This window comes from Enoplosus armatus, chromosome 4 (genome assembly GCF_043641665.1).
Source record: "Enoplosus armatus isolate fEnoArm2 chromosome 4, fEnoArm2.hap1, whole genome shotgun sequence".
Lineage (NCBI taxonomy): Eukaryota > Metazoa > Chordata > Actinopteri > Centrarchiformes > Enoplosidae > Enoplosus > Enoplosus armatus.
This window is the reverse complement of record NC_092183.1, coordinates 967863-1039442: the sequence shown is the minus strand read 5'-3', so window position 1 is coordinate 1039442 and position 71580 is coordinate 967863. Positions and strand designations below refer to the sequence as shown.

The following is a 71580-nucleotide window of genomic DNA, read 5'->3' as shown; positions in this document are numbered from 1 at the left end:
AGAGAGACAGAGACAACAGAGAGACCACAGAGAGACAGAGACACAGAGACAGGCAGCACTGCTGGGTCCCCCTCTGAAACCCTCCTGATGTTTTACAGATGACGTCTTTATTCTGATAAAATAACCGATAAACGTTGAAGAGCTGCAAGCTGCAACACAAACCACAGACCTGCTGCCGCCGAGCACATCACACACATGCAGCGCTGCAGTAACACTATACGGCAGCAGCACAGACTCAGACCAGGATCAGACCAGGCCGAGGCCATACAGAGAGAAAGATTAAAGGCAGAAGCCACAGCAGGAGGTAAAGATGTGATGTGAGGGATTAAAGCTCCAGACTGAGGCCCGAAAACTGATTGTTGAAGGACCAGACGTTTATAGATGGACTACGATGCTCTTAGCATCGTCACCATTAAAAGCACAACAACACTGGGTCCGTTCCAGCCAGCTGGGCTTCTTTTGGTCTGTCAAACATCCGAAAACAGTGGAAACTGTCTCAGCACCAACAAGCTCAAGCTGATGTCTTCAAATGTGTCCAAAACAAAGATACTCAGTTTATAATCATATAAGAAAAGCAGCTAATTCTTCACTAATCGTTGCATCTAATAATCAACTAACTGTTTCAGCTCTGATGATGATTTCATTGGTTGATCAATTGACAAATAAATCTGCACAAACTGTGTTCATTGATTGGTTGAAGTGTTCCTGTGGAGATGAAGGACACTGAGTGTTTACATGTGCACCTGCAGGAGGGGGTTACCCGGTTGTTGGAGCGACCTGGTTTGTGTTGCACATGTAAACACCACATCCTGGTTTGTGAATGAACTGAGTGAAGTTGTGTTGATATGCTAGCTGCTAGCTGGAGAAACCAGGAAACTGTGGCATGTAAACACCTGGGGGCCGTAGTCACCAAACATCTGGGGCTAGAAGCAGCTGCTGACTGGTCGAGTCAGAGGAGACAAGTCCTGTTGTCAAATGTCAAAGTTGTAAATAGAGGTTTGACATGAGACCCCCCCCCCCCCCCCCCCGCCCCAATGGGGAACATAACGGGGGTCAGGCTGCTGAGACTCCCCAAGAGAAAACACATCATGTCACCAACATCCAGGTGTGACACAGACATACCTGAGGTCACCTGACAGGGCACACACACACACACACACACTAACCTGTCAGCTGTCTGTGTCCTCCTGCATCTCGTCCTCACCTCTACATGGTTTCTGTGTCCCCCACCTCACACACACACACACACACACACACACACACTCTGACTGCATGTGTGTCAGTGAGTGTGTGTGTGTGTGTGTGTGTGTGTGTGTGTGTGTGTGTGTGTGTGCATTGACAGATTAAAGTAGGCAGGTCACATTAAAGTAAGAGCAGGCTGTCATTAACGTCCTCTCTGTGTATAATAAATCTGTCTGTATGAATGAGTTGCTGGTTGTTTGGGCTGATGATGATGATGAAGATGTCCAGCCAGAGGTCACAGTTGACTCTCCTGATTAACTGACCAGCACCCAGCCTGTCCTGCTGGTTACACTGGAATATTTCAATACGTGCAGAGATAATTGGTCAAACCCCCAGACGGCAGCCATATTGCGCCAGTATTTACAAAACCCGCATCGGTGCAAAAAAAGGCGCAAGCGAACAAAGGGAGAGGGGAGGTCTGAGAGGAAAAACACACAGGCGCTATGCTAGCTGGTTTGCGGTAAAACGTCAAAGCGGACAAGCAGCCCGTTAAACGGCTCGCTCGGCGGGGCCGGAGGCCGCAGTTTCTTACCGATGCAGCAATCAGTGTCGCCGCATAATCCCGATCAACCGCCGTGGCTCCAAATTGATCCGCTCTGTCTCCGTTTGGATCTCCGCTGCGTCAAGCTAGCTGCGCTAAGATGGAGGGAAGGCGGAAGTGAGGCGGCTCGGCCTTCAAAATAAAAGCGCGGATTTTGATGCAATGTGATTTTTTTTTTTGTTAGTTGTTCGCGAAACAAAGGAATAACAAGCATGTGTTGATTTTTTTATCACAGAATTTGGCCTCACTCCGTGAATTCAAATCATTGCTGTGTAATTTCTCCCTGGGGATCAATAAAGTGTATCTGATTCTGAAATTGTGTCATTGTTTTAGATAGTATTCATTTCAATGGTTTAAAAAAAACTCTTAGGTTGTTTTAGTGTGTTATTCAGGTTGTGTCTTTTATTTGATTGTATTAGAATTATCATTTATGATTTTATGATCGCATTTCTGTATAATTCTGATTTGTGGCATGTATTATCTGTCTTCTGTGGTTTTCCTATAACTCATTGTTATTGCTGCCTACTGTGACCAGGACATTCTTGATTTTCATATCTTAACGAGTCTTTCCTCATTAAAGATTAAAACACAATGAAGGCTGTTGCTGGTGTCCAATTAAGAGTTAATTTCCATTTGGTTTTTGTTGTTGTTGGTTGAGTTTCATTTACTTCACTGTGTCTGTGTTTAGACTCAGACTTAGACTTTATTAATCCCACAGCGGGGAAATTTACAAGTCACAACAGCAAAGACAGAAAGGTGCAGAAACACAGAACAAGCACTGTGTCAATAAGAATTTTTTTTTTTTTTTTTTTTTTTAAAAAGAAAAACAATATACAAATAATAAAGACAGATATAAAAAAATATGGGGGACAAATTAATGTGGAACAAAAATGATTAGTCAATTATCACTTAGTTGATTTACAGAGAATATCTGCAACTATTTTGCTTACTACTACCATTTTGTTATTAGTCAATCGTTTCAGCGCTAGTAAGTAGGCTTTTATTTTTTTAAATGCTAACCGGAAAAGTAATTTATTATGCTGGTTGTCTTGACACTGGTTGTTGTTCGGATTTGCGTTGAAGCCAAAAATTCTTCCACCGCCGAGTCCCGCCTTTCTCCCTCTTGCTAAATAGTGATCCATGAGAAAGTCGGCAGCGCGGTTAGTCGTAGGAACTTCCTGCGAAATACTGAGATTCTCTGTTGACCTGTTTTTCTCACAGACGGAGCCGCAACACCAGAAGCATTTAAACGCGGGCAGTATTTAGTCTCTGTTGTGCGCTGAGAGTTTAAATGTAACGACACTGAACGTTTCATACGTTCAGAAGTTAATAAAACGTCCTCTGCATTGTAGTGTGACGGCGGCGCAGCAGGCGGCGCGCTCTTCATACAGAGACGGAGTAACTGTACATGTATGAGCTGACCCAGAGCCAGATCTGTTAGCTATCAACTGTGTGATAGAGAAGCTAACCTGAATAAGAGCGGATCTGGGAGCAGCTAACATTTTACTGCTACATACGTTGGGGGAGACACAGCCGCCGTTCGTTTTTACGCAACAGACGGCCCCGTAAGGCGGTGTTTATCCCCTGTTAAATGGTAACTGGCCGAAATGAGGAGACAGTGCCGCCCGCTCGGACAACTCTGATGATAAAAACACAGCGACAAACGGGTGACTCGCAATCAGAGCAGAGGAATTTTAGTGAAAAACGAAAGCCAACCCCCCCCCCCCACACACACACACACAGTTTGCCGCCCCGTTAACGCGTCGACTTTTAGCTGAAGTCCATGATAGCGCAGAAACGTAGTTATAATCCACACAGCGGGACACCCTGGAAGAGACGGAGAAACCTCAGGAGGATGCCGAGCAACATCAACTCGATGTGAAAATCGTTACGGCAAGATGTGAGATGAACCTGGAGAAAACAGCGACCGAGGCCAACGACATCATGTTGGTCCGCAGCTCGGTAAGAAGTGCGCTAGCTTGCTTGGCTAGCCCTGTCGGCTAATGTTGCTCTTTAAACGGAGCAGAGCTGCTGACAGCTGCTGGAATGTGACGGACAGGCGACTGCAAAATAATCGAGAGGTCATGGTCGTGTGTTTGGTGGTGCTAGCCAGAGATTAACGTGCATGCTAGTAGCTAGATCAGCGGCGGTAGCTAGCTAGGATGTGAGGTAACGCCAACCGGTAACGCTACCGTTTCGGTCCGTTAAGTGAAGCTAGCTAACTGGTTCCTTGGTCAGCTAGTTAGCCGACGTTTACTTCAGGTAAACATTACTAACTAACAGCGCGCTGCTCTGTTTGGAGGATGGAAGCTGAGTGTTCAGATGTTACCTGAGGACAGTTTGTTCAGACTGCACACCTGGACACGTGTGGAAATTAAACGCTGCTGTGTTTGTCGACGAAGGTAAATCATTTCAATTCAATAATAATAATAATCACGAAACAACAAGACTAAATAGCGATAGACGTGTTCGTGGTAGTTTCCTTCTGATAAATTCGCATGTAATCGATTCCTCCGTGGGTCGTTACATTTATTTAGCATTAGCAGCAGCTTCATTCTGATTTGACAGATTTCTGAACTGTTGAGTTGAGTTTGTGCTGCAGCTCTTGACAGAAGGAAGGTAAGCACTTCTTCATACTGCTGACTGACTGTACTGCAGCCTGTCCTCAGTAGACACCTGTGAAGCCACACAGCTCCATGGTGAATCGTTTGGGAAAGGGAGAGATAAGGGTTTATTCTGTAGTCCAGATGTGCCAGCAGTGTCTTAACACAACAACATGTAGGAATAAATTCACCAACACTGAACTGAACCTGAACCTGCTCAGATCTTTTTGAATCGGCTCCTTCAGACAGTTCAGGTTGTTAAAGCTGCTCTGGTTTAACAAAGACTGCCTCCAGAACAGAAACTCAGTTTACTCTATGAGCAGGAAGCGGACATCATCATCATCACTGACAATCAGTTATCTTTCTGTTTAGGAGTATTAAAAAAACTTGACATAATGAGTGAAGTCACTGGCAAAACGTCTGACGTCCTCTCTACTAAACCACATCTACTCTATGAAGCTAATGAATTGAACTTCTTGCTGATCAAAACCTGTCATCTTTATCAATATTTCACTTTAAATGTAAAACGGTCGGCCGGCCGATGACTTTTAACAGTGATTTGAGCTTTTTTGTAACTTCAGATGTTGCTGTCTGTACCTGCTTATGTATTTGAAGATGTGGTCTCCTGTAGCTTTAAAGTGCTTTTCCAAACCTTTTATCATATGTTTCTTAAAATGAGAACAGCAATAAAAAAACACTAATTTCTGCATCACCACAATGAGAGGAAACGGTGGAGAGGTCAAGGGTCTGATCCATTGTGTCCTCATGTAGAAGATGTTGGAGGAGAACGGTAGAAGACCTGAGCTTTGATCAGATTGAACAGGAAGTGAGGTTCATTTCCACAGATGAATAGTTAATGTTTGTGCCTCTCGTCCCGCCGCAGCACGGCCGAGGCCGAGCCAGAGTGACTCATGCGGTGGTGGTGATCTTCCTGGAGTTCTTCGCCTGGGGACTGCTGACCACACCCATGCTGACCGTGAGTGAACACATGACGAACATCGACATCAACACACACACCGCTTCATAAAGTAAAAGTTCACCAGCCAGTTTCACTGTGAACCGATGTTCACCATCAGCTGGGTGTTTGTAGGTGGATCACCTGGTTTACACTATAATAACATGTAATATGAACATTGAAAGGGTTACTGGCTGCTGTCGTTGTTCCTGCTGCTCAATGCAAGTAAGCCACAGTCCTCGTTCTGTGTACCTTCTGAGGTTAATAGGAGGCTTCAGCAGCGGGTGTCAAAAGTCCCTCTTTGTGATGCCACGGTGTTTCCTTGCCGAGCCGGCAGACGGACAGTAACTTTGGATGAAACCCATTGATTTGTCTCAACCAGACTGAGGAAGCCTCAAGTCATTTTCAAACAGAACGAAGAAGGAAGGAGCACAATGTCACACAGTTACACTCAGTAACACTAACACAGCAGTCGTTCTTCATTAACTGCTGCCATTTTGAACACAGTAATCCAGTAGAGACTGAATTGATTGATATTTCAATATGTGACTCATGCCACGTTATAACGTTCCAACTACGTTCAACACGCTCATTAAGTTATTCTTAGTGTGACTGTTTTGGCCACAGATAACAGCGCTGAAATGAAAGTGCTGTAACTGAACAGCGTGGAGTCTCATTCAGGGACAACAGACTGTCCACAGAGGCGCTGTGTGTGTTTATAAGTGTGTATGAAAACATTTCCATGGTACATGTTCTTGATCAGTCGCACAACTGACTCGTCATGACATCCTTTAACATGGTTCACAGTTATTTGTGCTTGAAAATGAAAGCGGATGCAGACTGACAGCGAGTTAAATACGTCAAAGTGCAGTGAAATCTTAAAGCAGAATGTTTTCAGGAGACATGACCTGTTGTTATTGTTTCAGGTCCTCCATGAGACGTTTCCTCAGCACACCTTCCTGATGAACGGCCTGGTCCAGGGGGTGAAGGTAAGACCTCTTTCACAGCACCAACACGAACACATATTATATAAGGCTTTGTCCTGTAAATGCAGCCGATAACAGGTGAGCAGGTACTAACAGGAGATGGCAGATAATACAACTAGAATAACAAACCAGAATGAATATTTTATAGGTAATAAAAGACGAGCCTCATGCCACTGACGGTTAGAATCTGATTTCACTAACGGGAGAATATCTTGAGTAGAGAGACAGAGCTGCTCTCACAGATGTTGACATGGATGCACTGACCCAACCTCCTCTCTCCTGACTCTGATCCCAGAGCTGTGCATCTGGAAAGCTCTCTGTGTGGAACTCATTGGCATCATTGTTAAGTAAGGGATGTTAATGGCAAAGAAACTGTATATAATGTGGTTTGGTCCCGTCGTGGCCGATACCTGATCCTCTGAGTGAGTCAGTATCAGAGCAGTTTGTCTAATAAAAGCAGGACATGTTCTAGAGCCACAACTAAAGACTTTCTTCATCATCGATAAATCTGCAGAATATTTTCTTATGATTACTACATGTTCACTATGTTGACTTAAACGGTTAATTGATCATCAAAATGGTCTGCAGTTACTTTTTATTCGATCGGCGTGTGAAAACGAATCATACGTGTCCACTTTAACTATGACTGAGACTTTTGTGGTGTCTGTCTTCCTGTTCAGGGCTTCCTGTCGTTTCTGTCGGCTCCTCTGATTGGTGCGCTGTCAGACATCTGGGGCAGGAAGTCCTTCCTCCTCATGACGGTCTTCTTCACCTGCGCCCCCATCCCCTTCATGAGGATCAGCCCATGGTGAGTCAAACTGTGTGTATGTGTGTGATAATGAAAGATGTATTATTTCCTTTGCAGTTTGAGCATCTTGTATTAAACGCACTATAAAAATCTTTTTTCACGCCAGCATTAACGGATTTCTTTGTTGTTCCCTCGGAGAAGCCCGAGCCAATGGAAGTGAGGTTTTCTGAAGCTGCTGTTCATGTAGCAGACAGCAGGCTTGTGTTGTTGTTGGTGAAGTCACTTTGTTCCTGGAAATCATTTCAACCGATCCACTGACATCAGATCAGGTTACAATGCTAATATCACAGTCGTGACTGGAGGGTGTTTGTCGTTTAGAGTCCCAGCTGACGTCTTCATTTGTCTCGTTTTGGACCATTGATATATTCACTTTATGTATATAAAACTGAGAAAAGCAGAAAGTCCTCCTGCAACCAGAGGATGGTTGATGTTTGTGCTCAATAAATGACTTAAATGATTAATTGACTATCAAAAAACTGTTGATGAATTTTCTATTTAATCATAAATTGTTTCAGCGCTACTTGTGACCGAGCAGGGTTTCAGTTTAACGATGAAACGAAGGTAAAGTTCTGCTGTTGGATCAGAATAATTATATGATTTAATGTCAGACTAGAAGTTGGACTGTTCAGGTTCCTCTCAGAGGGACGATGTGGCTCTGAAATCAGAGAAGTTCATGTTGTGAGTTTTGTTCCTGAATATTAATTGCACTGTGGACTTCAGAAATCACCGTGAGTCTGATCTAGAGTCATTTTTTCCGACAAAATGCTGAAGCTCTCTGGTTGCTGCTTTCAGTAAACTGAATATCTTGAACTTTAGGTTTTGGACTGTTGGTCAAGACGAGACATTTGAAGACGTGTCCTGGGACATTTTTCACTGTTTTCTGATGTTTCATCGACTAGACAAGTAATTGATTAATGAAGAAGGTAATCAACAGATTGATAATGAAAAGAATGGTTAGTCGCAGCCCTGGCCTGATCTGGAGTCAGAGGAGGGTACCCGGCAGCCTTCTGGTTGTTCAGGCTCCAGACGGTCACATGTTGTTCATGTGAGCGGCTGAGGATCAGACCTGCTGGTCTCTCACAGCTCAGCTTCAGTGTTCATGTGTTGCTCACGGAGAGAGGACGGTGCGTTCGCTCAGTGTGTTTCAGGGAAACATGAGCACTGTTGAATATCCTTTTGTTTCCCTCTGCAGGCTCTGGATTACATAGAAACACAATCAGCTGCCTTATTGAAGAAATATTTATTTATCAGACAGGAAACATGTACTTCAGTGAAGTCGCTCTAAAGTCTCTGACATGTTATTGAGTTTTAAAATGGTGTTCGCTCTCACACTGTAGACCGAACTACAGCCGCACAAGATCAGCTGACCGACTCTCCGGCCTCAGACCAGTTTGTGCTTCACGTTCCACAAGTAAAAGAAACAGTTTGCCACGATGGCACCAGTTACAAGTACATTTTGTTCTGAACCACTCGCATAACATCAGCGTGAATCACTCATTTCATTTTGACATCTTCCTTAATGCAGCTTTAAAGTGACAGTTGGGCTGAAACGAATCATTATTGTCATCATCAGTCTGCTCAATGAAACAGCCGTGAAAATGTCCATCACAGTATCTTAGAGCACAAGGTGGCGTCTCCTCCTGAGCAGAATCTGACTGTGCTGACTGTAAATGAACCTGTTGTGATGTGTGTCTGAACTGTTTCCTGTCTGCAGGTGGTATTTTGCTCTGATCTCCGTCTCGGGGATTTTCGCTGTGACCTTCTCGGTGATCTTCGCCTACGTGGCCGACATCACGGAGGAGCATGAGCGGAGCACGGCCTACGGACTGGTAACTACAGCTACATAGTCGTTACTACAGGAAGTGTGTCTCCGAACGCTTTGACAGAGCCACATGATTCAGAGAAGCTGGTGTTGATGTAGCTCACAGCTGTGATACCTGACTGGTTGTTAGAGAACTACGTCCACACAGCGGAGCAGCCCTGCAGGCCGCGTGCTCACTGTAATAACACACTGTGTTTGTGATGGAGGTTCTGTACTCGCAGAGCCTGTTTCATGTGTTTCCTGCCATTATGAGGCTCTGCAGTGAGCCAGGGTCACAGGCAGGACAGGAAGTTCAAGTAAAGATGGAGTCTGAGTGGTTTATGCGGAGGTGTGGAGACCGATAGCAGGTTTCTGTCTGCTCGGTGGTTCTCTCCTCTGATTTGTCTCTGATTGTTAAATACTGGTCTAAGATTGTGGCTCTAGTCTTTGAGTTTTTGTCTCTGACTGACACCAAAGCCTGCTAAAGTCTGCTTTAGTAGCAGGTAGATTAGTTCCACTGATGTACCATAATGCAGTATTATTTTCCTCACTGGTTATTGGCTTGTTAAAAATGTATATTTTAAGATGACCACAGAGCCCGCCCCCTCAGTCTTCAGTGTTGACATGCTGTTCGTTACACAAACGGCCGACAGAAGAAGAATTATATTTCCACTCTGATTTAGAAAAGGTTGTTAAGATGTTACTGTGCGTTCATATGAGCTGCTGTCTGTCACTTGTTATTGTAAGATATTTACAAAGACCTGGTCCAGGGTCAGCAGATGGATGAACCGAACCGCCGGGCGTGAAAGAGGCCTCATTAAGGTTCTGAGTTGGTTCTGGTTCCTCCCTTCACTCCGTGTGTTTCTGTGTCTCATCAGGTCTCGGCGACCTTCGCGGCCAGTCTGGTGACGAGCCCGGCCATCGGGGCCTACCTGTCCGCACAGTACGGGGACAGCCTGGTGGTCCTGATCGCCACGGTGATCGCCGTGGCCGACATCGCCTTCGTGTTCTTCGTCGTCCCGGAGTCGCTGCCCGACAAGATGCGGCTGACGTCCTGGGGCTTCCCCATCTCCTGGGAGCAGGCCGACCCCTTCGCCGTGAGTTCGCTGAGACTAAACCACCACAGTGTGAGGTCACGGGGTCAGAGGTCACGTACAGTTTGTTTTAACCAGCCGACCTCCTCACACTGACGACCCCATTATGATCCTGTTCATGTCCACCATGAAACATTACACTAATACTGCATATTATTATTATTATTAACATATAATAATGTGTCTGCCAGATGTCAGCTGATTCGTTCATTGATCGATTGATTGGCAGCTGTATTGATGACTCGTTTTGTGTGTTCAGTCTCTGCGTCGGGTCGGGAAAGACACCACAGTGCTGCTGATCTGTGTCACAGTGTTCCTGTCCTACCTGCCTGAGGCCGGACAGTACTCCAGCTTCTTCCTCTACCTGAGACAGGTAACACACACACACACACACACACACACACACACACACAGTCAGACAGGTGTGACAGCGCTTTCTTCTTCTCCTGAGTTCGTTCAGTAGCCAGCGTTTGTTGCATTAACTGAGCTGCTAAAGATCTGAGTCCCTAAACTTCATGGAAAACTTCTTCAAGGTAAAAGTACACAGAACACCGTGAGACTGCCGACACCTCCTACACAGATCCAGTTGACAGTCATCCAGATGGGTGCAGCAGCTGCATCTGATGGAATCTGTTGTTTCAGGAGTGAAATCAGAAGTCATGACGTCTGACTGAAGGTCTGAGTGGATGTTAAAGTTGCTCCTCAGTGTTTCACCTCATCGCTGCCAGTGAAAGATGAAGTAGACCATTAGTGCACTATGTTTAACACTTTATACTGTAAATGTTTCCCATGTGGGGAGTTTAACCAGCGTTTGTTTATTCTTAAACATGTTGGTGTCCTGGTGAACTGTGTCACTGTAAGATCTTTGGTTCTGTTTCAGGTGATCGAGTTTTCTCCTGCAGCCATCGCAGCCTTCATCGCCATGGTGGGAATCCTCTCTATAGTCGCTCAGGTACACAAACAACCAGCCGACGCCATCTTGGAGGGTTTGTCGGGGAAGTGGTCCTCACTGCCGGCCGCCTGGTTTCTGTGAAACCATCTGAGTGTTTGTGGCTTTGAGAAAATAAAAGAGACATGATGAATGAACGGCCTAGAACATACTTGACTCCCACGAGCCACCAAATATATACTCATTTCTCCGTTTTAATGGATGTGGAGAAGATTTTAGACTCCTCGTGAGCAGAAAGAGGATAGACAGTTTAAGTACTCAGGTGTGTTCTCTGAGGTCATTCAGCCAAACTTTGTTTATTCCTCAGTTGGTTGAATCACAGCAGACTCCAGTAAAAACCTGCTTCGGTCACTTCAGTCATCCTGTACCATAATCGGTCCCTCTGCTCTCTCTTCAGACTCTCTTCCTCAGTGTTTTGATGAGGACCATTGGAAACAAGAACACGGTTCTTCTGGGTCTGGGCTTTCAGCTCTTCCAGCTGGCCTGGTACGGCTTCGGCTCCGAACCGTGGTGAGTACGCTGCGTTGTGTCCTGTCTGCCTGTCAGCTGTCGTTCATTCACACTCGCTCCATATTTCTGCTTGTTACTCTGCTGATGATCTCAGGTCAGTTTGTTTTTTCTGTTTCAGGATGATGTGGGCAGCAGGAACAGTAGCAGCCATGTCCTCCATCACCTTCCCAGCAGTCTCTGCTCTGGTGTCACACAGTGCATCACCTGACCAGCAAGGTCAGAGCGTCTGTCTGTCTGTCTGTCTAACTGTCTGTCTGTCTGTCTCTCTGTCTGAAGACAGAGATGAAGATGCTGGCCTCCTCTGTCTTTGCGTGTGTTTTTTTTTTTTTGTGTGTGTGTGTGTTTCTTTTTTGATGCATGTTTGAAGGTGTATTAACTCTGTGTGTGTGTGTGTGTGTGTGTGTGTGTGTTTGTGTGTTCAGGTGTGGCCCAGGGGATGATCACAGGTATCAGAGGTCTGTGTAACGGTTTGGGTCCGGCTCTCTACGGTTTCATCTTCTTCCTCTTCAACGTGGAGCTGAACGACATGGAGCCGGTGGCAGGAAGACCGGCACCAAGCACAGAGGTACACACACACACACACACACACACACACACACACACACACACACACATACGCTATGTGTTGCATTAACCTGGCGGTCAGTGATGGATAAAATATAGTCTTGGTTCAAGTTCAAGTCTCAAATTTGGCAGCAGCAGTTGGGTCTGGTCTTAAAGGTTCCAGGTTCAGTCCTCAGTTTCAGGCCCCAGCAGACGTCTTAACTCGCACTGTAAGGTGGTCTGGGATGTTTCAGATGGACCAGTGGCCACATGGATCAGGTTTTATTCTAATTTTCATAATAAATGTGTAATAATTTTCACATGATGTCTAATTTCTCTGTCTCTGTAGAAGGCGATCATCCCCGGCCCCCCCTTCCTGTTCGGGGCGTGTGCCGTCTTATTCGCTCTCCTCGTCGCCCTCTTCATCCCCGAGCACCACCGATTGGCCGACATCAAGACCTGCTCCGCCCGCAAGTCCAGCAGCACCTCCACTGCACACGCTCAGAGCGCCAGCCCTCTGGCCACGCCCACCAGCGACGCGGAGGACATCGAGCCCCTCCTACAGGACAGCAGCATGTGACTGACGGACGGCCCGGCCAATCACAGCGCTGAGGCTTGAGCCCTGTCTGCTAGTCCCGCCCCCTTCAGAATAAACCGTTTTCAGCTTTTATTTTTTTATTTCTTCAGATCCAGACTGTTCAGATAAAAGTCAGGTAACGTTAGACGGCAACCACACTGACGAGCTTCATTTCTTTGGTATTTATTCCCTTTAATCAATTTACATTTAGCTGCCGTATGTCCGTCGCACTAATTAATTTCACTTTGCGTCTGACAAGATTTAGATTCAGACTGGTCTAACATGTAGACTTAGTTTTAAAATGTAGTTTAGGATATTAAAGGGCCAGTTATGTTCCTCACTTTTAATCTGGTCCTTCCTGTTCTGGTTTCCTTTTGGTTTGAAATTCTTTTTCAGATGCAGAAAGTGAAACTGCTTCTTCATGGTCATCTTTTTCTATCAGTTATCTAAATCTGAGTCATCGCTTTCCTCCGTCATTGTTTGTCTGTTCATGTTCATGCGACCTCTGCAGGCGTGAATCAACAGGTTTTGTACAGCCACATACAACATTTATATCATGAATATAACAGAACCTTTATTCCAGTTTTGATCAAACTGCATCATTGTTTATACGCCTAAAGCCAGGGGTGCTCGGGCAGGTATGACCAAAGGGCTTTGAACCCTCAGTGGGACCAGTACCTGTCAGGACGCCAAAACAAACAGAACCGTGTGGTCAGAGTTAAGAGCTGCTGCTGTTAAACGTTAAGTCCTTTAAGAGCTGCTGATCACTGAATCAACAACAATTCAAGCGATTTACTACAACTGGTGGCTTGAAGTTTCCCACCATAATGTCATTTTTACATCAGTGAAACCCCTCGAGGAGGTTGTAAGTTCCAGCTGTCATGTTGTTGTTTCAGTCAAACTTCTGCTCCCAGTGTGACCTCCATCAGGTGTAGACACCTTGACGGGCCGTACGCACGTGGAAACATCATTTACTTTGGAGTGAAGTGTGACGCCCCCTGCAGCCGTCTTTGATGTTTCTGAAATCAAGCCGTCAGTCTGGTTGCTGCCTAAACACGCTGGAGTCGGTCTGCCTTCCCTCTGTGTGTCTGCTGCACCTAACTCCACCCGTCAGGTCCGCAGAGGTCAGGAGATCAAACGCTCCTCACTGCACAGAACCAGTGGTGGGGAGGTGCGTTGAATCCACTGCACAGCTGACACCAACTGTCCCAAAACTACAGACTGTTGTTTTAACGGAAAGTTCTCATCAGGACGGAGAGGACGGTGAGGTCAGAGCTACTATGACAACAGCCAACATGGCAGTCAGACTGTCAGTCACACTGAGCATGTGCAAGCTCTGATGGGCTGTGACATCATCCTCCTCTCCTGCGGTGTGTTTTCATACTGAGGGTATATTTAGGAAATGAATTTAAACAGTTGGAAGCTTTTAGCTGCGGAGCCTGGAAGAAAATCATTAGTCTGCACGACTTACTGACTCCCGCTCTGGATTTAACATCGTTGTATATGTTTGTCTCCTCCCCTCTTTATGAACTGGATGACACCCACAGGATCATCAAAGGTTTCACAGCAGAACATCAGTTTTCCTGCAAAGTAAGGGAGCTCAAACACAACGTTGTGTTTAACAGCCAAAACCTGAAGTAGCTTAAGATCCGCATCAAACCGCATTAAGAGATCCACACTGACGACATGAAGCTGATCAGATCGAAATCCAGAGCTGAAATGAAATCGTGCACACTACTTCGTTTTTTCCTCCGTGAGACCCTCGGGCTACGGACGCTTGATGGATCTCATCAGATGGTTTTCGGATCTGTCGGCGTCTCCTCATCTGTTCTTCTTGAGTTTAAATACTTGAAGTGTGTTGAGCCTGTCAGTTATTTTCAGGCTGTTTATCTGAAAGTGCTCCTCCCACCCGCCTGCCTGCCACTCCAGGTAGACAAATGAAGCGCTCGTAGTTACTGATGTAGGTTGAACATGTATCTCCAGTGAAAGCTCTCGTCCTCGTTGTCTTCGCTTTGATTTTAAACCACAGAAACGTTTGAGCTTTCAGAGTCGGCAGGTTGTTAAGAACCAAATCGTGCCATGTTTTTACTTTTTCTGTTGCCTTCTGTTACCGGATGTTTTTTAAGAAATCAAACCAACCCAAAAAAGAATCCACAGCACTGCTGATGTGACACGACAGCGACTAATACAGAAACACACCTGTTGCCATGGCTACAGCCAGGAGATGCTGTATCCATAGCAACAGCTTAGTAACTGCACAGAGTTCAGTTTGTCTCTGTATTGACTCTAAACTGTAACCAACACTCTGCAGTCTCCATGTTGGATGATGTCACGTCATAATTTTGACATTCTGGCTTTTTTTTTTTTCTCCAACGTGACCTGAATGCAGCATCAGTGTCGTCACAGCTACAGAAACACCTGAGTGTCCCGATGATGATGTAGATGATGGTGTGTAGCTTCATGAAGCACAATCACATGACAACCAGAGAGGATTTGTCTTTAGTCGTCTTCTTCTTTAAATTGTTCCTTATTCTTTTTTATTTAACCTCGAGCTCTGTCGGCTCGTCATACGTGTTTTGGAACCAAACCTTTCGGACTCGACTGAGACTTCGTCTCCTGTTTGATTTTCTCTCCGTCGCTGGTCGCTCTTTCTCAAAGATGATGTCAAGAACGGAAAGCTGGACCTACAGTATATTTTTCTACAGTCACTCTGAAGCCCTGCAGAGTTGTAACTCAATGTCCCAGAATCCACCACAGTGTTCTGAATCACTTCCTGTATGTTCTGATACTGTCTTCATGTTGCTGCTGTGTTCACGTCTCATGGGAAAGTTTCTCTCAAGCGTCATCACTTCGATTCCTTCCTACAGTGAAAATGAATCAATAGCAGTATTCTGCTCAGTAATTAATACTTACGCGATTAATCGATTAGTTGATCAACAGAAAATGAGTCTGCAACTATTTCGATATTCAATTAATCGTTTTAGTCATTTTTCAAAGATTAGCCGGATCCAGCGTGTTTTTCTTTGTCCTACGTGATGATGAACAGAATCTCTTCGCTTGGTCAAAATGAAACAAGCTTTTAAAATCGGTCTCCTGTTGTAACACTGGAAGCCGACCTTTGATCGTTTCTTCAGCTGCAGCCCATTTACTCAAAGTTCTCGAACAGCTGCTTGTGTTTAGACAACGAAATTCAATATTTTATTTATTCTAAAGTGTTAAAAACGAATGTTTCGTCTCGTATGGGCTCTATTGTAGAATCATTTTAAATGACGCTCAGAGTTCAGCTTTCCGATGGGACGTGAGGCGACAACATGGCCGCCAGAGAAACGGCTGAGCTGATGAAGACTGGTGGAGAACAGACGACTGAAACTCCTCTGAAAGGTTTTTGTATGTCGGCACTTCTTGTTGAATATGAATCTATAAGTTTACTGAGAAGACTTTTATTTTAGCAGATGATGATAATTATTAGAACCGATACAGTAACTTCTGCAGTCAAACATTTCCAGATATTACCCCCCCCCCCCATGTGTACATGATGCAGAACACTTGCTGATTGCTGCACTTTAATTTCTCTGAACGTGTGCCTCTAATCATTCTTCATGTTCATATCTGTTTTTATATATAAACAAAGACGCTGAATGACGTCTATGTGTTGTGCATTTGCAGTTGCTTTCTTTTATCTTATGAAGAACATAATTTTGAATAATATCTATGATAATAGTAATAATGATGATAATAAAGAGAAATGTATGGAATTTGAAACGTGGACTTGTTTGTTTTATTTGAAGTAAAATTAATTGATAGAGGTACAAAATCATTTGTCAGTCATTTAATGCTCAGACAGCATTTCAAGAAATAGTTTGATGTTTTGGGAAATATGTGTATTTGAAATAATTGTCAGCAGATTTTTAAAACTTTCTAAGTCTTTGCATGAAGGGAAGATGGTTGAAGACAATCTGAACACAAACAACATTTATTAAAATTAAAAAATAAGTCAAAAACACAACCACACTTCTTAGTCAAAGCGTCACACCGAAACCTGCTTCAATAAAAATATAAAAGTAAACACATCATCGTCTTCATTTTGAAGAAACCGTTGGGCCGAATCAGGACATGAAATCACTGAATGTGTTTGTAACTAATAATTTGTACTTTCACATTTTATTGCAGAAATGAACCACAATCCATCATTTGCTGTATATTGACATTTGTTAGTAAGCTTGTTGTTGCAGCTCAGCTTTAACACAGAAAATGATCAATTTCACAACGCTTGTCTAATAAATAATAAATATACTGCAGAATGTTAATGAAACGTGTTAACACGTCGTTTAAACCTGAAATCTTTCATCTGTCTGCGTTCAGCCTCGTCTCGGTTTGGTCACAACATTCACACCTTCAACCATGAAATCCAGTTTATCCCAAAAACTTTGTGTTCATGTGAAGAAAATTAAACATTAAAATCATCACAGTCACTGCGCTGACCAAAAATACATCAGAATCATTCTCATATTCCTGATATTCAAATATCAACATTTAATTGTAAAATCTGTAATATGGGACTGTGTGTGAAAACAGGGCTCATAATGAAGATTTGATGTCATAATTATATATAATGATATGATCGGAATAAATGTTTAAATGTTGGAAATCTGATTTTGGAATGAAAAGTTATTTTTGAAAAGCAAAAATTCATTTGAAAAGATTCAAACATGAATTAAAAAAAGAAATTCAGTAACTTCGTCAGCAGGAAGCCATGAAACAAATCAACTGTTCTGTTTCAAAAACAATAACTGCAGTAATTCAGACAATAGCTTAAAAATATGGAAGTTCATTCCTGCCAAGGAAAAAAAAAATACATGAAATGCTAAAATTCTAAACTTTTTATCTCTAAAGTATGATAATGTTCTTTTAGTAAGTCATTTTTAAAATATATTTTTCACTTAATTTATAATAATAATATATAATAACATAATATATTCAAATTTAGTACTTAAAATGTCATTGTTTTGACCAAGTGAGTCAAGATTTTGACTTGTCACAAATTTGTGATTTATGATTTAAAATCTTATAATTTTATGTCAAAGTCAACTTGTTAAGTCAAACTTAAAATTAGTAATTTTATTTTTTATTATTAACTTTTCATCTGTTTGTTCTTATTGTGAAAGAAATTGACTTCCTTAAAACCTAATCGAGCAACATTTGTCTTAAAAGTCAACTGACTCAAACTTGAAACCTTCTGGACGACATTTCAACAAAATGAACACCTGATTCTTTATCCTCAGGGAGTCAACGCTACGAACAAGCTAGCATTAGCATGTTAGCTTAATAACACCATGGCTGTGTCACTCCCTATTTACTATATAGTGTTGTGTAGAAAAACTTGTAACTAAACTAAAAAATGTATGTTTTGGTGCCAAAACTTTGGTCTCATATCGGTTCTATTATAGAATAATTTTGACTTTGGATTTTTATTTGTATCATAACTTATTTTTATCTTTCCTTTCTTGGCAGGAATAAACTTCTATAGTAATGTCCATAGCATACACTATTTACAATCCCACAATGCAATGCGCTGCATTTTATAAATGTGAAAATTACAGTTGTGCGATTCTGCACAAAACGATGATGATAATGAAGAAGTATCCATAATCTCAGTTTATTGCTCACTGCTTACAGCCTGTTTGATATAGAGTGCTGCAGGAATGAGTCCTAAACTCCTGTGGTGAACACAAGCTGAAGAGATTTCAACGTTTTGTTCGACGACATAAAATACGTCAGTAGATACTCCACTCGTGAACTCTGAAGCTTTTACGTGTCTTAAAAAAGGCGGCTGCTAACAAGCAGCTAAATGAGACTACAGAGGTTTATTAACGTCTTCATGCCGAACACGGAAAGTCATCCACTCACTAGTCCACCTTTACAGCCTCGTCTATATATCTATATCTATCTGTCTATATATCTGTATCTGTCTGTCTATATATCTATATCTATCTGTCTATATATCTATATCTATCTGTCTGTCTATATATCTATATCTGTCTGTCTATATATCTATATCTATCTGTCTATATATCTGTATCTGTCTGTCTGTCTATATATCTATATCTGTCTGTCTATATATCTATATCTGTCTGTCTATATATCTATATCTATCTGTCTATATATCTGTATCTGTCTGTCTATATATCTGTATCTGTCTGTCTATATATCTATATTTATCTATCTGTCTATATATCTATATCTATCTATACCCTCCTCAGGTGAAGCTCAGTGGTGACGGTGAAGTCATGTGACCGTGCTGTAGCTCCTTTACAGACTAACGTTAGCTTTGTACTTCTGCTGATTCCATTTACGCTTCAAAAATCATAAAAGTTCATCAGTGAAGATTATCTTGCTGAACAAAACGTGTCAATATCATAAACTTTTGTTTGCCACAGACTTTATTTTCTGCATTAATCCAAAATCCCACTGGCTTTTAGTCGAGGGAACCAGGACTTTAATGGAACTGTGTTTTAATGTGGTTTTGTTTTTATCTTTTCTAGTGCTGCTTTGAAAAGTGCTGTATCAACTTTCAGTCACTCACATGGTGACACAGACCGTCAGCTCAACCTTCATCTTTTTCATCCTCCTCTTCCTCACAGCAGGCAGGAGATGGAGACCTTGGTGGTGGAGTAGGGGACGGTGTCTGGTGAGGGACAAACAACATGTCAACTGATTTGTCTGATGGTCACTCTGTCGGCAGTTCACATTAGCGTTAAATGTTGTATCAAAATTCAAATATTGTACAGAAGTTATGAATAATATGAATACACTTGATTATTTCAAAAGAGTCGCAACAGCAACAAATTATTACACAAAAAAATTGTATTACAAGGTCAAAATATAATAGTATTTTACACATATGGATATAATAATATATAAACACATACATTCATTCATAAAGTAATGTGTAATATAGCAGACAATATTTTTCCAAAATGCAGCACCATTTACGAAGTATCTCCACTTTTAATATATTTAAGAATTATTTTTCTTATTTAGCATCATATTTTGTAATATGTTATCCTGGAAAATAGAATAAAATAGAAAATGATAAAAAATAACTGTATTTGTCTATTGTAAAATGTAAGTTGTCTATTTATATATTCAAAGAATATTTGAATATGTTTTATTTTTCAATATGTGTCAATATACAGTTTGTTGTCCCCAGAAAAAATAATATCAAGCCTCAAGATTAACATAATAAACAGTGCTGCAGTTCACCTGCTTGATATAATTACTAATAAAGCTTTTTGTCCCTCCGACCCTCCATAGCTCCTGCAGCCTCACCTCTGTCCTTCAGCGTGCTGATGTACGCCTCGATGAACTCTTTCTCTCTGCTGTCCTTCTTCACCTCCTCCTCTCTCGGCTCTCTCCACCTCTTCTTCTTCTCTTTCTTCTTCTCCTCTTCTTTCTTCTTCTTCCCTTCACCAGCTGGGTTGTCATACAGTCGAATAAACCTGCCGGGGAACAGAAGAGACAATTAAACCTGAGAACAGTCTGATAACAGGAGCAACAAGTGCTGCAATGTGTTTTCATCATCATGGCAGAGATTGTGTCTGTTGTCGCCACCTACAGGCAAAGATTGTAGCAGCTGCTGCAGTTTGAACACTGCCCCCACCTGCAGGCAGCGAGTGGTACAGCTGTAGTTTTTTTATTTGTCGCAGCTGCTGTTTGTTTGTGTTTTTGGTGTTTTACATTTTAAAGCTGTAAACCTGAAGCAGAATAACAAAATAAAATTGAGCATCTCCACTTCCACTATAAGATCCTCTTCTGAAGTTCATGAAAGTCAAGACAGTCTTTTGTTTTTAAGCTGTTAAAATGCTGTTTGTCCCTGACTCAGACTGTTAAGGGTTCGCGTACTTGATGTCGGGGTTGCTGCACAGTTTGGTCGGGATGCAGTTGAGCTTGTCGCCGCTGACGACGATCATCTTGAGTGTGGAGATGTTGGTGAGACAGTGAGGGAGGTAAGACAGGTTGTTCTTGTGGACGAGCAAGGTGACCAGCTGCTCCAACCTGCAGACACACAGGAGTTTATATATATTTATACAAATATTTATACAAGTTTGAGGTAATATGCACAACTAAAGCACAATGTAATCTGAGTAGTTCAACATTTATTCTCTAATACGCTGATTCTTTCTGATGTCTGTGTGTTAGATAGAGTCAAGGCATTGACTAGCTTAGCCTAGCTTAGCATAAAGAGCTAGCTAGGGGGAAACAGCTAGCCTGCTAGCAGCTCTGTTTTTACACTCCAGGTCTGTTTATGCCGAGCAGCTCGAATCTCAGTTTAACATTTAACTATTCAGGAAATAACAAAAAATTAAGTGTGTCAGTGTGTCATTAAGATGAATAAGTGTGTGTCACCACATCTGGATGATTTCAGTTAAACATCACAAACAGCTCTGAAGTGTGTTGAGTTCAGCTGGAGGTCACTTCTGGAAGACTAGTGGAGACATATCCAGTGGACATCAGAGTAATCAGGTTACAGGTAGTGATGATGTCACCAGTTACCTGTCCATGTCCTGCGGCAGGTCGGACAGACTGTTGTTACTCAGGTCCAACATCTGCAGGCCGCTCATCCTCAGAGCGCAGATGGGGATCGACACGAACCTGTTGTCCGCGATGTCCAGGTGAACCAGCTGCTTCAGGCTGCTCAGCTGACAGACATCATCAACACCGTGACATCATCAACACAGTGACGTCATCAACACAGTGACATCATCAACACCGTGACGTCATCAACACAGTGACGTCATCAACACCGTGACATCATCAACACCGTGACGTCATCAACACAGTGACGTCATCAACACCGTGACATCATCAACACCGTGACGTCATCAACACAGTGGCGCCATCAACACAGTGACGTCATCAACACCGTGACATCATCAACACCGTGACGTCATCAACACAGTGACGTCATCAACACAGTGACAGTGAATAATCATGTATGGACAAAATGAAGCACATGATGGATCGCTGTTAAAATCAGTCGATGTGTTAAAGGTTTTTTAACAATCGCTGTCTTTTTGTCTAAACAGCATATTGAAATATTGATGGTTAACATTATAAAGCATTTTATATTTAAAGGGATAGTTTGACATTTTGCTGCTCTTTCTCTCAGAGTCAGATGTTCAGATTGATTCCACTCTCATGTCTGTAAGCTGAGTATGAAGCTACAGCCAGCAGCTGGTTAGCTTAGCTTAGCATACATACTGGAAACATGGGGCAACAGCTAGCCTGGCTCTGTCCACAGGTAACAAAAGTCCACCTACCAGCAGCTCTAAAGCTCACTGATTAACATGTTATATCCTGTTTGTTTCATCTGGACACAAACCGCAGTGTTTTCTCTGAGTATTTCTTGTTCTGAGCAGGAAGTCTCCAGGAAGTTCTTGTCCCAGGCAGTAACGTCCTTCAACCTGAACATCTAACTCTCAGCAAAAAGAGAATAAACATATTTCCCATAATGTCAAACTTTAACTCCTTTAACTCTCGTCTGTTAACCGGCCAGTGTCCAGTCTCTGTGTGACCAGACCAGAATCTGTCTGTTGATTTGTGTTATTGAATTAACAAAGTACTGAAACTACCACAGGGTGCTTCATCCCGTCCTCTCGGCCTCACCTCAAACGGCAGCTCGGATAGGTTGTGGTTCCCTGCGAGTTCGAGTCTCTTCAGGTTCTCACAGTTTCCGAGCTCTGGAGGGACTCTGGACAGACGGTTGTAGCTGGCGTTTAATTCCCTTAAACCCGTCAGTTTACCTGAGGACAGAGGAGGCTGAGACGTTTGTTCCTCTGCAACATTTGTGATGTTTGACACACTAAATGTAGGTATGCAGGGGATACAGTGACTTTATGAAACTCAAAGGGATGTAAGAAACCGGAGCTCATCCTGAACCCATCGGGTTGGATCTGTATTTTTCACCCGACAGCTCTCCTCTGAAACTGTATCATGTTGGAAAACTTGTGTTTCATCCTCACCGATCTCAGGTGGCAGCTCGGCGATGGTGTTTTTGGGGATCTCGAGCACGGTGAGCTGGGTGAACAGAGCCAGGTAGTCAGGCAGCTGACGGATCTTCGTCCCTCTGACGTGCCACTCTTTCAGGTAGGTCATCCACTGCAGCTCTTTGGGGAAGTCCTGCAAAAACATTCACTTATACCGGTTAGTTTCCCCCACATGAACATTGTAGTAACTCTCTCCTGAACCTGTTGGCTCACCGTCCAATGATCTCCATCCAGCTGGAAGATCAGCTTGCTCTGCTCCAGATCCTTCTGATCATGCTGGTCTTTCTGATTCTGCTGCTCTGCTGCTGACAGATAAACAACAACAACATATATAAATGAATAAATGCACAACAACATGTTCAGCAAATACAGATACACAGCAACACGTTATTAACAAGTATAGTAACAAAGGAAGGAAATTAAGACTATTACAGCAGTATTTACCTGTGTACACCTGTATATCAGTCATGTTTACCTGTGTACACCTGTATATCAGTCATGTTTACCTGTTTACACCTGTATATCAGTCATGTTTACCTGTGTACGGCTGTATATCAGTCATGTTTACCTGTGTACACCTGTATATCAGTCATGTTTACCTGTGTACTGCTGTATATCGGTCATGTTTACCTGTGTACACCTGTATATCAGTCATGTTTACCTGTGTACACCTGTATATCGGTCATGTTTACCTGTGTACGGCTGTATATCAGTCATGTTTACCTGTGTACGGCTGTATATCAGTCATGTCTACCTGTGTACACCTGTATATCAGTCATGTTTACCTGTGTACACCTGTATATCGGTCATGTTTACCTGTGTACTGCTGTATATCAGTCATGTTTACCTGTGTACGGCTGTATATCGGTCATGTTTACCTGTGTACGGCTGTATATCAGTCATGTCTACCTGTGTACACCTGTATATCAGTCATGTTTACCTGTGTACGGCTGTATATCGGTCATGTTTACCTGTGTACGGCTGTATATCAGTCATGTCTACCTGTGTACACCTGTATATCGGTCATGTTTACCTGTGTACTGCTGTATATCAGTCATGTTTACCTGTGTACGGCTGTATATCGGTCATGTTTACCTGTGTACGGCTGTATATCAGTCATGTCTACCTGTGTACACCTGTATATCAGTCATGTTTACCTGTGTACGGCTGTATATCAGGCATGTTTACCTGTGTACACCTGTATATCGGTCATGTTTACCTGTGTACGGCTGTATATCAGTCATGTTTACCTGTGTACGGCTGTATATCAGTCATGTCTACCTGTGTACACCTGTATATCAGTCATGTTTACCTGTGTACACCTGTATATCAGTCATGTTTACCTGTGTACGGCTGTATATCAGTCATGTTTACCTGTGTACGGCTGTATATCAGTCATGTTTACCTGTGTACGGCTGTATATCAGTCAGGGTAGCTCTCTCCAGGTAGTGGTGCAGCAGGTTCAGTTCTTTGGTCTTCAGTGTCTTACAGTAGATACGATACTGCCACTGCTGGTCAATCCTACAGACACAGACAGACGTGTTAATGAAGCATCTGCAGCTTCATCTTAATGTCATATTAGGTTTCAGACAGACTGCATGTTCCCGTTCATTCTCCAAACTCGTGACCTTTCTGCTCTCTGGAGTCCAGACGCTGACCTGCCGTCACTGTTGTACCACAGCGCTGATGTTGGGATATAAATAGCAGTCTGTGTGTTCATATGACTAAAATCAGCCGTGACTCTCATAGTTCATGACTACCAGCAGTCAGCTGTGTACGAGTCTGTCTCTGACTGACAGGTTGAATAGTTTGACTTTTACTCCACTGAAGAAGTTCTCAGCTGAGTGAAGATCTGAAAACTATCAAACTGATATGAGAGGGTACATAATGTACACAGACTATGTGCTACAGACAGCTGTCAAACAGCAGGTCAGTGGTTAACGTCTCCTGTCCAGAGGTGGAAGAAGTACTCAGATCCTTTATACAAGTAAAAGTAGAAATACCGTGGTCTATAAATACTCTATTACAAGTAAAAGTCCTGAATTCAAAATGTTACTCAAGTAAAAAGAAGTACTCGTTATACAGAATAGCTCCTTTCACAGTGTCATTATTACAGAATATATTCTGTTTTTATCACTAATGAATACATGTAAGAGCAGTTTAGTGTTGTAGTTCGTCAATGTGGAGCCAGATGTACATACTTTGTATACTACTGGGTACTACTACATCATATCATATATGTGTTTTTTATGTAAAAAGTAGCTGGCAGCTATAAGTGTCTGACAAATGTAGTGCAGTGAAAAGTACAATATTTCTCTCTGAGATGTGCTGGAGTAGAAATAGAAAGTAGCATAAAATGCTACTTGTATCTCAAATGTGTACTTAAGTGCAGTACTTGAGTTAGTGTACTTGGTTCCATGTTGTAACCGTTCAGCTGTGATCGTCTTACTTGGGGAGGGCGCTCTTCTCGACCCTCTCCTGCTCTTTCTTCTCTTTCTGTCGGTGTTTCTTCACTCGGACCTCCCAGATCCCTCTGATCAGAGACAGATCACAGACCGGGACGTCCACCTTCCTCCCCAAACCCATCTCTGCTCCTGGGGGGGGGGGGGGGGGGGGGGGAGAAGAAGAAGAAGAAGAAGAAGAAGAAAAGGAGACCTCAAGACTTTATTCCTCAAGATTAAAATCCCATTTTATTATCTAGTAACTTCTAAAACCAGATTTCAGAATGTAAATGAGGTACTTTTACTCAAGTATTATACTTAAGTACAATTTTGAGTATTTCCATTTTGTGCAACTTGATACTTCTACTATAATTCAGAGTGAAATATTTCTACTTCTTTCTACTCCACAACATTTATTTGACAGCTTTCAAAACGATTTACTTTAAATAAAAAAGGTCTGATCAGTTTCTGATCTCAAGATTACTCTTTTAATATCTCGGTCTGATGGTTGTACAGAAGAACTTCTCCTGGTTCATTCACACAATTCATTTTATGTTTATGTGTGTTGGAAAAGTTTCATTTGTTTTAATTTGCTGAACATGTAAGAAGTCCTGAGAAGAAACCATCTGGTTCTGCTGAGTCGTCCAGAGTTGAGCCGGCTGACTCTGGAAACTTTGACCTGAACAAAGAGGAAGAGGGCCTGGATCTTGGACTGTGGTTCTCTCTCCTCTCAGGTGTGTTTGGTATCAGCTGTCTGACCTTCTCATCACTCAGCGGACGTTAATATGACAAAAGTATCGCTCACGGTTCTCATGAGTCTGCCAACGTGTCACAGGAGGGCTTTTACTTTGAAAAATGGCAGATTTTTGTCCCAGCTTGCAGTTCTTCTGTTTGTCTTGTCTGTGTTTCCCCTCCGACAGATTATAAGACACTTCACATGAATCTCATGTGTTCAGTTATTCGTCTGCTTTAAACTGAAATAACTTCCTGAACTCTTTTCTCTGAGATCACTTCTGACAGCTCGATGCTGACTGCTCCCCTCAGTCTTGTCTCTAAGGTCATGGCAGGCCTAAGTTCTTTTTCCTCTTCTGTTAAATCCTCCCTACGAGGTCTAGGTGCCCCTATGGACCAGGTTAGGGTTAGGTCCCGTCTCGACTGTTGTAACTCCCTCTTCTCCTCAGCAGAACTTCCCTGGATCGTTGGTCCAACATGCTGCTGCAGAGCTTGAGACCAGATCCCCCAAAACATCTCATGTGCCACTGATCTTGATTTCTCCTCACTGGCTCCTCATCAAAGTCAGAATCCAGCTCCAGGTTCTTGTGGTCTCTTATAGAGCCCTGCAGGGTCAGACAGCTGCCTCCATTACAGACCTGCTGCAGCCCTGTATCACCAGCAGGTCTCTGAGGGGTCTCCTCTGGTCAGGGTCTGCTGGTCATCCTTTGATCCAGGAAAACTAAAAGAGGTTTGTGGCTCCTAAACTGTGAAACTGTCTCTCTTTGGACTTCAGATCTGTGGACACCTTTAAAAAGCAGCTCACCTGTTTCGTGTTTACTCTTATTTTGATTTATTTCAGTTTTTTGGTGTTTTGTTCTTCCTCAGTCTCTTTTACACCTGTTGCTTTTATTTGCTGACGTATACATGAAGCTACTAACTTCTTTGATGTAGTCCAACACTTTGTCTTAAAAACGACTTGATGGATTTGTTAATAATTAACTAATGAAAAATAATAAGTTCAGACATTGATGATCCCCAGAGGATGAACCATGAGGACTCTGGTGAGCATGTTGACATGCTAACATGCTAAATATGAGGATTCTGAGAGAACTCGACTTCCCATGATTCATCAGTCATGTTTACTGCCTTGTGACTGTAAACATGATCCTCTGGAGGACACACTTCATCCTGCTTATCTTTAATTATATATTTATATTTAAATATATCTTCATATTTATCAAGACGTGTTTCCTGTCGTCTCTGTTTATGATTAAAACCAAACTACGTCAAGCTGTGAGAGAAGATTCTTCTGTTCTTACCTGAGAGTCTCTGTTCACGTCCTGCTCACTTTCACCAGCTTGTTTACTGAGATCTGACTCTGTGTGTGTGTGTGTGTGTGTGTGTGTGTGTGTGTGTGTGTGTGTGTGTGATACAACATGCTATTTTTACCAGCAGCGATGTGACTCCTGCTGTGTGTGTGTGTGTGTGTGTGTGCGTGTGTCACATGATGCCGGTGTCTCCTCACATACAAGCATCTAACTGGATCACTGACATGTTCTTTTTTGTGTAGAAGTCAATTAAAACAGGCAATAATCTGTAAAAATCTGTAATTGAGTTTCATTCTCTAACGTATCTAAAGTATCAGGGACAGTTCACACAGCAGATTTCGCCCAAAGCTCAAGAAACTGAGCTGTGCTTTTATTCTGAAAAACTCTTCTGCCCCGAGGTTGCTGTGTTATTGTTATTTGATTACACAGAAATGTATTTTGGAATATGTGACTTATACGCACAATACAAACTGATGTAATGAAGGCTGTGACACACAGCCCTCAAGTAAAAGATGTGGAAGTCACCTTCAGACTCGTCGTTTCAGTTATTATAAGGCTTTAGTGGAATCAAATTATCATAAATTGAGGGAACCCCAGAGGCTCTGGGGCCACCGGGACCCCTGAGGGTCTGGGGCCTCAGTTGCACACCTTTCCTGGGTGTCCTCAGAGGATGAACCCCTCTATCTTTACATATGACGTCAGGGATCCTCTGACTTTTCATTGAGCAGCAGCAACAAGTCAGCATGTTTGTTCCTGAACACTAGTTTTAAGGTTTGAGGTTCACTATCAAAGAATGTCCTAAAAGGCCACCGTACATTAGACCCCTTAGATTTTAGAGATTAGACAAAATGTTACCCTCCTGTGGTGAACACACCTACAGTAAGAGCAGAAAGTTTGTTTCTGGTTCAAGGTTCCAGATTTAGAATATTTATTTCAGGTACAAAAAGCATCCAAACAGCTGTGAGCGATGCTTCATCTATAAATATCTGTGACATTAACAGGAAACACAATGTGAAGACATGTTCAACACGTGAGCTCACCTTCTTTAAATATCTGCACACATGCTGATGGTACAGTGCATCCGGAAAGTATTCACGGCGCTTCACTTTTTCCACATTTTGTTATGTTATACCCTTATTCCAAAATGGATTAAATTAATTTTTTTCCTCAAAATTCTACACACAACACCCCATAATGACAATGTGAAAAAAGTTTTTTTGAAATTTTTGCAAATTTATTAAAAATAAAAAACTAAGAAATCACATGTACATAAGTATTCACAGCCTTTGCCATGAAGCTCAAAATTGAGCTCAGGTGCATCCTGTTTCCACTGATCATCCTTGAGATGTTTCTGCAGCTTAATTGGAGTCCACCTGTGGTAAATTCAGTTGATTGGACATGATTTGGAAAGGCACACACCTGTCTATATAAGGTCCCACAGTTGACAGTGCATGTCAGAGCACAAACCAAGCATGAAGTCAAAGGAATTGTCTGTAGACCTCCGAGACAGGATTGTCTCGAGGCACAAATCTGGGGAAGGTTACAGAAAAATTTCTGCTGCTTTGAAGGTCCCAATGAGCACAGTGGCCTCCATCATCCGTAAGTGGAAGAAGTTCGGAACCACCAGGACTCTTCCTAGAGCTGGCCGGCCATCTAAACTGAGACTTGAATCCGATTGAACATCTCTGGAGAGATCTGAAAATGGCTGTGCACCGACGCTTCCCATCCAACCTGATGGAGCTTGAGAGGTGCTGCAAAGAGGAATGGGTGAAACTGCCCAAAGATAGGTGTGCCAAGCTTGTGGCATCATATTCAAAAAGACTTGAGGCTGTAATTGCTGCCAAAGGTGCATCAACAAAGTATTGAGCAAAGGCTGTGAATACTTATGTACATGTGATTTCTCAGGTTTTTTATTTTTAATAAATTTGCAAAAATCTCAAAAAAACTTTTTTCACGTTGTCATTATGGGGTGTTGTGTGTAGAATTTTGAGGAAAAAAATGAATTTAATCCATTTTGGTATAAGGCTGCAACATAACAAAATGTGGAAAAAGTGAAGCGCTGTGAATACTTTCCGGATGCACTGTATGTTGAGCTCTGCACCACACAACCACACAACTACAGAACCACAGAACCACAGAACTACAGAACTACAAAACCACAGAACTACAGAACTACAAAACCACAGAACTACAGAACCACAGAAATACAGAACCACAGAAATACAGAACTACAAAACCACAGAACTACAGAACTACAGAACTACAGAACTACAAAACCACAGAACTACAGAACCACAGAACTACAGAACTACAAAACCACAGAACCACAGAACTACAGAACCACAGAACTACAGAACCACAGAAATACAGAACCACAGAACTACAGAACTACAAAACCACAGAACCACAGAAACACAGAACTACAGAACAACAGAATCACAGAACCACAGAACTACAGAACCACAGAACTACAGAACTACAAAACCACAGGACCACAGAAACACAGAACTACAGAACAACAGAATCACAGAACTACAAAACCACAGAACCACAGAACTACAAAACCACAGAACCACAGACAGCAGCAGCTTCTCTGAGAATAGATCCATTTGAATTCTTTTAAAATCACACAACAAACAAATATCAATCACTAATCAATATAGTATTAATATTGTGATACATTTGTTTCCTGGAGCACTGTAATAATACCACAGTGTAGAAATACTTATATACCTATACGCTTTTTATTTTTCATTTCACTGAAACAACCGACGGATGTTGGATGAAGAACATCTGTAGCAGCCATCAGGCAGTAATCCAAAAACAGTAACAGTGCTTTTATTTATGGTCTGAATTAATATAACATAATTCATAAATTATTATTAGCCTGTTACATCCTGTTATTATGCCTACATTACAGTGCTATTATTATTACTAATGACGAGTGACCAGGGGCCATAGCAGGTTGTGATTTGGCTCCGTCCTGGTTCAGAGGTCAAAGGTCAGCAGCAGCCAGCTGTAGTTCTGCTGCACCTCCACACGAGGGCGCTGTCACACAGACAACATGTCGACACACCCGCTGTGTAACAGTTTGGAATCAGATCATTTTTCAGATCAGTAAATTAATATATTAATAATTAACAACATTTATTTTTCTGTCAAACAGCAGAAGAAGAAACAGGAAGTGGAACAGAAACCAATTAAAATCTACTAAAAGCCATTTCTCTGGTTCCCTTTAAGAGCAGTTGAATAGACCCGCATGGAAAAATTAATCTATTATTATCATATGTTATAAAATATCAGATCCTTTAGTTAAGTAAAAGTACTACCACGCTGTAAAAATACTCTGTTAGTATGAGTGCAATACATATATATATACATATGCAACAGTGCAACACACACACACACACACACACACACATATATATATATATATATATATATATATATATATACATATACATTGTTATTGTATATCTTTTTTACTTTTATTTTTCACTTAAATATTGTAAATGTGTATATTTTTTATATCTTATTTTTGTGCATACTTTCATTTCTAAATTTATGCTGCTTTCTACTCTTGAATGGAGCACCGGTGCTGTATAATTTACCCCCCGGGATCAATAAAGTATTTCTGATTCTGATTCTGATTCTGTTACAAGTAAAAGTATGTGGTAATGATCAGGATTAGTGTATTGACGAATTTAAAGTAAAAGTACTCAAAGCAGAAAAATGTCCCCTGTTATACTATCATATATCATATTATTAGATTATCATTATTATTCATGCATTAATGTATGATTAATAAACTGCTCAAAAAAATTAAAGGAACACTTTGAAAACATCAGATCTCAATGGGAATCTGTACTGATATGGACCGTGTAATGTGTTAGGAACCAAAGGATGCCACATCGTTTGATGGAAATGAAAATGATCAACCTACAGAGGCCTGAATTCAAAGACACCCCGAAAGTCAAAGTGAACAAATGATGCGGCAGTCTCGTCCATTCTGCTGAAATTTCATTGCAGCGACTCAAAATGGTACTCAGTACCGTGTATTGCCCCCACATGCTTGTAAGCGTGCCTGACAACGTCGGGGCTCCTAATGAGACGACAGATGGTGTCCTGGGGTATCTCCTTACAGATCTGGACCAGGGCATCACTGAGCTCCTGGACGGTCTGAGGTGCAAACTGGTGGCATCGGATGGACCGAAACATAATGTCCCAGAGGTGTTCTATTGGATTCAGGTCAGGCGAGCGTGGGGGGCCAGTCAATGGTATCAATTCCTTCATCCTCCAGGAACTTCCTGCATACTCTCGCCACATGAGGCCGGGCATTGTCGTGCACCAGGAGGAACCCAGGACCCACTGCACCAGCATAGGGTCTGACAACGGGTCCAAGGATTTCATCCCGATACCTGATGGCAGTCAGGGTGCCGTTGTCTAACCTGTAGAGGTCTGTGCGTCCCTCCATGGATATGCCTCCCCAGACCATCACTGAGCCACCACCAAACCGGTCATGCTGAATGATGTTACAGGCAGCATAACGTTCTCCACGGCTTCTCCAGACCCTTTCACGTCTGTCACATGTGCTCAGGGTGAACCTGCTCTCATCTGTGGAAAGCACAGGGCGCCAGTGGTGGACCTGCCAGCTCCACGGTGCCGGGCAGTGAGCACAGGGCCCACTAGAGGACGTCGGGCCCTCAGGCCACCCTCATGAAGTCTGTTTCTGATTGTTTGGTCAGAGACATTCACACCAGTGGCCTGCTGGAGGTCATGTTGTAGGGCTCTGGCAGTGCTCATCCTGTTCCTCCTTGCACAAAGGAGCAGATACCGGTCCTGCTGATGGGTTAAGGACCTTCTACGGCCCCGTCCAGCTCTCCTAGAGTAACTGCCTGTCTCCTGGAATCTCCTCCATGCTCTTGAGACTGTGCTGGGAGACACAGCAAACCTTCTGGCAATGGCACGTATTGATGTGCCGTCCTGGAGGAGCTGGACTGCCTGTGCAACCTCTGTAGGGTCCAGGTATGGCCTCATGCTACCAGTAGTGACACTGACCCTAGCCAAATGCAAAACTAGTGAAAAACAGTCAGAAAAGATGAGGAGGGAAAAAATGTCAGTGGCCTCCACCTGGAAAACCATTCCTGTTTTGGGGGTCGTCTCATTGTTGCCCCTCTAGTGCACCTGTTGTTAATTTCATTAACACCAAAGCAGCTGACACTGATGAACAACCCCCTCTGCTACTTAACTGACCAGATCAATATAATCCATTATAAAAGAGGTGCATATTGAGGTTCATTCACTCTCATTCAAACCTTCATCTCCAGTCTGAACTTTCTTTTCTTTTTTCTTTCTGGCCGTTTGTTTGTTGGACTGTCGTCTCTTCTTGGTTTTGTTTTGATTATGTCTGATTCTGTCCCGTCTCCCAACACCATGTTTTGTCTTGTTTTACACTTTTATTGTTATCATAATAATAAAAGAGATGTCTGTGAAACTGCTGACAGCTGGATTGAGTTCCCTTCACACAGAGCCAGGCTAGCTGTTTCCCTCTGTTTCCTGTCTTTATGCTAAGCTAAGCTAACCAGCTGTAGCTTCATACTTAGCAACATCTGGCTCTCAGAGAGGAAGAGAAGAGGATTTGTTGTTCAGTGTGGCTGGTTTAAGAGTCACATAACAGAACAGACTGTTTATATTAGTACAACACACTGTGTGTGTGTGTGTGTGTGGGTGTATGTGTGTGTGTGTGTGTGGGTGTGTAACACCTTGGGACAGCATCATGTCATGCCCCTAAAAGTTTGAAATGTCAAACGTGTTACCACCCAACTGGCCCACAGACACACACACACACACACACACACATACACACACACACACACACACAGACACACACACACACACACAGACACACTCTCTCGTAAAATGTGTTCTGAAGTTCACGACATGATTGTAAACGCAGATCACTTTCTGTTTCTACACATACAGCGTGCCTTCATGGTCTACGGGATATATATGTCACACACACACACACACAGACACACACACACACACACACACACACGCACACACACACACACACACCCAATGGGAGTTGTGAATTGTGCATGACATCATTATGAACTCAGATCACTTGCCTGGGTCAGTTTTTGTCCACAGTGTTGAGTAAATGTTCCAACACACACACACACACACACACACACACACACACACACACACACACACACACAGACAAAGAAACAAACACGTGTGTGTGTTATTTATCTAATGATCCAGAATGTGACAGCTGTCAGGGGCAGACAGAGTGCTGACAGTGTGTGTGTGTGTGTGTGTGTGTGTGCGTGTGTGTGTGTGTGTGTGAGTGTGTGTGTGTGTGTATGTGTCAGAGATGACTGAAAGCTCCAGAACAGCTACCAATATCAAAGTAGATTCAACACAGACTGTTTGAGCTCTCTGATTTTCACAGAAACAAACTGAAATCCATGTATAAACAGATGACTTCGAAAAGAATCAGCAGTGGTATTAAAACATATAAAAGCAGCTGGTGTCTCTTAAAGACGAGTGATGAGACGTGATGAGACGTCTGCAGTCGGCGTGATGTCTTCAGCTCGTTCTGTGCTTTCTGTTAACGAGCTTCAGCAGCTTCCTGGATCCTCGGCTGTCGCTCAGCTGTCATACTCAGGTCTATAAAATATAAAATACGACGCTTGCCTTGAGGGATCGTTAGCAGACAGTCGTGAACATGCCATAGACTACTTTTCAGTTCTGAAGCTCTATACAGAGCTGAAATTTACACTCTGAGTTCAGACACTGAAATAAAATGGCGGAAGGTAAATGTAGAGCACTATGTAGTGAAGAGGGAGGGATGCAGTCATGAGAGCAGCTCTGTGAGGCTGAACTGAGACACAGCGGTGCTTTGAGCTGAATGCTAACATCAGCATAATGTTTAGCATGTTCACCACCTCTGATGATGGCGTCAGTAATTACGATTCATCCTGAGGGGAACATGAATGTCTGAACCACAGACTGTATAACAGAAGTGGTCGTCGCCTCCGTGACGTCCCCCGCTGGTTTGTGGACGACCGTTTTGAAGCCTCCAGTTTGGCATTTTGGCCGTCGCCATCTTGTTCACGTTGTGTTGAAGAAGACTTGAAACTAGAGACTGAGACCATGAACTCAGGAGGAAAATGTTTACTGAGGTCATTTACTGAGTCGCCCCCTGCTGGCCATTAGAAAGAATGCAGGTTTTAGGCACTTCAGCATTGGCGTCACTTTTCACACCTGGAGGTTGGTGTTTGGTCTGAACCACATTTCATCACAATCCATCCAACAGAGTCCTCTACAGTCCTCCTTCAAACAATGTTCCTAAAACCCTGAAAACATGAAACTACCTCAGAGATTCAGAGACCAAGTCGGGCAATAAAAAACTGTCTACAAATAGTGGTGGAAAGTAACTAAGTACACTTACCCAAGTACTGTACTTAAGTACAGTTTTGAGGTACTTGAGTATTTCCATTTTATGCTACTTTCTAATTCTACTTCACTACATGTCAGAGAGAAACATTGTACTTCATACTGCACTACATTTATTTGTCATTATGATTATTATCCAATAACATATCATATCATTCTGAAATGTGTAATTCTGTGCAACGAGTACTTTAACTTTTGGTCCTTTTAATATACTTATCCTAATACTTTCTAGTACTTTTACTGAAGTGAAGGATCTGAGTACTTCTCGTCTATAAATAAGTTCATTCACACCTCTGAGCTCTCTCTCCATCCTCTGTCTCTTTCAATCTCTCTCCATCACTCCTCCACTCTCTCTCTGTCCGTCCACGTCTCTCACTCCCTGTTTAGTTAAATCCCAGTACAGTAAATTCACTGGGAGGGAGAGGGAGAGATGGACGAGAGAGCAGCAGACAGAGCAGAGAGAGAGAGAGAGATTTACTGACTGGACTTCACATGTAAAACATTCATTTCTGCTCAGTCGAGTGACAGACGCTCAGTTGAAGCTCTGAAGGTTTGTGTTTGTTCTTTTTTGTGTTTTTAATCAGTAAAACTAAAATATTTCACCTGATTATCATCAAATGGCATTTTTATCTTCCAGTGTTAAAGATCATTTATTAGATTCATATTCAGGAGTGAAGTAAAGACATGTATTTATGTGCTTACTGGTTTCTTTATGGTCTGTAACTTCAACTTAACTTCAAGTCAAATGTGTTTTTAAGTATTAAACTAATTTAAAGTATTATTCCTTATCCATTTTTATCAGTGATGGAATGTAACAAACTACATTTACTCAAGTACTGTAGTTCAGTACAAATATGAAGTACTTTACTTGAGTATTTCCATTTTCTGCTCCTTTACTACTTTTACTGAAGTAAAAGCTCTGAGTACTGCTTTGTACACGGTCCAGTGTTGGACACAGTTCAGAAACACTCCTGTGCTGCAGCAGCTGTGAGGAGTTATTATGGTCGGATGGATTTAATGGTACATTAGTAGGATTCAGTCAGAGGAGATCTAATACTTCAGTACGTGAAACATTATGTTGTAAATATTAATACTATTATTAAATGATTTGTTGCAGAGAATTATTTGACCATCATTAATGATCATTTAACCACCTGTAAAATAATGTGACAGTAACAGAAGTAACATTAGCAATAGTAGCAACAGTAGTATTGTAGTATAATTAGCATCAGTGGTATTATCACTAGTGAAAAGTAACTAAACACCAAAGTACAATTTTGATGTATTTTGAGGTCCATTTAATATTTCTTCTTGAGAGGAAAATATTGGACAGTTTACTCGACTACATTCAACTGACAGTTTATAAAATATAAAAGATTCTTGGTTGTTTAACTACCAAATGGTATATAAAGTAGTTTAAATCAGCTCCACCTCGACCAGCTACAACAACACAAATAATAATACTACAATATAAACGCTGTGAGAGGGGCTGATCTGCACAAAGAGTACTTTTATTTTTATACATCTGCACTTTTTTACTTTATTTGAATACAGTAATTTTACTTGCAGTGGAGCATTTTCATGGTGAGTTATTTATCTTTTACTTTCACATGTTTAATTCAGGTCTTTTACTTGTACTTGTACTTGTTTCTACACTGTGGTATTGCTACTTTAACTTAAGTAAAAGGTGTGAGTACTTCTAGAAGCTGAAGCTCTTACCAGGCTGTGGTCGGTACACTGTGACATCACTGCTGGGTGTGTTTACAGGTGTTTAAACCTTTAACCAGCAGAGGGCAGTGAAACAAAGCTTTCAGCCTGCTGTTAGCTTACTCTTTGATCGAAGTATCAGCAGCAGCAGAATGAATATGGTCAGTGTTGTGTTGTTGCAGATGAACCTGGCTCTGATCCATGACAGACTGCACATCAAGACGTTCTGGGAGAAGAGGATTAACAATCAGTGTCAGCATGCTGAGAGCGAAGAGCAGAGGGCGAACAAGAGCGCACTCAACAAGTAAGAAACAACACACACTTCAACACACACAAGTCAGCCTCAATGACCTGAGATATGGGAGAAAGAGTCGAATGTTATGTTAGTGTGCTGCTGTAGAAACTTTCACTTGATTAGAAAACAGCACTGATGTGAAACAAGCAGCGGTGGAAGAAGTATTCAGATCCTTTATTTTAGTAAAAGTAGAAATACCCCACTGTGAAAATACTCCATTACAAGTAAATCATGCATTGAAAATGTTACACATATTTAAGTATATTACTTTACTAAGTAAATATACTATAATATATAGTATATAAATCAAGTAAGTATCAAAGTATCAAAGGTAAAAGTACTCTTAATGCTGATAAATTACCCCTGTGAGTGTTTTACTATTACATATTGGATTATTGGATTATTATTACAGATACAATCTGTGTGTAATTAGCATTTTTCTGTTGTAGTTGGTCAAGGTGGAGCTGATTTGAACTATTTAGTATAGTATAGTATAGTATTCTACTCGTCTATTTTCTAAACTGTTTGGTAGTTTATTATATTCAACGTACAAAGTATATGATGAATCTATGATACATGATGCATTGTTCAGGGCCGGAAGTGTTTATAGTTATGTAAGTTTATAAATGGCCACATGCTGGTGCAATCCACACCGCAATATTATCAGCTTTTCCTTGGTTCAACATTCCACCAAAGTTCCTTGAAATCCCTTCAGTAGTATTTGAGCTAACAAACATATAGACGGGGACCTAAAATTGAACCTCCTCATGGCTGTAAAAATATATAATGAATACATGAATATATTTTTATCAAAAGAAAGTCACACAGATTTAAAAGTGGACAAACTCTCAACTCATGTCTTGAAAAGCTTGTGGAAAATTAGATGTTTCTAAACCAATTTTCTGATGGAGGATGAATAACGTGGTCAGCAGATAACAAGTTAGGCTCAAAGTTGTTTGGTTTCCACCAATCCATCCATTTTCACCACGACGGCCTGGTATGATGTCTGCATCGCTGCAGGATGCAACACTGCTCTGCCTGTTCCATCCCACCCTCAGTAAGGAACAAGGCCCCGAGACACTTAACTTGGGGCAGCAACCAACTCAAAGGGGGCAATCGATCATATCCCAGCCGAGTACCATGATCTCAAACATGGAAGTGCTGACTCTCCTCCCAACTGCTTCACACTTGGCTGCAAACTGTCTCGATGCACGCTGAAGGTCAAAGTCTGATGAAGCAAACAGAACTACATCATCTGCAAAGAAGCAGAGATGAAATCTTGATGCCACCTCTTCATACACTCTCGTCTCCTGCCCTCCCTAAAGATTCTGCACATGAAAGCACAAACCCAGCTGAGCCTAACTGAGCTTTAACTTATTACCAGGGATACAGACACAGCTCTCACTTCAGTTATACAAGGATTGGATGGCTCATAGAAAAGGCCCCTGTTCCCCATATTCCTGCAGTACACCCAACAAGACACCCCAAAGGACAAAGGGCAGCTGGAGTGTTCTCTCCAGCAGCCTGGATAAGGTTTCCTGGGGCAGCTGAGCCACAATAACTGGAGCACACCCTTGAGCTTTGAAAAATGGAAACCACCACACCCATCTGCTAGTCCACAGGGACTTTCACCCAACGTCCATGCGACACTGAAGAGATGTGACCAAAATCCAAAGCATTCATCATCTCAGGGAAAATCTCAACCACCTGTTTGCCACTTCCGCCAAGAATATGGGTTTCTGGACAGAAACAAGAGCCTGTGTTGGAGGGTGACACCGTACAGCATCTTCTCAATTTCGTCACGATGATCACAAGGTAAAGAGTAGAAATACATGGTCCACATTACAAAGATCTAACAGGGATGCCTGATTGCATATATTGGATTGGCCAACGCAGCACCTTGCAGGATGACATTGCTGGAACACAACAAAAGCTGAGCCAGGTTCAAGTCTTTGTGCCGGACCACCCTGTGCTTTGTTGGCAAAGCCTATTGCGTTGGTACCCCTGCTGCATCGCATGAATGGTCCCATTCAAATGAATCCCCATGGCCTTATGCTTCTCTTGAGTCCTACAACTCTGTCACCTCCACGGAGGGTGCAGGTTCAGGAGTTCCTTAAAATGTTATTTCCATCATACAACAATATTCCCAATCAAGGTCGGCAGTTCTCCTACCCTGCCGAGTGCAGCCTTGGCAAGGCCCAGCTGCCCCTGTCTGAGTCGTCTGGCAGTGCGGCTGAACTTTTTAAGGCCAACCAGAAGTCCTCTTCCATTGAATCCACACACTCAGCCAGCATGACAGCGGCCCCATTTCTTTGGGCTAAGCCTGACTGGGCCCCATACAGTTTCAGTGCCAGTATACTCTATCAGAACAGAACAAAAACGGCAGCTTCTGAAAACACAACTTTCCGAAATTCATTTTTTCTGAAAACCGACAATTTATCGATCGCGCCCACTTCAGGCTGCGTGCGCTGTTTTCATCTCCCGCAGCAGGCGTTTCATCCCGCCGTCCAGAGCAACTGAAATAGCTATAAACACGTATGAACGGGTTTGTTTTGAGCATACTAGGCCGACCACCAGGTCCACACCTACAAGCTCACCTTGAAGGCCATGAAGTGTCTCTTTCCTGACAATGCCGATCTATCGAGGTCTTTGAATGTGGTGTCTGTGACCAAACTCAGAATGAATGTGGTTTCAGTTGTGGTAGACATGTGACTGTCTGGCAAATAGACACATCTAAAAACAGATCCTCTCATTACAAACAGCCTCTCGTCTCTCAGCGAGCCGGAGGACATACCGGGACAAACACACACTCGACCCTCGCAGTCTGGTTGTAAAAGGTCTCAGTAATGATGATCACTAACGAGAGGAAACATCAGCCAGACTGTAACCTGAACTCACCTCGCCCTGTAAACTGACCATCAATAGTCCGGAGTTTTATAATTATATGATTCTCTGGAGATGTTTCAACTGTTGTCACAGACAACATGATGACAAAATACAAGCAGCTAAATTACCGTATTTATTATTTACAGTATTTTGATATTTTATTTCTCATGAAACAAACTCCCGCACACTTTCTAACTTATTATATTTATATGTGACATTTCGGTGCTAGACCTTCATCAGTTGCCTGTATTTTGCCTGACAAGAGCTTCAGCGAGTTAACGATTCACAACAGTACAACAAATCAAAGTTAACAGTGTTACATATACCAGCGAGATCAAGAGCAAGAGGCCGCTCAGATTAAATCACAGTGTTTGCTCTGGTCGACTTTTATAACTTCATGTGATCAAGCAGCCTCTGGGTTGGTGGAAGGACGATGAGAGAAGGAAGGAGCGGCCTGATCGGAGGCCATCCGGATCCAATGGTCCAATTCTATTTGAATAAGAGATAGTCTGGACCACAGGGATGAATACATAACATAATACAAACGACAAGGCCGTAATAATGTGCTTTCAACATGGTTCATGTCAGATCACCACAGTCAAACTTCATCCTGTCTTCTGTCAAAACCCTTCATTACATTATTATGGGATTTTCAGGCGTATGGTATGCATCCTCCTATTAAACCTTCACCTCTTAACCAACTATTAGCCCGATCCCTCCTAACTCCAGTCCTCTCCTCTTCTATCCCCCTTAACCTCACACCACCTTTTCAGCCCATCACACCTAATCCTCCTGCTATCCATTACTCTGTACCCCTAATCCCCCACCTATCAATACCATGTATCTCCTAATCCTCCAGCTATCTATTACCACGTACGCCCCGACTCCACAACTATCTGCCCCCCCCGTCGCCTCTAACCCCGGCTCTAGTCCCCGCTAATTGTGTACGTTATGTGTGACCTGACCAGAGGCTGGAAAAACGTGCTGCAGAGAGTCGAGGTGATAATCACAGAGCGATGAGTGATGGAGGCCGGCTGCCACCGACAGCAACACAGCGACGCAGACGCCGAAATTAGAAGTTATTCTGCTCTGAATAATAAACAGTGTGACGTCTTCAGTCAGCGAGCGCGGGAGGATGAAATTAAATCAAATCCATTACATGGGACAAAACATTACACACATTTTTACTCTCTATTCTCAGTGCAGTGTAAGTGTGAGCTGCAACAATCAGTCATGGTGTCATGTATAGAGTCAGACTAAAGATGTGCACACGGCACTAAGAGCTAATTTAATTAGGTCTTAATTAGGCAAAATAACCACAAAGCAGAACAATTAGCATGTAGACTCAGGTGAGACTCCATCTCCGACTGGACCAATCAGAGCAGAGCTGGATGACACTGTCTGACACTCCCACATAGAGGACGAAGCCTCTGTGGAAAGACAACAGACAAGACAGACAAACATATTAAATCTAATACGTTACAAATGCAGTCAAGTGTAAAGCATGAATCACATAATAACATTACTATATTAGATATACTATATATACTATACCACATATACTATATATACTGTACTACATATACTATATATACTGTACTACATATACTATATATACTATATATACTATACCACATATACTATATATACTATACCATATATACTATATATACTGTACTACATATACTATATATACTATATATACTATACCACATATACTATATATACTGTACTACATATACTATATATACTGTACTACATATACTATATATACTATACCACATATACTATATATACTGTACTACATATACTATATATACTGTACTACATATACTATATATACTATACCACATATACTATATATACTGTACTACATATACTATATATACTATACTACATATACTATATATACTGTACTACATATACTATATATACTGTACTATATATACTATACTACATATACTATATATACTGTACTACATATACTATATATACTATACTACATATACTATATATACTATACCACATATACTATATATACTGTACTACATATACTATATATACTATACTACATATACTATACCACATATACTATATATACTGTACTATATATACTATATATACTATACCACATATACTATATATACTATACTACATATACTATATATACTGTACCACATATACTATATATACTGTACTACATATACTATATATACTATACCACATATACTATATATACTGTACTACATATACTATATATACTGTACTACATATACTATATATACTATATATATACTATACTATATATACTATACCACATATACTATATATACTATACCATATATACTATATATACTGTACTACATATACTATATATACTATATATACTATACCACATATACTATATATACTGTACTACATATACTATATATACTATACTAGATATACTAGATATACTATACCACATATACTATATATACTGTACTATATATACTATACTAGATATACTATATATACTATACCACATATACTATATATACTACCACATATACTATATATACTGTACTATATATACTATACTAGATATACTAGATATACTATACCACATATACTATATATACTGTACTACATATACTATATATACTATACTACATATACTATACCACATATACTATATATACTGTACTATATATACTATACTAGATATACTATATATACTATACCACATATACTATATATACTATACCACATATACTATATATACTGTACTATATATACTATACTAGATATACTATATATACTATACCACATATACTACATATACTATACCACATATACTATATATACTGTACTATATATACTATACTAGATATACTATATATACTATACCACATATACTATATATACTATACCATATATACTATATATACTGTACTACATATACTATATATACAATATATATATACTATATATACTGTACTAATATAAGATAATAATATAAGTTTCAGCTCTGAGCAGAGAGGATGTTAAAGGTAAAGATACAGGACGCTTCTCTGTTCAGAGGGATGTTGCTGACGTCCCCTCTGGTCAGTCTCCTTTTAAAAAGTAGACTGTCTGTCTGTCTGTCTGTCTGTCTGTCTACCTGTCAGTCTGTCTGTGTGTCTACCTGTCTGTCTGTCTGTCTGTCTGCCTGTCTGTCTGTCTGTCTGTCTGTCTGCCTGTCTGTCTGTCTGTCTGTCTACCTGTCTGTCTACCTGTCTGTGTGTCTTTGTGTCTGCCTCTACTGAGGTCAGGAGGATTGTCAGCAGCTGAAAGAACAAATGGAATAATCCAGAAAACTCGACAGGAAGGTGACGAAGAGACAGTGAGGACAGCTGACAGAGAGGGTTAGATTACACACACACTCACACACACACACACACACACACACACACACACACACACACTCTCTCTCACACACACACACACACACACACACACACACACACACACACACACACACACACTCTCTCTCACACACACACGCACACACACACTCTCTCTCACACACACACACACACACACACACACTCTCTCTCACACACACACACACACACACACACACACCTAGACAGACGTGCACAAACACACATGCATTTACTCACATACCGTATGTCTGTACTTTCTTTGTCTTGCTGTCTCTCACACACACTCATACACGTTTGCATTTTCCATCCCTGGCACACACACACACACACACACACACACACACACACACACACTCACACACACACACACACACACACACACACACACAGTGATGTTGGTGTGTGTTTGATTGATGGTGAAATAAAGAAGTGAAGTGAAACGCTGATGTGACAGTGATAACTCCCCAGCTGTCAGCAAGATACCAGATCTGCCTGGACGCCACAGCAGCACATTAAACCCTAAATGTGACCACATACACACACACACACACCGTGTCGATCATCATCATCATCATCATCAGATTTACACAGTTTCTTCCTCTTTTCATTTTAGGTCCCTGATACTTTGAAAACATGTAGATTTCATATTCTTAGGACAGTGGTCTCCAGACTCGGGTCTGTGTTTGATGAGAAACCTTGATGTCTATTGTCTATGACATAAAGTAGGTGGTAGTTTTAGTTTTAGATTTTACTATTTGTTGTATTTTGAACTTGTGTTTGTATTAATTGCATTGGTTGTATTAGTTGTATAGTTAAATCTGTACAGGGCGACAATTCTTAAAAAACAAAAGTAATAACTAAGGTCAAACTAAACTAAAGGTTGTGTAAACATACACAGAGGTGATGACAGTTTGGGCTTTTCGGCAAAAGTTAAAGTCAAATTCTGGCGATATATATATATTCTATATTTTTCATCTTGTCAGTGCTGGGCCTCATGAGAACCACTCGTACCAACAGGTTTGTTCTTAAGCAGCATGTTTCCTCCTGAATGAAGCTCCTGAGTGATCCAGACGTTGTGAACAGACATCTGACTGTCGCCACAAGAAAAGAAGAAGAAAAGTCTAGTTATGACACTGTAATCTGAATTCATTTTTAAATAGAAAGCCGAACTAAAACAAACTTCATGCAAAATGAAATGTTCGCCATATCAGAATCAGAATCAGAATCAGAAACTGTTTATTGCCAAGTAACATACATTACAAGGAATTTGCTGTGGTCTGATGGTGCTACATTTTTTTAACATATAACATTTAATCGTCATCATGGCTGCCACTTTACTGAGAGATTGTTTATGGTTTTATTGGCATATTTCTGCACAGCAGTTAATACAATAAAAAAAGCCTCAGTCTTTCTGACAATGTGACATCACCTGCTGTAGGTAATAATAGGTCTACTATCTCTGTGACTGTCATCTATCGGTCACGTGATCTCTCAGATTAAAGTTTTGCTTTTGAAAGACGTTAGTTAGAGTCTGAGATCTTTGAGTTTTGCTGCTCAGACAAAACAAGATGTTTGAAGATGTCACCTCAAGCTTTGGGATACTATGAAGTTCAATTTAATCTTTTTTAAACACTAACCTAACACTAACCTTACTCTAACCTATCACTAACCTAACACTAATCTAATTCTAACGTAACACTAACCTAACTCTAACCTTACTCTAACCTAACACTAAGGTAACACTAACCTTACTCTAACCTATCACTAACCTTACTCTAACCTAATTCTAACCTATCACTAACCTAACACTAACCTATCACTAACCTAACACTAACCCTTCACCAGGAACAACCTGATTCCTCCCGATGATGAATTTCATTTTCACAAGCTTCCTCTTCCTGTTTCTGCAGAGACGAGAGACGGAACGTCTGCTGCGTCGGATCCTGTTGGACTAAAGAGAACCTTCCTTTGTGTGTGTTTTCAGGCTGAGGGGGGAGTGGCTGGTCCGCCTGGAGAACCGAACCAAACACCTGAAGAAACTAAACGACAACTACGTCAGGAAGGTCAAGATGGAGACGTCAGCTGAACAGACATGATCAAACAAACAGGGACGAAGACACACGGAGTCATCCTCATGTCCAGAACAATAAAGTGACTTTTTGGCAAATAAGTTCTTTGATCAGCTGCATGATTGTGTAGACTGAACACACAACACACAACACACACACAACACACACACACACACACACACACACACACAATAATGGAACTAAGAGTATAAATAAACAACAGTTTGCACAGGTTGTGGTTTTGTCGCTGTGGTCCTGCTGACAACGAGACAAGACAAACGTCTTTAGACACAGAGGAGCCGGGCTAGCTGTTTCCCCCTGCTTCCAGTCTTTATGCTAAGCTAAGCTAACTGTCCTGACTCAGTACTGTCCACCTGAACATCTCACTCTCACAAAGAAAGAAAACAAATGTTGAAATATTGATCTGACGCGTTTCGAATCTTTCTTTTCAAAGAGAAATATTCATATTTTATTGCTCCCTTCACATTTAAACGCTATAATTCAACCGACTTTTTTTATTAGACATTTTCTTACAGAATAAAAGCAGTTCTTTTCACAATAAGAGTCCCCGAGGTGAATGATACAGTATATAATCAGTGGAGTCATTTGGTCAGTACAGGCTGTGGACGGGTAAGATGGACGTGTTTTTGGTCTTTTCCAGCAGTTTCTCTCTCACAGTTTGTTTCTGGACTTCATGCCAGACGTATCGAGGGTTTTCTACAGGTGGAGGCTGTCCCGTCCCCGTCCACTCCACCTTCTCTCCATCCTCGTTGCGCTGGACGTGATCGGGCATCAGAGCCACCAGCGTGTTGAAGCACACGCCGTCCGTCCTGCCGTGCTGCCGGCCGTTGTGTTGCAGGCTGAAGACGCCCAGCGTGTTGACGTCCTGGTCATAGTACGCTGACGGCATGGCGTCCTGCACCACCATGTTGGACGCCCAGGTCACTGCATGGGTCTTCACCGCCGCCGCTGTGGGGAGGTGGAGCACCGGGGCTGCAGGACAGAGAGGGGGGGGGGTTAGTTCATGGATCTTCACAGAAGATAAGTGAAAAACTTCTAATACAACTCTAAAGTTCTGGTACTTATAACAAAACTCACTTTAAGAAATATAATCATGTTTTTATACAAAATCTTTCTACATTTTTCATTGAAAAGTTCTCAAATGTTAAATGTTGTCCTGCAGCCACGTTAGCGTCTTCACTTCCTGTTTAGCTATGAAGACGTCACGTTTGACTTGAACCTGAAAACACAGCTCTGATGTTCAGGCAGCGAAAACAAACCAAAACCCTGAAGTAGACTTGTTTTTCACCTTTGATGAGCAGGACCCAGACCTGCTCCTCAGGGTTGGTGAAGACCAGGACGAGTCTCTGCACCACGTGACGGCAGCTCAGGTCGACGGGTAATGTGACAGGATGCCAGGGATCCTGACGGTACCTGAAAGCAGCACGACATAAAATTACTTGTGGAAACCAAACTGACAGTAACACGTAAAAAACAGGCATGTGTGCTGTAAAGGAAATCGATATTATTTCTACAACAACTAGGACCACAATAAATTAGGTGGTTTTGTAGGAAAGTTAAATCCTCTCCAGATGTTTCAGTTTCATCTCCGTGTGATCAGCACAGAGATGTGTTTAGCCTAGCTTAGCACAAAGACCGGACGCTCCAGAGCCCAGAGAGTTTAATGTCGTACTTGAGTCCGCAGTCAATGAGCCGGAGGATGTCTCGTCCTCTCAGATGGAGCGCAGACTGTCTGTCCCACCAGGACGCCTGAAGAGACTCCTGATCTGCTGCTGCCAGAGTCTTCATACTCCCACCTGAACACAGAGACACAAGAGAAGACTGTTTACTGTATTAAAGTCCTTCATTATACGTGTCGCGCTCAGCTGTACACCTGTTATCATCCCTGTAATGTGTATTCACAGCAAAACTCAACCTAACGTCAGACACTACACCGTCTCTGTTTCATTTATATATACTTATTGAAATGTGGTGATTAGGGCTGCAGCTAATGATTATTTTCATTATTGATTAACCATTTCATCATGTCAAGATATAGTGAAAAAATGTCCGTCACAACTTCTCAGAGTTCAAGGTGCCGCCTTCATACGTCTTGTTTTGTTTAAAATGCAACGAGATTCAATTCATGACGACGAAAAGCAGCAAATTCTCATATTGGAGAAGCTGCAGTCAGACATGAGTGGAATTATTTTCATTATTCATTTATGAAATTAATATTTATTATAAAAAAAGTTGCCAACTGACTGATTAATCGACTAGTTGTTTCAGTTCTAGTGGTGATATCTGAACATATAAGGAGCTAAAGGTCCACAGAGACAGAGCTGTTATACAACATTAAACTGCACTAAGATGAACACTTTAACACTGTTCTCATTGGCCCTGCTCGCATTCCTCACACCCCCGAAAACACGTTTTGATAAATCGACATATTCAAAATATAAACAAGTGAGGACCGGACTCGTTGTCTGGTCCTCACTTCTTCAAAAGGCTGTTTGAGGGTTCAGACCTGGTTTTAATGTCAAGATTAGACTCAGTTTAAGGTTCAGTTTACAGTTACAAAGAATGATGGCAGTGAGGGTCCTCATAAGTACAGAAGTACAAACATGTGAGTGTGACCTCTGACCTGTGACTTTGGCCAGGAAGATGAAGCGGATCCACTGAGGTCCCTGCTCCTGGATCAGCAGCAAGGTGATTGGCTCACAGTCAAAGCCCGCCTCCTCCTTCACCTGCAGACAAACAGAGCTGTAACTCAGGTAACTGGGACAGGTGTGTGTGTGTGTGTGTGTGTGTGTGTGTGTGTGTCTCACCTCCCTCTTCAGCGCCTCCTCCAGGCTCTCCCCCACCTCCACCCTCCCTGCCGGCAGGTACCACTGCTTGTAACAGTCCTGCTTCGCCTCCTGCACCATCAGCACCTCCTCCTGATGGAGGACAGACACACACACACACATACTTGTGAGGACCTTCATTGACATAATGCATTCCGTTGCCCCTTACCCAAACTTTGACCCCCACCGTTAAATGCCACAACCCTAACCCTTAATGTTTTACGTTTGGAGGAGTGATAATATTTTACCTGTGCACCACGAGCTACACCCTCAGGATGTAGACCGCCTCTCTTTAACCCTAACCTACAACCAAGTCTGAACCTTCAAACAGTCCTTTGGAGGACTGAGGACTGGCAAAAAAGTCCTCACAATGCAGAACTGTCCTCACTATGATTAAAACTAAAATTGGTCCTCACAAAGATAGCAATGTAGGCCACACAAGACACACATGTGACGTCACTCTTGTTGCATCTCAACATGTCAGAAACAGGAAACCACCAGGTGACCTTATCATTGAAGATGACGGCGCAGACGATGTAGGTGACCGTCTTCCTCAGAGTAGCTGGTTTGCTTTGCTCCAGGCCCACGTCACAACCGGTGACCTCTGACCCCTGACCTGCCAACAGCCTCTCCACCTGCTCCTCCACCTGCTGCCGCTGCTCCTCCTCCTCCTTCACCTCCATGTCTGCAGGGACACAAACACACACGGGAAAATAAATACACTTTACTCACAGACATCATATATATATATATATATATATATATATATATACATGTATGCTTATTATATATTGCTTTACTATTAGGCATTAGTTAGTAATACTACTTAATTTTAGTGAGCTGTTAACACTCATGTAATTATACTAGACAGTACTAATAGAAGTCAGTATTCCTTTTTTTACTTTTCTACTTAAAGCAAATGTACTTCCTGTGACGTCACCACCGGGCTGTGAAAAGGTCCGCTCACATCTGTTTTTGTTTGGGGGTTTTATTTATTATTTATTGACAATAAATAAACACTTGATTAATGTATTATTCTTTTGATAATTTTCCTGGAGTCAGAGCTGAACATGCAGAGGTTAATGGTTTATAAGCTAAACTAATTAGCAAAGTCAAAGGACAGAAGCTAACGTTAGCTAATGTCATTAGAAAACCCGTGTTTGCTCTTTTATTTTATCAAACTTCTCAACAGGAAACGATGTTCGTCAAACTCTCAGAGAGATGAACGGAAACACACTGACGAACCTTTCCGTGATTACCGGCTGTGTTCGTGACTCCGTGCTGCTGCTGCTCTGTTTTGACATTTGACGCCTTCAAGCTAAACAGGAAATGCACATACTCGTCCGGTTCGGTATTTTCAAAATACAAGTTCTGGTGCCTATACGTGGCTCCGCATTACGTGCTGGAACAGGTTAAATTATACCTACACGCGCTCTGTTGTAATGTATATTGGCAGAAATAACAAATAATGTTTTTTTCCGGGGTCCTAAACGTTAATAAAAGCTACCGTTTTCAGCCGTAGCGATATTTCGTGCTACGAATAAGTAATTTATTGTGAAATCTACTACCGGAAGTAGCATTTTGTAGTCCGTTGGCTTCACGGTGGTGTTGTAACGTGCTGTAAGGTCATACAGAGGCTGTTTACACCAGCTAACACAGCTAATATTAAAGTGTTTACACTGTACGTTTATATTTCGACAGATTAGCAGCTACAGAAACAACAGTTTAAACGGTCTGAATCATTTCTTAATCCACAGCGTCAAACAGGTGAGTTTACCTGGTTTGGTCTTTACTGTGTTGTCCTCCTGCCTCCAAGTTAAGCTAACATTAGCTGTGTTTCTGTTATCAGTTCACTGAAACGTTAGCAGCTTTTCACTTGATTTTAAACACATACCGCTATATCTACTACTACTACTACTAGTACTACTACTACTAGTACTACTACTACTACTCATAGCTCCCTGCTGGTAACTGCTGGCTAGTACTAATGGTACCTAAAACCATAAACTATTCTACCTGCATTTGTATACATCATTAACATTAATGATTAGTCGATCAGCCGAAAGGTCAAAGCTCAAACGATGGAAAACGATCATGTACGTCATTATTTATTCACTAAGTCTGTTTCTGTTTTTGTCCACGCACCAACTTTTACACCTCAACAGCAAAAACCTCTAACATTGTAAAAAAGAAGACATGTTTATGAAGTGAAGTACTAACTAACAAAGAGCAGGGAGGCCGTCTCACACAGCGAATGCCAGTTTGTTGTTCGTCAGAATCTTGTCGGCTGATTCCTGTTTTATTGTTTTACTGTAGTTACATCTAACCTTGGTGTGTTTTACTCCTACAGTCAAACATCAGGTCCTCCGCTCTGCATCAGCTCAACACCTGAAAACCTCAGACCACTTCTCAGCCAGGCAGTACCCCCCCCCCCCCAAAGACGAAGCAGTTTGTAGGATCAAAGCCTGAAAACTCAACAGAAGAGAGACAAGTGGAGCATCGTGGTGTGTTTAAGGTCCTATGGTTCAATCTGTAGCTCCAGCTTTACACTCGTGACACATTCAGCGTCAGTTTCCTTCTGTAATCTTAAGTCTGCCCTCAGACTGACACGAGAAGCTCAGTGATCTCCTGACAGCTGAACTTGTTGTATTCCTAAACTTTCCCATTCATTTCAATACAGTCAGAGTTTGATCACAGCAGCATCTAGTGGACATTAGAGGAACTGCACTCCAGTGTCTTTCTAGCTTCCTGCAGAGCTGCTTTCTGATTGTCCTCTGATTTTAAAGAGGAGTCTCTGGTCTGGTGAAGTTGAGTTAGTCGGATGGCGCGACACAGTAAGCTGCAGAAGCAGGTCCTGGCTCTGTACCGGCAGTTTCTGCGGGCCGCTCAGGACAAACCGGGCTTCGTCCCCCGAATCCGCGACGAGTTCAGAGAGAACGCTCGCATCAAGAAGATCGATGTGATGCACATCGAGTATCTGTACCGACGAGGACAGAGGCAGCTGGAGCAGCTGAAGGACGTCAACACCAAACAGCTGGGCTCCTTCTCCAAACCTAAAGGGCAGAGCTGACCTCTGACCTGCACGACATCATGTGACCCTGAATGACACTGACAAATACCTCTCAAAGACGTTATTACTATCGAAGTGTCATGCTGAGATGCTGCGTTCAAGTCCAGCAGGGAAATAAATGCTCACTATGGACAAAACATGTGATAAACATAAAAATGTTTTTTTGGGACGTTGCAACAGTGTTGTGAGCAGAAATACAGCAAGTGACTGTTTAGACTCATGAAAAACAATAAACCTCCTTTGACTTCACATGATAATAATTATAATAAACTCAGTGATGTGGACAGAACTGTGAAGTGGAAAATATTTAATATTTCAGTAATTATCACGGCATCATTGAGCCATTAACATGTTAACAAGTGTTCAAGTTACAGACTGAAAGTCTGCAGTCATGCTAGCAGTTCTGTGAGGCTGCACTGTGACACAGCGATGCTTTGAGCTACATGCTAACATGCTCACAATGACAATGCTAACATGTTCATGTTTAGTAGATACAATGTTTACCATGTTCACCATCTTAGTTTAGCTAATTAGTAGTAAACAAAGAACAGCTGAGGCTGATGGGAACGTCTTTAATTTTGCAGATTTTTGTTCATAAACCAAAGTGTTGGACAAACTGAATTACAAACTGAATCAAAGGGTTACCAAAGTCTGTATGATTCATCATCTAGAGACCACGAATGTCTGTACAAACCTTCATGGCAATCCATCCAATAATTGAGATATTTCTGTCTGGACCAAAGTGGCGGACCGACTCAGAGTCACGCCTCTATTGTGGCTAAAAATGTTCACCAGTTTCATCTGCATTGACACAAAATGTAAACCTGAAACCAGAAAACCAGTATCTGTGATGATCTACAGTGAGTGTACAAGAGGACAAGATATGTTGAAAAACGGTGTGGACAAGACTACAGCTTTATTCATTCTTAATAAACTATACCAATGGCCAGCCTTTATATTTAGATCACCAGATATACCATGTTGATAATAGTTTATTGACTTTTTGATCAAACATAGAAATATCATTTGTGCTTTTTAAAATACTACTATTATTACTACTACTATAACTACTTTTTAGAGAGCAATATTGTACTTTTTATCACGTTCCATTTATCTGACAAGATACAAACATAAGTCAATTTATAAAATACGATTCTGTGCTACAGATGAAACTATCCAACAGTATATAAAGTAGTTCAAATGTGCTCCACCTCCACCAGCTGTAATATTAACAAGCTGCTTATGAGTTAAGTAATAATATTCCATAAATGTGACATATATGATAATATAACTTTGTGAAACTGAGACTTTTACTGTAATACTAAGTACATTTTGCTGTTAATACTTTTGTACTTTTACTGAAGTGAAATCCTGAATATCCTGTTACTTGTAACAGAGTATTTTTACAGAGTGGTATTGTTGCTTTTACTGAAGTAAATACTTCTTTCACCACTGCTTTTACTAAGTAAAGATGTACATGTTGTGACCGGTGGGCGGCAGCAGCGGGCTGCCAACCCGAGTCTCCGAGAAGACACCAAAGAAGAAGAAGAGATGTAAACAGGAAGTGAGACTTTTACGTCCTCGAGCAGACCGAATACTCTTTTTTTCTGGACATTTTTGTGAAACTAACGGATTTAGCTGCAGTTAGCGGCTGCAGGGGAAGTTTTAAGCGCTTGTTTTGGTCAGAATTGTTCGCTGTTTTGTGTTTTTGTCGTTCATTCGTCAGTTTTTCGGTCATGTCGGCTTCAGGAGGAGGAATGACCGACGCCCAGTTACTTCAGCAGGTACGAAAGAAAACACACCACCATGTTATGACCTTTGTGTTACATAAAAATGAACAAATATGTATGGGATATATAAAAGATGGAGGCCTTTAATTTTCTCCAGATATTAAATGACAGTGGTGAATATCAGAATCAGAATCAAATACTTTATTGATCCCCGGGAGGAATTGTACCAATATCAGTCCAAATCGATTTTTAAAATGAACATTTTTCATGAATGAGGATCATTAAGAATACATTCAACTTCATGTTAAATGGGAATCAAATCTGTCTGAATTTCGGTGTGTTTGTTGTAATTTGCAGTTTTAGAGGAGAGATATATGTTATATGTTAAAAACAATGTAGCACCATCAGACCACGACAAAGTCCTTGTAATGTTACTTGGCAATAAATAAATAAATAATAAATAAATCATTATTAGTTGAGTTGTCTTGTTTTGATGACGCTGAAAAAAAGATATTATAGGATTAGAACAACAGCACAATCAAATAATAACGTTTGTTAAACTTTGTTAAGCCCCTTGAGGCAAATTGTGATTTGTGATAAATAAATAAAACTGACTTGAACTTAAAAACAATCTACAAGCTACAATGAAGTAGTTGATGAGTATGAGCCAGCATCTTTTTATTTATTTAATAATTACATATTTTATATTATATATATTATTAAGTTACAAACAAACTGTCTCTCTTAGGCTTCTTTACACTGGTTATAAGTGTATTTACAATATTTACAGTAGTGAATTAGTGTTATAAATAGCAAGTAGACAGGAAAATGAGCCACAGGTGGAGTCGAATCAAACTTAATAAAACAAAACTCAACTAACTAAACAGCTCAAATCTACTCTGAGAAAAGAAAACCTGACTGCTGTCGGTCGGACATAACAAGCATGCATACTTTTACTGAAGGAACATTTTCAATTCAGGACTTTTACTGTAACAGAGTATTTTTACAGTGTGGTATTAGTACTTTTACTGTAGTAAAGGATGAGAATACTTCCTCCACCACTGATAGAATCTACATTAAATGTAAAGATATACATTACCTGATCCCTCTCCTAATAAGCAAAGTAAAGGACAGTTTTCTAGCGTTAACTCACTAAAGGAAGTATTCTGACTCTCGAGACAAAGAGGGCGGAGAGAGAAACAGCAAACACAGTTGGCTTTTAAAAACATTTGGCTGGCAGGGATTGGGCAACTGAACATGAAGAAACAGGCCAATCACGCTGTGGGTGGAAGTGTGAGCTGGATGCTGAATCCATGGACCAGTTGGAGGTGTCGTAGAAGCTGAGGGTGGATGTGATGCCCGGACCAGTCAGGAAAGGGAACTAAAGAGACTAAAGCATGACTCCTAACAGTGTAATATGGACGATGTTCATCATCGGGGAGGAATTGATGACTTGTTGTGAAACAGCTTCAACATATAAAACCACCATAATGATCCTTTTTAAAGTGTCTTCCTCCCTCCTGCAGATGGCGCTGCTGCGCTGGCTGACCTCTCAGACTGAGGAGGACCGCGGGATTTTGACAGCAGTGACGGGCTTCCAGGTCGGCAGAGAGCTGCTGAACCGGATCACCAGCCAGGACAAAGTGGACGATTACAAGGTACCTGCCTGCTGCCTGCAGGGGGCGCTGTCTCTGTATCAAATGCACAGATTTACAACAGCCGTACTGCAGTGTGTGGATCTGAAAGGATCCTGGATCAGTGTTCGATTCAGGTTGATGTACGGGAGCCCTGAAGTGTCATTTTCTCTCTCTCTGTCTTTAAACAACTTTATTGAAATAAGCAGAACACGAGAACGACACATTTCTTCACAACATGAGCAGTAAGTCAGGGACATTATAAAAGATTAAATGAACTACAAACACAACAATAACAAAATAATCTTCCAGGAGTGTAGAAGTTGTTTTTGTGCTCGTTGATTACAGAGATTGTTGAGAGGCATCAAATTGTTTCTTATTATTTGAGAAAAGTATGAAATTGGGAACATTGTTGGTTGTTCTTGAATAAAGTGATGTTTCCCTCGTTTTATACAGTCATTAACCCTTCTGTTATCAGTATGAACAAATAAAACTAAAACCATATATTCAGAAGAAATGAATTCATTTACTGAATTTTTTTAAGACACATCTGACCAGCAGCAGGTTTACAAGCAGGTGTAATACTGAATGTACTCCAGATTTACAAACTGAGCATAAAGGAGAAATAAAGAATAAGAATCTGAATCTTTGTGTGTGTGTGTGTGTGTGTCCTCAGAGAGAGTGTATCCTGAGTATCTCAGAGTTCGTCCGTGAGAACCCGCGAGCCTCGCAGGCCGTGATCAACGCTGAAGTGGAGAAAAGAGTTCTGGTTTTCGCTGCTCGAGTCAAAGTTCTGGAAGCGACTCCGATACTCTGAATGAACCTGTTTTAATATTTATCAAAGAAAACCTCAACATTTTATATCTTCACAGCTGAAACTGTGTGCTCATTCTATGTTTTAAAACACTTTCCTTTATATTAAACAGTATATTTGTGTAATGATTTAGTTTATGTTCTTAACCGATTCATCAATTAATTAATTAATTGATTAATTAATCATCTAATTGTATCAGATGTTTGGATCAACACTTTCCATCCCGAGAAGAAGAGAAGCCCTGAGACGGAGCTCTGCAGGTTTAATGTGGATTTCATTTGGAAAATAAATTCCACTGAATTAAGACCTTGAAAGTCTTTGGGGAGTGCTTGAATTTGCTGTTTTCTGTGTTGATCTGAACCTCAGTGACCAGGTTTAATAACATGATTATTACATAATCATTATTATGATCAGGTTGGAGACAAAGCTGCTTCCTGTTTCAGTGTTGGCTCATGAAGGTGAACTATATATTATAGTAGAAGCCTGCAGATGAGACTTGTCAAGACGTGTCCCAATGAAATGTGGATGTTCTGTGCTGCTCTACCCTTGAAAACATACACGTTAGGTATTTTATGTTTCCAGAACTAGATTTTTTTACAGATCAGGGTACACAGATCCAAGGGGAACACTTGGACTCATGACCTCAGTATTTTTTAAAACCCTCTTCATGTAGATCATGTCCACAATTTAGTTCAAGGGGACGGATTGATAGAGTTTATATTTAATTCATTCAACATTTACATTTGGATGGACAAGTTTTTCTTTTACCCCTACTTTTGTATGAGTTGAGTTTTTTTCCAGTAACTCTCTCGGATTCTGGAAATTACAGAACTTTCCGAAGCTAAAGCTGACATTTAGAGACATTTCCTGGAAAACATCAAAGAAACTCTTGAGTAATAAAAGTCAACCGTTTTAATCGCAGGACTTCCTGACTCAACGCTGCTCATTGGCTGTGTTTTGCTGTTGGTCCCGCCCACTGTATTTGTCTGTTTTTCCGATTGGACAACGTTGTGGCTGCGTCACTCCAGCGTCCTTTCTGATTCGCTGGAAAAAATGGCGGGGGGAAAGCTGCGGGTTCAAACACAACAGCACAAACTCACCAGTCAGTGAAAATCCCGCAGCAGCTGCCGGTGTGTGTCTGCGGTTAACCTTTAGAAACACGTTAATACACCGGGTTTAGTTTTTTGTCGTGCCGGTGAAACGCTAACAGTGTCAGGATGGATGTTTCTCACCATAACGGCGGAGTTGCGGAGATTTCCGAGAAACTGGAAAAGTAAGTAAAGCTAACGTTAATGTCACGAATGGCTATTAGCTTCAGTGCTAACGCCCCACCGGTTAACAATACTGAACATATATAACATCGCTGTTTTTTAACTGCTGACTGTAACGTTAGTGTACGTTAAGGTAACGTTGACTCTTTGTATTTTAGTACCTTTACTCAACTTACGTTACTGTTGTAGGTACTTGTACTTAACTTGAGTATTTCCATTTTATGCTACATTGGTGGCTCTGAGGGCTCAACGCACTTCCACTTGACAGCACGAACAGCATTTAGAGAAGACGTTTTTTAGGCCAACCTGGAAGTAAACATCGCCCTGGTTCCTTCGACAAAAAGGCAATTTTTCTATTGGATGATTAGATTTTCTTTTTCTCCCCTCTGGTATTATTGTTATGTTATGTGCTGACTTTATGGGAAATTGGGTTGTGCTTTGGTCACAGTATCCCACTGAAGTTAAATCTATAAGGGAAAGAACTGTTTATGTCCTGTATACAGTCTGTGCCCCTCATGTATTTGATTCAATCTGAGTCATAGAGCTCAGCATGTTTGTAAAACCAGAAGAGCGTCCGTTAACACACTTTATGAGTCAGTGTTGTAGTTTGTGTCTTCTTCATGTCAATAACTGGACAAATGTGGGCGACATGTCTGTCCCCTGAAATCCATCAGAGAAGAAGAGACAGAGACCAACAGAAGAAGGACAGAGATCAGGACGAAATTATTTTAAACTTAGTCTTTTTATGTCTTGAGTTTGAGAGCTCTGTGGATTTTTGATGGTGTCACTCTTCTGCAGAGATATGTAACTTTTAATGGGTCGACTTTTAGTGCCTCAGTGTTGGAGTATTGTTTTGGGGATGTTTGAGCGTATTTGCATTAAAAGTGTTGCATCTTGCATCTTGTGTGTTGGATGACTGTGAAAGTGTTGACGTCTCTAACCCTGACCTTGTCTTGACAGGTCTTTGTCAGTGGATACAGATGACAAGATGGAAGCATACCACAGGTAATTCTCTGAAATAAACATCACCGTGTCCGAGGATAATTACAGACCCAAAAGTTTGTTGCTACACTAATAATTAAGGCCCCTTCCAAACATACTGTATGAGTATTTTCAGTGGATCGCTTAACTAGCCACCATATTGATTCATGTTCTTAAAAAGCCATTACATATAGCCATAATTAACATAAATTCTTTACTAGCCTTCATCTCAACTAGCATCATAATGATTTACATTAAATGCTAAAGTTACCATAACGTTAGCTTGTAATGGATCTGAACTAGACAAAACCAGACTGGAAGGTGGGTCCTCCTCCCCACAGCGTTCAGGCAGCCGCTCACTGCAGATTCAGACCGTGTCAAAGTAATAGCTGATGAAGAGTACCGTCTAGACCTGCCTTATGTGTAAAGTGTCATGAGATGACTTTTGTTGTGATTGGGCGCACTGTAAATAAAGATTTAATTCAATAGAAGCATCTGGTCAAAGTGTTTGAGCTCCAATGAGCCTTCATGTGTGCATGTTAGTCAGTCCTTTGTTCCTGTTCTGCATAAACCAGCTGCGACGGAGTATTATTGACATTTGTGCTATTCATTTTGTCTTATTGACAATATGCCAGGATTTGAATGCTTTAACTGTTAAAGTAAGATTTATGGCCAATGAGCCACTGTTGAATATTTACATTTTTCAAAATAAATGACAAAAATAGTAATTTGTGCATTTTATTGTTTTCCCTGCTGTACCGAACTCTGACCCCAAAACCAAGGTACATGCTGAATCGTGAAGTTTGAAGTTTTCAGCCAACCAATGCTGGGCTACGAAACATTTGCTGCTGTGATGAAAAATATATGATCAAGTATCTATCAAGTTTCAGAACATTAGCTATCAACATTGTCTTATTAATAACCCTCTGATATGTTCTTGTTTTTCTTTTCTTACAGATTCATTCAAGATGGTAAAGATGTTGCCAGACAAGGGGACATGTGCAAAGCGCTGGAGTTCTTCAAACTGGCGTACGACATTCACCAGAGTCAAAAACTTGAAAGCAGGATAAAGAAAATTGAAGAACTTATTGCTCAGAATGACTCAGAGGATGACGATGAAGAGTTTGTCAATGTAAACAACAGCGGTTTAATGCTTTTCAAAGATTTACATGACAAGCTTTATGACTACCAGAGAGACGGAGTGGCCTTCTTATACAGTCTCTACAGAGATGGTCATAAAGGTGGCATCTTGGCAGATGACATGGGCCTTGGTAAAACCATCCAGGTGATATCATTCCTCTCTGGTATGTACGACAACGAGCTGGTTAAACACACACTGCTGGTCATGCCAACTTCACTCATCACAAACTGGACCAAGGAGTTTGCCAAATGGACTCCCGGCATGAGGGTGAAGGAGTTTCATGGTGCCAGCAAAGGAGAGAGGACCAGGAATTTGGAGAAAGTTCAAAGGAGAGGTGGCGTCATCATCACCACTTACACTATGCTTATGAACAACTGGCAGCAATTGTCATCATACCATGGCAGAGAGTTCACATGGGACTACATGATCCTGGATGAGGCACATAAGATAAAAACCTCAACTACCAAAACAGCCAAAAGTGCCTATGCTATACCTTCAAAAAAACGAGTTCTTCTCACTGGCACTCCAGTCCAGAATAACCTGAGAGAAATGTGGGCTCTCTTTGACTTTGCTTGCCAAGGCACTCTCCTCGGCACAGCTAAAACATTCAAAACAGAGTATGAGAACCCCATCACCCGCGCCAGAGAGAAGGATGCCACTCCAGGGGAAAAGGTTCTTGGGTCCCGGATGTCTGAGAACCTCATGGCCATAATAAAACCCTACTTCCTCCGCAGGACAAAATCAGAAGTACAGAAAAACAAAATGAAAGGCACACATCCGTGCAAAGACAACAAGGAAGCCCAAGTCCAAACCCCTCAAAAAGACTCTGGAGCAGTCATGCCCACACTGACGAGAAAGAACGATCTGATTGTCTGGACTTACCTGAGCTCTGTTCAGGAAGACATATACAGGCAGTTCATTTCACTGGACCACATCAAGGAGCTGCTCATGACAACTAGATCACCTCTAGCTGAATTAACCATTCTGAAAAAGCTGTGCGACCACCCAAGACTGCTCTCTGCTGCAGCCATAGCCAAGATAGGCTTGGAGGAAAGTACAGCTGAAAGTCAGCAGAATGACGACATGGAGACAGACACTAACAGCATCGCTAACATTGCTGATGACACCTTAGTATCTGAATCTGGGAAACTTGTCTTTCTGTTTGCACTTCTTGAAAGGCTCAGACAGGAAGGCCACCGCACACTCGTCTTTGCTCATTACAGGAAAGTGCTTGACATCATCGAACGCATCCTGGGCAACAGAGGCTTCAAGGTAATGAGACTGGATGGCACAATAACACAGATTGCAGAGAGAGAGAGGCGCATCACTCAGTTCCAGACAGACAAGCAGTACTCCGTCTTCCTCCTGACCACCCAGGTTGGAGGAGTTGGCATCACTTTGACGGCAGCAAACAGAGTCGTGATCTACGATCCCAGTTGGAACCCGGCAACAGATGCCCAGGCTGTTGACAGAGCATACCGCATCGGCCAGACTGAAAACGTGGTCATCTACAGGCTGATCACCTGCGGCACGGTGGAGGAGAAGATCTACAGACGGCAAGTTTTCAAAGACTCCCTCATCAGACAGAATACCGGAGATAAAAAGAATCCTTTTCGGTACTTCAGCAAGCAGGAGCTGAAGGAGCTCTTCACTCTGGAGGACACACAGTCCTCGTCAACGCAGCTCCAGCTTCAGGACCTACACTCCAGACACAGGCGGACAGACCCTGAACTAGACGAACACATTGCCCACCTCCACGCCATGGAGATGTTTGGGATCTCTGACCACGACCTCATGTTTTCCCTGGATGTCAACCATGACGAGGCCCCGGAGGACCAAGAGGCGCACAACTACATCGAAGGGAGGGTCCAGAAGGCCCAGGAGCTGATGAAGGCTGAGTCAGAGTTACAGATGCAGCTGACAGAGAGCATGGCATCAAGCACAGAGCCAGCCTGGCTCAGACAACCAGTGGACGACAACAACAGAGAGCGGTCTCATGAGAAAAAACCAAGAAATCCAATACCAAGTCCTTCCTATCCACAACATGACAGCAACTTTAACATGCCACCGGTTGTGGTGGAGTTGGACGAGTCTAGTTCTGGCAAGGAGGACGGCCAACAGAATCGGAGGGACCGAGTTATTGATCTAACTGCAAATGACAGTATGACAGAAGAAGTAAGCCAAGATGAGCTTGCCGAGCAGAACCTGGATTCCCCAAAACACCAGTCTGTCAAGCAGGAGAGGAGTTACTTGGAAATAGCAGACAACCGTCCTCAGGAGGTGTTTGAGGAGTCTTTGGTGATGTCAGAGGACACTGACGCTGCAGCAGGTGAAATAGCAGATGCCTCCGTTCAAGAACTAATGGACGAGTCTGTAATGTCTGAGGCTGCAGTTGCTTCAGTGGGTGACGACAGCCTGGTGTACATTACAGCAGTTGATGAAGAACAACAGCTAAACGGAACATCACACTCAAGATATGACTCTAAGATGGACTTAGAGTATCCATATGTCACCCCCCTGCAGAGCAAAAGACTTTCTGTTTTGCAAGCATCCAACTCAAGCTTCAAAGCAGACGCATCATCCAGAGTCAGCACTGGGCTGGAATCCTTTGAGGGCAACTTCAATTTACAGCTTGAGGACAGTGACATGTTTTCAGACCACGAGGTCCTGGATCATCAGGAGACTGAAGCAGAGGAGAGTAAGCTGCTGTCACAGCTGCAGATGGAGGGGAGTTTTGACGTAAATAAATCCCTTTCTGAGAGACAACATAGAGAAGCACTTGATCAAAGTCTCAACAACGAGTCAAGGAATGATTCCATTATAGCTACCAAGAAGAAAAGAGCTGCAGTGATCTATGATAGTGAAGAAGACGATGACGATGATGATGATGATGATGATAGGCAGGAGTTCAGGAGGAGGCCACTTGACAACTCCTTCCAGGTTCTTGGAGCCTCCACACCCAAATCAGCACCCTCTGGCTCCACCCCTCTCCAGTCAAGAAAGAGCGTTGGAGGAAACACCTCTGTGGCCTCACGCCGGTCCCTCCTACAATCCATCATTGAAGACTTGGAGAACCACAACCAAGACGACGATGATGATGATGAAGGCAATGATGATTATGACATTTCAGAGAAGCATTCTGATGAGGCCGAAGAGGAGGACATCATTGGTTCCACTCACGATGAGCTTCAGCTGGAGGAGACCATTGGAGAGACATTGGAGGAGGAGGAGGAGGAGGATGATGATGATTACTCTGAGTCAACAGATATCATCGATGAGTCGGGAGAGGAAATGAGCAGTAACCTGGAGGAGTCAACCAGCGAGCCTGAGTTAGCCTCCTCGGAGAGAATGGATCAGTGCACCGCTGATGCAGGAGTCAAGACGAATGGGATGAACAACCTTGTCGAGAGCTACGACTCCCTGGTGAGCAGAGGGAGGGAGTACTACAGCAAAGGGAAGCTGGACGACGCTCTGGGCTACTTCCTGAGAGCTATCGACATCAAACCCGGAGATTCTGAAATTCAGCTCACGACCATCCAACTGTACCGACGGCTGAGTCAGAGAAGTTAAGAACTGAGGAAAACAACCTGAACATTAGCACCAAAACCAACAAATGTGTCCTGCATAAATCTTTGAAAATGAAATTTCATGGCAATCCATCCAATGAATGTTGAGATAGAACAAACAGGAGGTCAGCAGCTGATTAATGGACACATCTCTAAGGTGTTTTGCTGCTGTTACAAGCCTGTCTCATATTTGTGGCATGTGTATTTACAGAACTGTAAAAACACCTGTTTATTGAACAGCTGGTTTCATGTTTACTTCATTTCTGGGGAAAGAAGTTGGTACGTTTTCATTCATCCATTATCATAATACAATAACAGGCTTTATTCCTGCTCATCCGTTGATTTTAAAAAGATGTTTCTAACCTGTACTTGTATATATTGAATCTTACTGAAGTTCAAATTAAATTTTCTTAGTAAAAAGAGTAGTTTTTATCTGCATTTCCAGAGTTTCTGTGGGGTTGGGCTCAGTATGCAGAAGAGTTCTGAATTGATATATTTATTTTCCCTGCAACTAACAATAGTTTCCATTTTCTCACCAAGGTGACGTCTTCAAATGTCTTGTCAGACTTGCAGCACTGAAACAGACATTTGAAGACGTCACCTTCAGTTCTGAGAAGTTGTGATGGATATTTTTCTCATAAACATCAATAGCGATCATTAGTTGCAGTCCTAAGCAGAGTGAAAACAGTCATTTTTTAAAAACAGCTGCTTGTTTTATGTGTTTGAATTGCGTGTGTAAATTGTAACCCATCATTTCACAGCAGAGATCAGTCATTTTCAAGGACTAAAAAGAGCCACTGTGCTGCTAATATTTCTGTCAATAACCAATCAAGTAATGTGATTTGTCAGTGTAAATTATAAATGGAAATAACATTTAGTTTGAATCTATTAAATTGGAAAACTCCAAAAACTCACCTTTAAAGTTTACCAGAGACACTTGAACGCATCTTTATTGGGATTACATTTCAGCCAATCAGCAATCACTGTTACAAACTCTTCTCTGTCATTGGCTGGGGGCTCAACGCTTTAAAGGTGCGTTTGATTAAAGTGTCCGGACCTCCCGCTGGTGTTCCGGTGAAGGTCGAACTTCTGATCAAATTATAATAGTTATGATGCGAACAAGGGGGCGCTCGGTTTGCTTTACAGTACAGCCTGATTTGAAGCGCACGCGCAGTTGAAGCTTTTCTTCCCAGCTGGAGATTAGTTTTGTGACGTGACAGAAATGAGCAGCCAATGGCTTCTGCTTTACCCCGTTTGACTTCAAAATAAAAGTCCGTGTAGCTCTGTACAGTAAGAAGAAACGGCCAACCTCATGTTACACATTAATAATATGTCATGAACGTGTTGTTAATAGTAATAATATGAAGATTAGAGCCTTGAAGTAAACAACGTTTTTGTGTAAAAAAGAGTAAATATATTCTTTAATCACCATATACACAATATTAGAGGCTAATGGCTTATAGGAAAATAAATGATACAGCAGCTCCAGTGAATGAAATTTAAAAATGAAATTAATTAAGTTAGCTTTGAATTAAATAAGACATGAGGTTCCAAAGCTGTATACAGTACAATATACATCAAGTGAACAAATATTTGTACTGGTTTATGTACTGTATTATGCATAATAGTAATATTGTGTGATAATAGAATACAGTATACAGCTAAAAAACATTTACATACAACAGTATTAAATATGATATACATCCAATATACTTATAGTATATACACAGTATAATAATACATATATAATGCATATCATGGATGGATTATTGAATGGGTACCAAGGGACTGAGAGTCACAGAGCTCAGTCAAAAGTAGGAATGTCCTTTAATATTGAGTATCTGCCAACCAAATCCAATACAATAAATGTTTGTTTTTTTATTTTCCCTTCATATTACCACTGCATCGCATACTGAGACTACAATAACATTTCATTCAGATACAGTCACAGTAAAGCTGCTTTAAGAGTAGAGAAGCTGTCTCAGGCTGTCTTTGATGGTTTCCTACAATCTTATACAACAGTGTTGGAAAAGGTTTTCAGATTTAAAAGCAACAATATCAATATAAAAGTACTTGTCCTGCATTTTAATATAAAGAACCACTACTGGTATCACCTTTATATTTTATGATAGTATCATGTTTTTCATGTAAAATATGAATCGGTAAAGTAACTAGTAACTAAAGCTGTCAGATGAATATAGTGGAGTAAAAAGTACAATATTTCCTTCTGCGATGTGGTGGAGTAGACGTATAAAGTGGCATGAAATGGAAATACCCATGAACAAGTACCTCAAAACCAAAGTCAGTTGTATTCGTTACTGCAATATTCCTGCAAGGAATCATAGTTGGCGGTGTTTTGTAAATCAGACCTTTTCTGGGTTACAGCGTTTTTTGTTTTTTATTTTAGTTTATTTTCCCCGAGAGTTACTCTTATTTTGAAGTGCGTCACAGGAAGCTGTGAGTATTTCCGATAAATTCACTGGTTGTGATTTATTAGGAGAGAAATATCTGCTCCACACGGTGAGACAGACTTTACTGAAACAGGGTTCAACAGAGGAAGCGGCCACACTCACAGTTTGTGTTTCAGTTATCGGATTTAACAACTAAAACATCAGCGGGAGACATTTTGGAATCGACTGTTAGCTAACAGCCAAAATCCAGCCGCCACTGTGGATCATCAGACGGGACAGGAATGGCTCGGCCGAGGAAGAAAACCACTCCGGGGTGTTTAGCATGAGGCTCTGCGGGGGGAAACGGCTGGAAGACAACAATAAAGACTACAATAATAACAAGAAGAAGAAGAAACCGAGGAGGAGAACAGTCTGTGTGAGTGCTGCCCGGTGACATTTATTTTCTCCAGCAGAAGAAGAGGAAGAAGAAGCAGAAGAAGAAGAAGATGGGAGGGAGAGTGGAGCTGCTGGAGATCTGCTGCCTGCTGCTGCTGCTGAGCGGAAACTCACACTGCAGAGGTGAGGAGGAGGAGTACACTGAGGGTGAGGAGGGTGAGGAGGAGTACACTGAGGGTGAGGAGTACACTGAGGGTGAGGAGGAGGAGGAGGAGTACACTGAGGGTGAGGAGTACACTGAGGGTGAGGAGGAGGAGGAGGAGTACACTGAGGGTGAGGAGTACACTGAGGGTGAGGAGGAGTACACTGAGGGTGAGGAGGAGGAGGAGTACACTGAGGGTGAGGAGGGTGAGGAGGAGTACACTGAGGGTGAGGAGGGTGAGGAGGAGTACACTGAGGGTGAGGAGTACACTGAGGGTGAGGAGGAGTACACTGAGGGTGAGGAGGGTGAGGAGGAGTACACTGAGGGTGAGGAGGGTGAGGGTGAGGAGGAGTACACTGAGGGTGAGGAGGAGGAGGAGTACACTGAGGGTGAGGAGTACACTGAGGGTGAGGAGGGTGAGGAGTACACTGAGGGTGAGGAGTACACTGAGGGTGAGGAGGGTGAGGGTGAGGAGGAGTACACTGAGGGTGAGGAGGAGGAGGAGTACACTGAGGGTGAGGAGGGTGAGGGTGAGGAGGAGTACACTGAGGGTGAGGAGGGTGAGGAGGAGGAGGAGGAGTACACTGAGGGTGAGGAGGAGTACACTGAGGGTGAGGAGGGTGAGGAGGAGTACACTGAGGGTGAGGAGGGTGAGGGTGAGGAGGAGTACACTGAGGGTGAGGAGGGTGAGGAGGAGGAGTACACTGAGGGTGAGGGTGAGGAGGAGGAGTACACTGAGGGTGAGGAGGAGGAGGAGTACACTGAGGGTGAGGAGGGTGAGGAGGAGTACACTGAGGGTGAGGAGGAGGAGGAGTACACTGAGGGTGAGTAGGGTGAGGAGGAGGAGTACACTGAGGGTGAGGAGGAGTACACTGAGGGTGAGGAGGAGGAGTACACTGAGGGTGAGGAGGGTGAGGAGGAGGAGTACACTGAGGGTGAGGAGGGTGAGGAGGAGGAGTACACTGAGGGTGAGGATGATGGACAGGGCACAGCTGTGTGTGTGTGTGTCTCAGCTGTCACTCATCTTCATTTAGTTTGCTCTGCACAGTACTTCATACTCCACTGTACTCCACTGTATTACAAGTTACTGCACTGTATATTACTACGTACTCTGCTGCACTGCAATACAATGTAGTGTACAATACTACATAATGTACTGTACTACACTGTAACTACAGTTAACTACTCTTTACTGTACGTTATTACATACTGCGTTACACTGCACTACACTGACCTACTCTATACAGTACTGTACTGTACTCTATACTACTTTTTTATGTACTACACTGTACTGTCCACATACTGCACTGTTTACATGTGTACACTGCACTGTACTACACGGTAGTGTACTGCTGTGTACAACACTGCATAATGTGCTGTACTCCAATGTAATGTTCTACCTTGTACTACTTTGTAATGTGCTGTACAGTAGTAACTGCATTATACTACACTGTACTACTCTACACTGTACAGTACACTACTACTCTGTACTACTTTTTAATGTACAATACTGTACAACACTACATAATGTATTGTACTATATACTGTACTGCACTACAATGTCTTCTACACTGTACAGTACAGTACTCTGTACTCTACACATTGTGCTGTAGTGTATAGTACAATGTAGTGGTACTACTACACTATATTTATTTTTTCTACACTGTACCACACTGTACTGCACTAGAATTCATTAGACCCTACCGAATAATACAGCACTATACTATATTTTATACTACACCACATGCTGCAGTTCTGTTGCTGTATAATTTGTATTATACTAACTAAAGATGAGTAAATATTTGCTATACTGCAACAACAGTATCTTTAACTTTTCTAAATTGTAGAATGCCACACTGAAGTAGAACATGCAGTACATATACACATATCATCCATCAGGTTTCTAGACTGTGAAAAAAGTATTGAGACCTTTTACTGAAGTAAGAGTAGCAACATCATACTGTGAAAATACTCTGGTACAAGTATTGTGAAGAGGTTCTTAGGTGTTACAACCGATACCCCCACCCAACGCGGATATCACATTGAGTGACGGCTGTCCTACGACCTCATCTTTAGCAGCTTTCTTAGAATTCATCAATCAAAGCCAAATTATTATCTACTGTCAGCATATCTCAAGGAGAGGAGTCTTCTTACCTGAGGGGGGGCTACCTAGATGATCTCAGAGAGGAGCAACACAGGACTTTGGTCAGAGTGTACAAAGTACAACCCAGTTTTATTGGAGTTTTAACAAAAAGAATAAATGGATACAAAAATGTTCAAAAAGGAAGAAAATATAACAATTTGGTAAAAGTACTCATTAGGCAGCAGATCATAATTCTATCGTATCATATACTATATTATCTGATTATTACTACTATATTATTACATGAATGTTGTAGCCGGTCGAGGTGGAGCTCATTATAACCACCAGACCTTATATACGTTACTGTTTGGTAGTTTAACTCTTAATAATCTGAGAAGTAACTGCAGCTGTCAGATAAATGTAGTGCTGTAAAAAGTACAATATTTCCCTCTGAGATGTGGTGGAGTAGAAGTAGAAAGTAGCAAGTACATCAACATTGTACTTAAGTGCAGTACAAATGTACGTGGTTACTTTCTGTCACTGGTAATGTCTGCAGATGTGTTTGTGTTTTAATAGCAGGTCTTAAACTATAACTACTTTATATACAGTTAGCTAGTTTAACTACTTTATATACAGTTAGCTAGTTTAACTACTTTATATACAGTTAGCTAGTTTAACTACTTTATATAGTTAGCTAGTTTGATCTACTTTATATACAGTTAGCTAGTTTGAACTACTTTATATACAGTTAGCTAGTTTAACTACTTTATATACAGTTAGCTAGTTTAACTACTTTATATACAGTTAGCTAGTTTAACTACTTTATATACAGTTAGCTAGTTTAACTACTTTATATACAGTTAGCTAGTTTGATCTACTTTATATACAGTTAGCTAGTTTAACTACTTTATATACAATTAGCTAGTTTGAACTGCTTTATATACAGTTAGCTAGTTTAACTACTTTATATACAGTTAGCTAGTTTAACTACTTTATATACAGTTAGCTAGTTTAACTACTTTATATACAGTTAGCTAGTTTGATCTACTTTATATACAGTTAGCTAGTTTGATCTACTTTATATACAGTTAGCTAGTTTAACTACTTTATATACAATTAGCTAGTTTGAACTGCTTTATATACAGTTAGCTAGTTTAACTACTTTATATACAGTTAGCTAGTTTAACTGCTTTATATACAGTTAGCTAGTTTGAACTGCTTTATATACAGTTAGCTAGTTTGAACTACTTTATATACAGTTAGCTAGTTTAACTGCTTTATGTACAGTTAGCTAGTTTAACTACTTTATATACAGTTAGCTAGTTTAACTGCTTTATATACAGTTAGCTAGTTTAACTACTTTATATACAATTAGCCAGTTTGAACTACTTTATATACAATTAGCTAGTTTAGTCCAGTGGTTCCCAACCTAGGGGTTGGGCCCCTCCAAACTTTTCTCTGATCTTTTTAGTGAAATATTGGACTATTTGATCTCTTTGGGATTAAAACTTTTATTTAAATGAAACCATCTGAAAAGTCAAGAGGAGAAAAGGCTGAGACAGCCACCGCTTTAATCTGTAAACTGATCATATGTTGTTTTTATATGTAAAGATCTGCTGGACTTAATAGTTTTACATTTGTTCAAATTGGTTGGTATTTGTTTGCAGACTAGAAATTCATTAACTCCATAAATGACTCACATTTGTAAATCTGTGATCAGAAAGATTTCAGTTGGAACTTGACCCAGAAAGTTTCCTTCCTCAGTGAAAGTCTCTGTAAACTTTCATTCATGATGGAGGTTAAACCTCTTAACACCAAGACAACATGTGCTGCTGGCTGCAGGGTTGAGCAACACGTGTAGATCTAAAGTTTCCTGCCGTGATTCAGAGTGAACAAATATCAACATCTTACATGATCCTACATTTCCCATAATGCAGCTGGATAGTCTTTCATTAGAACCTCCCTGCTTTCAGACCCCAAACTTCCAGTTTGTAACACAGCTCTAACTGTGGTGACGTCTCACTGTCAACCCACAGTGAGACTCGAATCTTTCATGTGTGTTTTAACTGTTAAAATGTGTTGAAAATATCGTCATCGAACGTCATTAAAACAGAGGTCATCATGTGAAAAACTTAAACCGTTCCATGAAGTTGGTCGTTGTCTGTGGACAAATTACTCACAAATCTTGTTTTTATTTGTGGATGATGAAACATGCATTTGTTGTTTGTATTGAGATTCATTTCTCTTCATAATCTTGTTTGCACTTTTTTAGGAAAAGTGAAACTCAGAGAGACTCAAACCGACTTAAAGCTTAAACGTGTCGGTAGGTATTGATCGGTTTGTCTTCAGGGGCTGCTGAGCCACCAGCTCACCTTTGGTCTGTGTGTGTTTGTGTTTTCAGATCATATTGATGTGTGTGTGTGTGTGTGTGTGTGTGTGTTTTCAGGTCTTGTGTGTGTGTTTTGGCGTCTCATTCAGGCAGGTTGAGCATTAAGCAGCTTAGCGTCGTCGGCCGTCGGGCTCACAGCCGAGTCCTTCAGCTCCGACGCTGACAGGAAGAAAACCCTGTTTAACACTCTGACAGCGAGTGTGTGTGTGTGTGATGTGTATTTGTAAATGTGTCTGCTGTGTGTGTGTGTGTGTGTGTGTGTGTGTGTTGGCTGTGTGCAGTGAGCTGAGAGAAACACTCAAAACATCCAGAGAGTCTGAATGAATCCAAGTGATGACATTTACAGGAAGCAGCAGCTACTTCGACTGTACAGCTACACACACACACACACACACACACACACACAGTGTTGGAGCAGCACTCCCTGTTTCCCTGAATGATGACTCACTCTGTGTTTTTTCTCCAAACTGAACATGAACAAATCTTCTGCTCTGAGACATTAAATCTGCACAGTCAGCCAGAAAACATCCAGAAACGTGAAACGATCCGCTTGTTTTCTTCTTATTGTTCACTAATCTCATGTGCAGAGTTAAACCAACAGTCTGATGTTTGACTGACACTCAGTAGCATCTTTTATAGGCGAATACTGACTAAAAATAATGACAGTAAATATATTTAATTGTTTTTTAACCGGAAGAACGTGCAGAGAAGTTGTGAGTGATTTACATCCGTCCGTCGTGTCTGCAGGTCTTCCTCTCAGGCTGAAGATGAACATATCAACATCTCTCTTCTCTGGAGTTTGGCAGCTGCTTAGAGACATTTCAGTGAGCAAATCAAACTGAAACCTAAAAAATGAGAAGGAGACATGCCCCCCCCCCCCCCCCCCCCCACTGAAGAAGTGAATCTTTAAAAACATGTCACAAATATATAGTTTCATGTTTAAAAGGCTCAGCCATTCCCTCAAACAGCTGCTTGCTGTAGTTTCTTTATCAAACTAACGGCAGGAAATAGTGCATCTGTTGGGGACTATTTTCAGTGCGGATGAATCCACACGTGGAGCTCTAGTGAGTGTTTGGGGCAGCAGGATGGTGTGTGTGGGACTGAGTCCAGATAAACTACAGTGTGTAGTTTATATTTGTTTGTAGAAAGACCAGGATCATGTGACCGACGGGGTTAGCCGAGTTAGCTGTAGCGCTAACAAGCGTCTCCACTGGCTCTGTTGTTGTTGTTTGGATGAAGAGTCTGTTTTTACAACCTGCAGAGAGAGTTTTTTTATTATCAGGTCAGGTGTGTTTTCAGTTGTCCCCTGATTGGCTGGTTGTCAGGTCAGGCCTCAGGTTCAGTCAGTGCGTGTGAATGTCAGGTCAAGTTTTTGTGGTTCAGAACATCTTAACCCACTTGGCTGATCCACATCCAGAGTTGGCACCAAACTCACCGTGAGCTTTTTGTCAGGACGGAAAGAAAACAAAGATTCTTAAACTTTTCTGTAAATTTAGAGTTTCTGTTGATTGTCTTTAGGATTTCTCATTTATTTTAGATTCCTTTAGATTGGCTTCAATATTTCTCTAATTATTCTTAAAGATTTGTCCAGAATTCTTTCTAGAGATTTTCTTTTGGAGTTTTGCAAGTTTCATCAAAGATTTCTCTAGATTTCCATTTAGATTTCATCTTCTTTAAGATTTTCTGTTTTTTTTCTTTAAAATTTCTCCAAAATGTATAAAATACTCATGGTTTTATTTAAGATTTCTGTAAACTTTCTTAAGGATATTTCCAGATTCCCCTAAATATTTCTCTCATTGCCTTTGGTTTCTAGGGGTTTACTTTACGTTGCTCTGGATTTTCATATCGGCTTCTGAAAGATTTCTTTTTCTTTAGATTACTCTTACTTTTGTTTTTATGATTTTTTAAGATATTCTTTAAGATTTGTTTCCTTAAAGGGGTTTTTCTCTTTAAGAAAATCTTGAAGATATTTTCAGGATTTCTCTAGACTGTCTTCAGGAGATCTTGAGCATGTCTTCAAGGTTTGTCTGGTTTGTTGGTAGAAGAGAAAGTCAACATATGAAGCTTGACTAAATGAGATTAGATCAGACAGATCCTC

The 71580-nt window shown here is 41.5% G+C and overlaps 7 protein-coding genes across 7 annotated transcripts in view; 5 read left to right on the top strand and 2 right to left on the bottom strand.

The window, feature by feature from the left end:
• Positions 1 to 3628: 3628 nt before the first annotated feature.
• mfsd14bb (major facilitator superfamily domain containing 14Bb) lies at positions 3629 to 14085 on the top strand. Its single transcript, XM_070903658.1, has 12 exons — positions 3629 to 3745; positions 5270 to 5362; positions 6268 to 6330; positions 7008 to 7135; positions 8850 to 8964; positions 9815 to 10033; positions 10290 to 10403; positions 10911 to 10982; positions 11377 to 11489; positions 11608 to 11705; positions 11912 to 12076; positions 12380 to 14085. Exons 1-12 carry the CDS (start codon positions 3689 to 3691, stop codon positions 12610 to 12612), a joined length of 1470 nt encoding a protein of 489 aa, XP_070759759.1. The 5' UTR covers positions 3629 to 3688; the 3' UTR covers positions 12613 to 14085.
• A 5132-nt stretch (positions 14086 to 19217) lies between these two features.
• Positions 19218 to 25241, bottom strand: lrrc2 (leucine rich repeat containing 2). Its single transcript, XM_070904936.1, has 9 exons — positions 25105 to 25241; positions 24061 to 24176; positions 22869 to 22960; positions 22632 to 22788; positions 22276 to 22412; positions 21163 to 21308; positions 20512 to 20664; positions 19939 to 20108; positions 19218 to 19294 (listed from the first exon to the last, which is right to left on the bottom strand). The coding sequence occupies exons 1-9, from the start codon at positions 25239 to 25241 to the stop codon at positions 19245 to 19247; spliced, it is 1158 nt and encodes a 385-aa protein (XP_070761037.1). The 3' UTR covers positions 19218 to 19244.
• Positions 25242 to 35036: 9795 nt separating this feature from the next.
• LOC139284737 (protein FAM240B) lies at positions 35037 to 45050 on the top strand. Its single transcript, XM_070905097.1, has 3 exons — positions 35037 to 35155; positions 36495 to 36616; positions 44885 to 45050. The coding sequence occupies exons 2-3, from the start codon at positions 36495 to 36497 to the stop codon at positions 44994 to 44996; spliced, it is 234 nt and encodes a 77-aa protein (XP_070761198.1). The 5' UTR covers positions 35037 to 35155; the 3' UTR covers positions 44997 to 45050.
• Positions 45051 to 45447: 397 nt separating this feature from the next.
• On the bottom strand, positions 45448 to 49096 carry nudt18 (nudix (nucleoside diphosphate linked moiety X)-type motif 18). The gene is made up of 7 exons (XM_070904868.1): positions 49061 to 49096; positions 48322 to 48500; positions 47798 to 47908; positions 47614 to 47716; positions 46663 to 46786; positions 46279 to 46403; positions 45448 to 45962 (listed from the first exon to the last, which is right to left on the bottom strand). Exons 2-7 carry the CDS (start codon positions 48496 to 48498, stop codon positions 45580 to 45582), a joined length of 1023 nt encoding a protein of 340 aa, XP_070760969.1. The 5' UTR covers positions 48499 to 48500; positions 49061 to 49096; the 3' UTR covers positions 45448 to 45579.
• Positions 49097 to 50500: 1404 nt separating this feature from the next.
• On the top strand, positions 50501 to 51174 carry sdhaf1 (succinate dehydrogenase complex assembly factor 1). Its single transcript, XM_070905015.1, has one exon. It carries the CDS (start codon positions 50637 to 50639, stop codon positions 50883 to 50885), a length of 249 nt encoding a protein of 82 aa, XP_070761116.1. The 5' UTR covers positions 50501 to 50636; the 3' UTR covers positions 50886 to 51174.
• Positions 51175 to 58561: 7387 nt separating this feature from the next.
• ercc6l (excision repair cross-complementation group 6-like) lies at positions 58562 to 62354 on the top strand. Its single transcript, XM_070904946.1, has one exon. It carries the CDS (start codon positions 58577 to 58579, stop codon positions 62024 to 62026), a length of 3450 nt encoding a protein of 1149 aa, XP_070761047.1. The 5' UTR covers positions 58562 to 58576; the 3' UTR covers positions 62027 to 62354.
• Positions 62355 to 64299: 1945 nt separating this feature from the next.
• The window catches only part of adam9a (ADAM metallopeptidase domain 9a), a 33064-nt gene continuing 25783 nt past the window's right edge, over positions 64300 to 71580 (top strand). Inside the window, exons 1-2 of the mRNA XM_070903746.1 lie at positions 64300 to 64323; positions 64883 to 64991. Coding sequence (XP_070759847.1) covers positions 64300 to 64323; positions 64883 to 64991 — 133 coding nt within the window. The remainder of the gene's footprint in view (positions 64324 to 64882; positions 64992 to 71580) is intronic.

Excerpts from the sequence above, each read along its gene's own strand:
- mfsd14bb (XM_070903658.1), top strand. The coding sequence starts at position 3,689 with ATGAACCTGGAGAAAACAGCGACCGAGGCCAACGACATCATGTTGGTC. Across the intron at positions 10,983-11,376 it reads TCCTCTCTATAGTCGCTCAG|ACTCTCTTCCTCAGTGTTTT; the intron begins GTACACAAACAA and ends CTCTCTCTTCAG. Across the intron at positions 11,706-11,911 it reads TGCATCACCTGACCAGCAAG|GTGTGGCCCAGGGGATGATC; the intron begins GTCAGAGCGTCT and ends TTGTGTGTTCAG.
- lrrc2 (XM_070904936.1), bottom strand. The coding sequence starts at position 25,241 with ATGGGTTTGGGGAGGAAGGTGGACGTCCCGGTCTGTGATCTGTCTCTG. Across the intron at positions 24,177-25,104 it reads GAGAAGAGCGCCCTCCCCAA|GATTGACCAGCAGTGGCAGT; the intron begins GTAAGACGATCA and ends CTGTGTCTGTAG. Across the intron at positions 22,413-22,631 it reads CGAGCTGCCACCTGAGATCG|GTAAACTGACGGGTTTAAGG; the intron begins GTGAGGATGAAA and ends CTCTGTCCTCAG.
- LOC139284737 (XM_070905097.1), top strand. The coding sequence starts at position 36,495 with ATGAACCTGGCTCTGATCCATGACAGACTGCACATCAAGACGTTCTGG. Across the intron at positions 36,617-44,884 it reads AACAAGAGCGCACTCAACAA|GCTGAGGGGGGAGTGGCTGG; the intron begins GTAAGAAACAAC and ends GTGTGTTTTCAG.
- nudt18 (XM_070904868.1), bottom strand. The coding sequence starts at position 48,498 with ATGGAGGTGAAGGAGGAGGAGGAGCAGCGGCAGCAGGTGGAGGAGCAG. Across the intron at positions 47,717-47,797 it reads AGGAGGCGCTGAAGAGGGAG|GTGAAGGAGGAGGCGGGCTT; the intron begins GTGAGACACACA and ends GTTTGTCTGCAG. Across the intron at positions 46,787-47,613 it reads CTTCCTGGCCAAAGTCACAG|GTGGGAGTATGAAGACTCTG; the intron begins GTCAGAGGTCAC and ends CTCTGTGTTCAG.
- sdhaf1 (XM_070905015.1), top strand. The coding sequence starts at position 50,637 with ATGGCGCGACACAGTAAGCTGCAGAAGCAGGTCCTGGCTCTGTACCGG.
- ercc6l (XM_070904946.1), top strand. The coding sequence starts at position 58,577 with ATGGGCCTTGGTAAAACCATCCAGGTGATATCATTCCTCTCTGGTATG.